This window comes from Oncorhynchus tshawytscha, unplaced genomic scaffold, assembly GCF_018296145.1.
Source record: "Oncorhynchus tshawytscha isolate Ot180627B unplaced genomic scaffold, Otsh_v2.0 Un_scaffold_1716_pilon_pilon, whole genome shotgun sequence".
Classification (NCBI taxonomy): domain Eukaryota; kingdom Metazoa; phylum Chordata; class Actinopteri; order Salmoniformes; family Salmonidae; genus Oncorhynchus; species Oncorhynchus tshawytscha.
The window spans coordinates 71691-139582 of record NW_024609320.1 but is presented as its reverse complement, the minus strand read 5'-3'; the positions used below and the strand labels follow the sequence as shown (position 1 = coordinate 139582).

General features: G+C 44.9%; 3 protein-coding genes and 1 long non-coding RNA gene across 18 annotated transcripts in view; 2 read left to right on the top strand and 2 right to left on the bottom strand.

Annotated features, from left to right (window-relative positions):
• Positions 1–19388: 19388 nt before the first annotated feature.
• LOC121844596 lies at positions 19389–19808 on the top strand. Its single transcript, XR_006082058.1, has 3 exons — positions 19389–19447; positions 19576–19686; positions 19719–19808. It is a non-coding gene; the product is annotated as an uncharacterized LOC121844596 (long non-coding RNA).
• A 5747-nt stretch (positions 19809–25555) lies between these two features.
• LOC121844595 (exportin-1-like) lies at positions 25556–39521 on the bottom strand. 10 transcript variants are annotated; one of them, XM_042314873.1, is made up of 5 exons: positions 38071–38491; positions 35919–36050; positions 28412–28513; positions 26357–26420; positions 25561–26096 (listed from the first exon to the last, which is right to left on the bottom strand). In XM_042314873.1, the coding sequence occupies exons 2-5, from the start codon at positions 36042–36044 to the stop codon at positions 26086–26088; spliced, it is 303 nt and encodes a 100-aa protein (XP_042170807.1). In that variant the 5' UTR covers positions 36045–36050; positions 38071–38491; the 3' UTR covers positions 25561–26085. The 10 variants fall into 10 exon arrangements, with proteins under 10 accessions (XP_042170809.1, XP_042170805.1, XP_042170807.1 ...); XM_042314869.1 differs by lacking the exons at positions 26357–26420; positions 38071–38491 and adding an exon at positions 39484–39521 and having other exon boundaries at positions 25563–25749; positions 26016–26055; XM_042314868.1 differs by lacking the exon at positions 26357–26420 and having other exon boundaries at positions 25563–25749; positions 26016–26055; positions 37939–38077.
• Positions 39522–52311: 12790 nt separating this feature from the next.
• Positions 52312–62330, bottom strand: LOC121844594 (pinin-like). 2 transcript variants are annotated; one of them, XM_042314864.1, is made up of 5 exons: positions 61476–62330; positions 59882–60532; positions 59733–59803; positions 56011–57046; positions 52312–54749 (listed from the first exon to the last, which is right to left on the bottom strand). In XM_042314864.1, the coding sequence occupies exons 1-5, from the start codon at positions 61654–61656 to the stop codon at positions 54541–54543; spliced, it is 2148 nt and encodes a 715-aa protein (XP_042170798.1). In that variant the 5' UTR covers positions 61657–62330; the 3' UTR covers positions 52312–54540. The 2 variants fall into 2 exon arrangements, with proteins under 2 accessions (XP_042170798.1, XP_042170797.1); XM_042314863.1 differs by having other exon boundaries at positions 59733–60532; positions 61476–61957.
• Positions 62331–63022: 692 nt separating this feature from the next.
• LOC112241159 overlaps positions 63023–67892 on the top strand; it is a 7889-nt gene continuing 3019 nt past the window's right edge. For 4 of the 5 annotated variants that reach the window (XM_042314861.1, XM_042314860.1, XM_042314859.1 and 1 more), the window contains exons 1-3: positions 63023–63290; positions 63409–65432; positions 65719–67024. In XM_042314861.1, coding sequence (XP_042170795.1) covers positions 63098–63290; positions 63409–65432; positions 65719–67024 — 3523 coding nt within the window. In that variant the 5' untranslated portion in view covers positions 63023–63097. The remainder of the gene's footprint in view (positions 63291–63408; positions 65433–65718; positions 67025–67892) is intronic. The other variant, XM_042314862.1, reaches the window with a different exon arrangement.

Here is a 67892-nt window from a genome sequence, read left to right as displayed (position 1 = left end):
GTTCAACCTCTCAGCATCGTCTGAGATCCCCAAAGATTGAAAGCTGCCGCGGTCATCCCCCCTCTTCAAAGGGGGAGACACTCTAGACCCAAACTGCTACAGACCTATATCTATTCTACCCTGCCTTCCTAAGGTCTTCGAGAGCCAAGTTAACAAACAGATCACTGACTATTTCAATCCCACTGTACCTTCTCCGCTATGCAATCTGGCTTCCGAGCTGGTCATGGGTGCACCTCAGCCACGCTCAAGGTCCTAAATAATATCATAACTGCCATCGATAAGAGACAATACTGTGCAGCCGTATTCATCGACCTGGCCAAGGCTTTCGACTCTGTCAATCACCACATTCTTATCGGCAGACTCAACAGCCTTGGTTTCTCAAATGACTTCCTCACCTGGTTCACCAACTACTTCTCGGATAGAGTTCAGTGTGTCAAATTGGAGGGCCTGTTGTCCAGACCTCTGGCAGTCTTTATGGGGGTGCCACAGGGTTCAATTCTCGGGCCGACTATCTTCTCTGTATACATCAATGATGTCGTTCTTGCTGCTAGTGATTCTCTGATCCACCTCTACGCAGGCGACACCATTCTGTATACTTCTGGCCCTTCTTTTAGACACTGTGCTAACTAACCTCCAGACGAGCTTCAATGCCATGCAACTCTCCCTCCATGGCCTCCAACTGCTCTTAACCAATGCTGCCCGGGCGGGCACCTGCCCGCCCGTCCAGCATCACTACTCTGGACGGTTCTGACCAAGAATATGTGGACAACTACAAATACCTAGGTGTCTGGTTAGACTGTAAACTCTCCTTCCAGACCCACATTAAGCATCTCCAATCCAAAATTAAATCTAGAATCGGCTTCCTATTTCGCAACAAAGCATCCTTCACTCATGCTGCCAAACATACCCTCGTAAAACTGACTATCCTACCGATCCTCGACTTCGGCGATGTCATTTACAAAATAGCCTCCAACACTCTACTCAACAAATTGGATGCAGTCTATCACAGTGCCATCCGTTTTGTCACCAAAGCCCCATATACTACCCACCACTGCGACCTGTACGCTCTCGTTGGCTGGCCCTCGCTTCATACTCGTCGCCAAACCCACTGGCTCCAGGTCATCTACAAGTCTTTGCTAGGTAAAGCCCCGCCTTATTTCAGTTCACTGGTCACCATAGCAGCACGCGCTCCAGCAGGCATATTTCGCTGGCCACCCCCAAAGCCAATTCCTCCTTTGGCCGCCTTTCCTTACAGTTCTCTGCTGCCAATGACTGGAACGAACTGCAAAAATCATTGAAGCTGGAGTCTCTTATATCCCTCACTAACTTCAAGCACCAGCTGTCAGAGCAGCTCACAGATCATTGCACCTGTACATAGGCCATCTGTAAATAGCCCATCCAACTATCTCATCCCCATACTGTATTTATTTATTTTGCTCCTTTGCACCTCAGTATCTCTACTTGCACATTCATCTTCTGCACATATTTCACTCCAGTGTTTAATTGCTATATCGTAATTACCTCGCCACCATGGCCTATTTCATTGCCTTACCTCGCCACCATGGCCTATTTCATTGCCTTACCTCGCCACCATGGCCTATTTCATTGCCTTACCTCGCCACCATGGCCTATTTCATTGCCTTACCTCACCACCATGGCCTATTTCATTGCCTTACCTCACCACCATGGCCTATTTCATTGCCTTACCTCGCCACCATGGCCTATTTCATTGCCTTACCTCGCCACCATGGCCTATTTCATTGCCTTACCTCGCCACCATGGCCTATTTCATTGCCTTACCTCGCCACCATGGCCTATTTCATTGCCTTACCTCACCACCATGGCCTATTTCATTGTCTTACCTCGCCACCATGGCCTATTTCATTGCCTTACCTCGCCACCATGGCCTATTTCATTGCCTTACCTCGCCACCATGGCCTATTTCATTGCCTTACCTCACCACCATGGCCTATTTCATTGCCTTACCTCACCACCATGGCCTATTTCATTGCCTTACCTCGCCACCATGGCCTATTTCATTGCCTTACCTCGCCACCATGGCCTATTTCAATGCCTTACCTCACCACCATGGCCTATTTCAATGCCTTACCTCACTTGCACACACTGTATATATTAGAGGTCGACCGATTAATCGGAATGGCCGATTTCAAGTTTTCATAACAATCGGAAATCTGTATTTTTGGACACTGATTTGGCCGATTTTTATTTTATTTACACCTTTATTTAACTAGGCAAGTCAGTTAAGAACACGTTCTTATTTTCAGTGATGGCCTAGGAACCTCCCTGCGCACGGAACCCGCTAGCGGGCTGAAAATCCACAACATACGGTGATCGCTACATAAATAGTCATATTAAACATTCATGAAAATACAAGTGTCTCACATGTATCGAAAGCCTAGAATCTTGCTAATCCAACTGCGTTGTCAGATTTAAAAAAGGATTTACATGCGAACCCAATGACCATTTACTGCGAAAGAATACGATGCGATTATCTGAGTATAGAGCCCATAAAGAACTATTTCAACCAGCACAGGCGTAACATAATCACAAACTGCATTCAAATAAATTGTTTACCTTTGACGATCTTCGTCTGTTCTGTTTCCAATCCCAATGCTCATTGTTACACAATGAATGATCTTTTGTTTGATCAAATCCGTTTTTATAGCCTAACACGAAACACTTTGTGAGCCGTTTGTGTCGTGAATTCCGTCTCATTACATTTTCGACGACACATTCCAGGTAAATAACCCACACAGAACTTTTACAGTCATGTTTGGTTTCACTGCAATCAACTGGTTTGTTTGTAACACAATCAAATCTGATGGGCCATTTCGCAGGACGTATTGACTGAAAGAAACCGATTTGAAGACAACAAGTCATGACATCATTGTGCACCAATGATTTGCCCGCTGTTTCGTTGATTGACTGTCTTTTAACCCAATGACCACTGATCGTCTTGAAATCTAGCTGGGTAGATAGCCAATGAGCTGAGGTAAACGGCAATAGGCCATGTTTATGTGTTGCAAGACCAACCCATGTAGTAAGCTCCAGCGTAACGAGAGTCATTCGCTATTGAAGTTTCATACCGGAAGGAGAAACACATATTACGCATTGCATTGTTTGGTAAACGCGCCGATTCAGCTGTTTATATATCAATCATTATGGCGACTAAGTCAGGGAAAGCTAAATCTAGATACAACTTTAGAATAAATTGATTGGGAAGGTGAGACAGAGATTGTTGTAGGACACTTCATTTAGCGATTGTGGAGGAATATTTTTTGAACGGGAGAGGATATCGTTTTGGACTGGTAAGTTCTTATCATGCTAATGCCCTTGTTTGAATTTTTTTATTTTTTTATTTTAACCTTTATTTTACTAGGCAAGTCAGTTAAGAACAAATTCTTATTTTCAATGACGGCCTAGGAACAATGGGTTAACTGCCTGTTCAGGGGCAGAACGACAGATTTGTACCTTGTTGCAAGTTCAAACCCCCGAGCTGACCTTCCAGTTACTAGTCCAACGCTCTAACCACTAGGCTACCCTGCCTAATATAAAATATTATTTGTGATTTTTTTGTACATTTTAGAAGCAATATATAAACATGTAATGTCATGAAATGTGAGATGCGTGTGTCTGCCGCCCCACCCCAACCCACATGAAATAGCCTATTTGAGGCTGTTGAGGGGAGGGCAGGCCCACACAACAATGGCCAAAGTGAATTGGAGACAGTAGATACAGCTGGTCTGTTGTAATATAATAAAGACAGTAGATCTAGCTGGTCTGTCATAATATAATAGAGACAGTAGATCTAGCTGGTCTTTCATAATATAATAGAGACAGTAGATCTAGCTGATCTGTCATAATATAAAAGAGACAGTAGATATAGTTGGTCTGTCATAATATCATAGAGACAGTAGATCTAGCTGGTCTGTCATAATATAATAGAGACAGTAGATCTAGCTGGTCTGTCATAATATAATAAAGACAGTAGATCCTGCTGAACTGTCATAATATAATAGAGACAGTAGATCTAGCTGGTCTGTCATAATATAATAGAGACAGTAGATCTAGCTGAAATGTCATAATATAATAGAGACAGTAGATCTAGCTGAAATGTCATAATATAATAGAGACAGTAGATCTAGCTGAAATGTCATAATATAAAAGAGACAGTAGATCTAGCTGAAATGTCATAATATAAAAGAGACAGTAGATCTAGCAGGTCATAATATAAAAGAGACAGTAGATCTAGCAGGTCATAATATAAAAGAGACAGTAGATCTAGCTGAAATGTCATAATATAATAGAGACAGTAGATCTAGCTGGTCGGTCATAATATAAAAGAGACAGTAGATCTAGCTGAAATGTCATAATATAAAAGAGACAGTAGATCTAGCTGAAATGTCATAATATAAAAGAGACAGTAGATCTAGCTGAAATGTCATAATATAAAAGAGACAGTAGATCTAGCTGAAATGTCATAATATAAAAGAGACAGTAGATCTAGCATCATAATATAAAAAAAGAGACAGAGATCTAGCAGGTCACAGTAGATCTAGCTGAAATGTCATAATATAATAGAGACAGTAGATCTCAGAGACAGTAGATCTGTCATAATATAAAAGAGACAGTAGATCTAGCAGGTCATAATATAAAGAGACAGTAGATCTAGCTGAAATGTCATAATATAATAGAGACATTAGATCTAGCTGAAATGTCATAATATAATAGAGACAGTAGATCTAGCTGAAATGTCAGCTGAAATGTCATATATAAAAGAGACAGTAGATCTAGCTGAAATGTCATAATATAAAAGAGACAGTAGATCTAGCTGAAATGTCATAATATAAAAGAGACAGTAGATCTAGCAGGTCATAATATAAAAGAGACAGTAGATCTAGCAGGTCATAAATAAAAGACAGTAGATCATAAATGTCATAATATAATAGAGACAGTAGATCTAGCTGAAATGTCAAAATATAAAAGAGACAGTAGATCTAGCAGGTCATAATATAAAAGACAGTAGATCTAGCTGAAATGTCATAATATAATAGAGACAGTAGATCTAGCTGGTCTGTCATAATATAAAAGAGACAGTAGATCTAGCAGGTCATAATAATGTATTCAACCTTATGTTCCCTGTACTCTCTCTCTATATATATATCTGTTTATTATACCTGTTGATACAGGGCTCATATGTGAAACTATTCTAACTGAACATTTTCTTTCACAGTGACACTGACTCCGAATGGGAGTCTTATCCGGTGTCCTGTGTGAATTTAAGTATGCTCTCTCTAATTCTCTCTTTCTCTCTCTCGGAGGACCTGAGCCCTAGGACCATGCGTCAGGACTACCTGACATGATGACTCCTTGCTGTCCCCAGTCCACCTGGCCGTGCTGCTGTTCCAGTTTCAACTGTTCTGCCTGCAGCTATGGAACCCTAAACTGTTCATTTTTACTCTTGAGGTGCTGTCCTGTTGCACCCTCTACAACCACTGTGATCTCCACCCGGCACAGCCAGAAGAGGACTGGCCACCCCTCATAGCATGGTTCCTCTCTAGGTTTCTTCCTAGGTTTTTGCCTTTCTAGGGAGTTTTTCCTAGCCACCAACTTCTACAGCTGCATTGCTTGCAGTTTGGGGTTTTAGGCTGGGGCTATATAAATTGATTTGATTTAATAGAGGACTGAGGGTCTTCCAAATATTGGAAGTGTGTAAATAGTTACCCATGTTATTTTCTAAATGTATATATATTTTTTCATATATTTTTTAATCAATCATTATCAATAATTATTTTTTCCCCATTTTTTTCTCAATTTTTTTTGGGGGTGTGTTAGAATACCATTTTGGTATTTTGTATATAGTTATTTGTTTCAAAATGTATAACTTCACCAATTTGGCCACTTGGGTACATTTGGGCTACTTGTGTGGGACACCTGGGTGACTTCATGATAAATGTCATGTAGCACACTCATTTTGGAAGTTATCATTCTGAAACTTTTCACAAGTACTGTTGCCCTCTTATAGTTTTCACTGAAATTGTCCCCATCATCTGAATGTTTGTTTTATCTTGTTCATTTTGAAGATGATACAAAAATAAAAAACATATGTTTTTTTTCATTGTTTTATCTAAACCAGATCTATTGTGTTATATTCTCCTACATTCAATTGGTCCTTGGTTCTGTGCCTGAGCTACAGGCTGTTAGATTTGGGTATGTCTTCAGGCAGAAATTGCACAAAGTAGGGGGAGCTCTAAGAGGTTATTAACTGCCTTGTTCAGGGGCAGAACGACAGATTTTTACCTTGTCAGCTCGGGATTCAATCTTGCAACCTTACAGTTAACTGGTCCAACGCTCTAACCACCTGCCTCTCATTGCAATCCACAAGGAGCCTGCCTGTTACGCGAATGCAGTAAGAAGCCAAGGTAAGTTGCTAGCTAGCATTAAACTTATCTTATAAAAACAATCAATCAATCATAAATCACTAGTTAACTACACATGGTTGATGATGTTACTCGTTTATCTAGCGTGTCCTGAGTTGCATATAATCGATGCGGTGCCTGTTAATGCATTCGCAGAAAAAGGACTGTCGTTGCTCCAACGTGTACCTAACCATAAACATCAATGCCTTTCCTAAAATCAATACACAGAAGTAGATATTTTTAAACCTGCATATTTAGCTAAAAGAAATCCCGATTAGCAGGCAATATTAACCAGGTGAAATTGTGTCACTTCTCTTGCGTTCATTGCAGGCAGAGTCAGGGTATATGCGATAATAATAAATGTTTTGTTTTCGAAATGATAGTTTCCGGATTTGACCATATTAATGACCTAAGGCTTGTGTGTTATTATGTTATAATTAAGTCTATTATTTGATATTTGATAGAGCAGTCATTATGGCCAAACAGTTCTATTTTTGTTTCATCAGACCAGAGGACATTTCTCCAAAAAGTACAAACTTTGTCCCCATGTGCAGTTGCAAACTGTAGTCTGGCTTTTTTATGGCGGTTGTGGATCAGTGGCTCTTTCTTTGCGGAGTGGCCTCAGGTTATGTCGAGACAGGACTCGTATTACTGTGGATATAGATACTTTTGTGCCTGTTTCCTCCAGCATCTTCACAAGGTCCTTTGCTGTTGTTCTGGGATTGATTTGCACATTCCGCACCAAAGTACGTTGATCTCTAGGAGACAGAACGCGTCTCCTTCCTGAGCGGTATGACGCCTGCGTGGTCCCATGGTGTTTATACTTGCGTACTATAGTTTGTATAGATGAACGTGGTGCCTTCAGGAGTTTGGAAATTGCTCCCAAGGAAAAACCAGACTTGTGGAGGTCTACAATTTTCTTTCTGAGGTCTTGGCTGAGTTCTTTTGATTTTCCCATGATGTCAAGCAAAGAGGCACTGAGTTTGAAGGTAGGCCTTGAAATACATCCACAGGTACACCTCCAATTGACTCAAATGATGTCAATTAGCCTATCAGAAGCTTCTAAAGCCATGACATCATTTTCTGGAATTTTCCAAGCTATTTAAAGACAGTCAACTTAGTTTACGTAAACTTCTGACCCACTGGAATTGTGATACAGTGAATTATAAGTGAAATAATCTGTCTGTAAACAATTGTTTGAAAAATGACTTGTTTTATGCGCAAAGTGGATGTCCTAATCGACTTGCCAAAACTATAGTTTGTTGACAAGAGATTTGTAGAGTGGTTGAAAAACTAGTTTTAATGACTCCAACCTAAGTGTATGTAAACTTCCGACTTTAACTGTACCAAAGTATGAGGACACCCCTTCAAATTAGTGGATTTAGCTATTTCAGCCATACCCCGCCGCTGACAGGTAATATGAAATTGAGCACACAACCATGCAATCTCCATAGACAAACATTGGCAGTAGAATGGCCTTACTGAGGAGCTCAGTGACTTTCAACAAGGCACCGTCATAGGATGCCACCTTTCCAACAAGTCAGTTGGTCAAATTTCTGCCCCGGTCAACTGTAAGTGCTGTTATTGTGAAGTGGTAACATCTAGGAGCAACAACGGCTCAGCCGCAAGGTGGTAGGCCACACAAGCTCACAGAACGGGACAGTTGAGTAGTGAAGCGTGTAAAAACCGTCTGTCCTCGGTCGCAACGCTCACTACAAACTGCCTCTGGAAGTAACGTCAGCACAAATTGTTCAACAATTGTGTGTGGCCGAGCAGCCGCACACAAGCCTAAGATCACTATGTGTAATGCCAAGCGGTAGCATTAAAGCTCACTGCTATTGGAGCAGTGGAAACACTGCTTCATCTGGCAGTCCGACGGACGAATCTGGGTTCCGCGGATGCCAGGAGAAACGCTACCTAGTGCCAACTGTAAAGTTTGGTGGAGGAGGAATAATGGTCTGAGGCTGTTTTTCATAGTTTGGGCTAGGCCCCTTAAATCCAGTGAAGGGAAATCTTAACACTACAGCCTACAATGACATTCTAGATGATAAACATTACAGGGCCACCCCAGTAGATTAGAACTGTTTCCTGATAAACATTACAGGGCCACACCAGTAGATTATAACTGTTTCCTGATAAACATTACAGGGCCACACCAGTAGATTAGAACTGTTTCCTGATAAACATTACAGGGCCACCCCAGTAGACTAGAACTGTTTCCCTGATAAACATTACAGGGCCACACCAGTAGACTAGAACTGTTTCCCTGATAAACATTACAGGGCCACACCAGTAGATTAGAACTGTTTCCCTGATAAACATTACAGGGCCACACCAGTAGATTAGAACTGTTTCCTGATAAACATTACAGGGCCACACCAGTAGATTAGAACTGTTTCCTGATAAACATTACAGGGCCACACCAGTAGATTAGAACTGTTTCCTGATAAACATTACAGGGCCACACCAGTAGACTAGAACTGTTTCCCTGATAAACATTACAGGGCCACACCAGTAGATTAGAACTGTTTCCTGATAAACATTACAGGGCCACCCCAGTAGATTAGAACTGTTTCCTGATAAACATTACAGGGCCACACCAGTAGATTAGAACTGTTTCCTGATAAACATTACAGGGCCACAAGCATTTCTTAACATCTGCTAACCATGTGTATGTGACAAATAAAATTTGATTTGATTTGATTAGAACTGTTTCCTGATAAACATTACAGGGCCACACCAGTAGATTAGAACTGTTTCCTGATAAACATTACAGGGCCACCCCAGTAGACTAGAACTGTTTCCTGATAAACATTACAGGGCCACCCCAGTAGATTAGAACTGTTTCCTGATAAACATTACAGGGCCACACCAGTAGATTAGAACTGTTTCCTGATAAACATTACAGGGCCACCCCAGTAGATTAGAACTGTTTCCCTGATAAACATTACAGGGCCACACCAGTAGATTAGAACTGTTTCCTGATAAACATTACAGGGCCACACCAGTAGATTAGAACTGTTTCCTGATAAACATTACAGGGCCACACCAGTAGACTAGAACTGTTTCCCTGATAAACATTACAGGGCCACACCAGTAGACTAGAACTGTTTCCTGATAAACATTACAGGGCCACACCAGTAGATTATAACTGTTTCCCTGATAAACATTACAGGGCCACACCAGTAGATTAGAACTGTTTCCTGATAAACATTACAGGGCCACCCCAGTAGATTAGAACTGTTTCCTGATAAACATTACAGGGCCACACCAGTAGACTAGAACTGCTTCCCTGATAAACATTACAGGGCCACACCAGTAGACTAGAACTGTTTCCTGATAAACATTACAGGGCCACCCCAGTAGAAGAACTGTTTCCTGATAAACATTACAGGGCCACCCCAGTAGACTAGAACTGTTTCCCTGATAAACATTACAGGGCCACACCAGTAGACTAGAACTGTTTCCTGATAAACATTACAGGGCCACACCAGTAGATTATAACTGTTTCCCTGATAAACATTACAGGGCCACACCAGTAGATTAGAACTGTTTCCTGATAAACATTACAGGGCCACCCCAGTAGATTATAACTGTTTCCCTGATAAACATTACAGGGCCACACCAGTAGATTATAACTGTTTCCCTGATAAACATTACAGGGCCACACCAGTAGACTAGAACTGTTTCCCTGATAAACATTACAGGGCCACACCAGTAGACTAGAACTGTTTCCCTGATAAACATTACAGGGCCACACCAGTAGACTAGAACTGTTTCCTGATAAACATTACTGGGCCACACCAGTAGACTAGAACTGTTTCCCTGATAAACATTACAGGGCCACACCAGTAGACTAGAACTGTTTCCTGATAAACATTACAGGGCCACACCAGTAGATTATAACTGTTTCCCTGATAAACATTACAGGGCCACCCCAGTAGATTATAACTGTTTCCCTGATAAACATTACAGGGCCACACCAGTAGATTAGAACTGTTTCCCTGATAAACATTACAGGGCCACACCAGTAGACTAGAACTGTTTCCTGATAAACATTACAGGGCCACACCAGTAGACTAGAACTGTTTCCTGATAAACATTACAGGGCCACACCAGTAGATTAGAACTGTTTCCTGATAAACATTACAGGGCCACACCAGTAGATTATAACTGTTTCCTGATAAACATTACAGGGCCGCCCCAGTAGATTAGAACTGTTTCCCTGATAAACATTACAGGGCCACACCAGTAGATTAGAACTGTTTCCTGATAAACATTACAGGGCCACCCCAGTAGGTGGTAGCTGAAAACACCAGTAGATTAGAACTGTTTCCTGATAAACATTACAGGGCCACACCAGTAGGTGGTAGCTGAGAACACCAGTCAGCAGGAGGAGAAAGTTGCAGAAGTTGTAGTGAAAACAAATCATTACACTTTTGTGGTGCGTCGGTTTAACAACAGGACATGAAACGAAATAAACACTGTGCCTTTAAAGGCACAAAATAGCATATGGCTGGAGCTACAGTTCAATAAACTACATTTCCCTATTTGTCAAAATGTACAGTGTACAGCCCACTATCAGTAGTAAGATGCAGGCAGTAGTATGGGCCAAGTCAGTGTCATAAATATATTCAGTCGCACAACTATAGTGAGTAGGGTAATTATAGTGAGTAGGGTAACTATAGTGAGTAGGGTAACTATAGTGAGTAGGGTAACTATAGTGAGTAGGGTAACTATAGTGAGTAGGGTAATTATAGTGAGTAGGGTAATTATAGTGAGTAGGGTAACTATAGTGAGTAGGGTAACTATAGTGAGTAGGGTAACTATAGTGAGTAGGGTAACTATAGTGAGTAGGGTAACTATAGTGAGTAGGGTAATTATAGTGAGTAGGGTAACTATAGTGAGTAGGGTAATATAGTGAGTAGGGTAACTATAGTGAGTAGGGTAATTATAGTGAGTAGGGTAATTATAGTGAGTAGGGTAACTATAGTGAGTAGGGTAACTATAGTGAATAGGGTAACTATAGTGAGTAGGGTAATTATAGTGAGTAGGGTAACTATAGTGAGTAGGGTAATTATAGTGAGTAGGGTAACTATAGTGAGTAGGGTAACTATAGTGAGTAGGGTAATTATAGTGATAGTGAGTAGGGTAATTATAGTGAGTAGGGTAATTATAGTGAGTAGGGTAACTATAGTGAGTAGGGTAATTATAGTGAGTAGGGTAATTATAGTGAGTAGGGTAACTATAGTGAGTAGGGTAACTATAGTGAGTAGGGTAACTATAGTGAGTAGGGTAACTATAGTGAGTAGGGTAATTATAGTGAGTAGGGTAACTATAGTGAGTAGGGTAACTATAGTGAGTAGGGTAATTATAGTGAGTAGGGTAACTATAGTGAGTAGGGTAACTATAGTGAGTAGGGTAACTATAGTGAGTAGGGTAACTATAGTGAGTAGGGTAATTATAGTGAGTAGGGTAACTATAGTGAGTAGGGTAACTATAGTGAGTAGGGTAACTATAGTGAGTAGGGTAACTATAGTGAGTAGGGTAACTATAGTGAGTAGGGTAACTATAGTGAGTAGGGTAATTATAGTGAGTATTGTAATTATAGTGAGTAACTATAGTGAGTAGGGTAACTATAGTAAGTATGGTAATTATAGTGAGTAGGGTAACTATAGTGAGTAGGGTAACTATAGTGAGTATTGTAATTATAGTGAGTAACTATAGTGAGTAACTATAGTGAGTAGGGTAATTATAGTGAGTAGGGTAACTATAGTGAGTAGGGTAACTATAGTGAGTAGGGTAACTATAGTGAGTAGGGTAATTATAGTGAGTAACTATAGTGAGTAGGGTAATTATAGTGAGTATGGTAATTATAGTGAGTAGGGTAACTATAGTGAGTAGGGTAACTATAGTGAGTAGGGTAACTATAGTGAGTAACTATAGTGAGTAGGGTAATTATAGTGAGTAACTATAGTGAGAAGGGTAATTATAGTGAGTAGGGTAACTATAGTGAGTAGGGTAACTATAGTGAGTATTGTAATTATAGTGAGTAACTATAGTGAGTAACTATAGTGAGTAGAGTAACTATAATGGGTAGGGTAATTATAGTGAGTAACTATAGTGAGTAATTATAGTGAGTAGGGTAATTATAGTGAGTAACTATAGTGAGTAACTATAGTGGGTAGGGTAATTATAGTAGGGTAACTATAGTGAGTAGGGTAACTATAGTGAGTAGAGTAATTATAGTGAGTAGGGTAATTATAGTGAGTAGGGTAATTATAGTGAGTAACTATAGTGAGTAGGGTAATTATAGTGAGCATGGTAACTATAGTGAGTAGGGTAACTATAGTGAGTAGGGTAATTATAGTGAGCAGGGTAATTATAGTGAGTAGGGTAATTATAGTGAGCAGGGTAACTATAGTGAGTAACTATAGTGAGTAGGGTAATTATAATGAGCAGGGTAATTATAGTGAGTAACTATAGTGAGTAGGGTAATTATAGTGAGCAGGGTAACTATAGTGAGTAGGGTAATTATAGTGAGTAGGGTAATTATAGTGAGTAGGGTAATCCCCTATAGTGAGTAGGGTAACTATAGCGAGTAGGGTAACTATAGTGAGTGAGTCCCCTCTCCTAACACACACACACACACATTCAATGTGACGGCTGTGGATGAGATCCCCCCCCCCCACACACACACATTCAATGTGACGGCTGTGGATGAGATCCCCTGACCTTCACCTGAAGTGTGCAGGATGAAAAGGAGACCTTCACCTGAAGTGTGCAGGATGAAAAGGAGACCTTCACCTGAAGTGTGCAGGATGAAAAGGAGACCTTCACCTGAAGTGTGCAGGATGAAAAGGAGACCTTCAACTGAAGTGTGCAGGATGAAAAGGAGACCTTCACCTGAAGTGTGCAGGATGAAAAGGAGACCTTCACCTGAAGTGTGCAGGATGAAAAGGAGACCTTCACCTGAAGTGTGCAGGATGAAAAGGAGACCTTCACCTGAAGTGTGCAGGATGAAAAGGAGACCTTCACCTGAAGTGTGCAGGATGAAAAGGAGACAGTCTCTTGATCTTGCTTTCAACTCGATGTCATTTTGCAATTCAATTATCTCCATGTCTGACTCCGACAGACAAAGCAAATACTATCTGGAATGTGTCAGACACCTCCTCAATCTGAACGGGGAGGAAAAGGTTTCAAATAAATATAACAACCTCCCCTGTGTCATTGAACTCCTGAAAACACCTGTTGAATTCAGATGACAGTTTCTCCAGGTGGGGAACAGAATTCTTGCAGGAGAAAAGCATCTTTGTTTTCCGATGTTTTGCAACACTTCCTCCAGGTTGGGGGAAGTGCACCGGCCTTCCATTCCTCAGCTGAAAGGCCTTGGTCTTAAAGGCAGTGACAGCGCTGATCATGTGTATCACGTCTTTGTCTTTTCCCTGAAGCTCATAGTGGGAGCTGGTTCAGATTTGCTGTTTTGTCCATCATCAGACAGTCCCTCACGCTCCTCACTTCGTGACTCTAGAAATGATTTGATCTCGGGCAGCAAGTCAACAAATCGCGGCAGTACTTTCCCGCGACTCAACCACCTTACGTAAGCGTGGAGAATCAGGTCACCGTATGCGGCATCAAACTCAACTAATAAAGATTTAAACAAGCGGTGCTGAAGTCCTTTTGCGCTAATCGAATTAACAATCATAACGGCAAGTGTCATGACATGAGACGAGTCCACAGCTTTACTAGCTAGTGCTTGCTGATGGATCACACAGTGATCGTTGAAAAACTCTGGGAAATCGGGATCACGACGGCACAGTGCAACGAAGCCCGAATGCAGCCCACGCATTTCTGGTGTCCCGTCTGTAGTGATCGCTACCAGCTTATGAATGGGAATGCTGTTATCAAGCACATAACGTTTAAACTCATTGTTTAAACGGGCTGCCCCCAGGTGGTAAGAGTAGGCAACAACACATCTGCCACGCTGATCCTCAACACTGGGGCTCCTCAGGGGTGTGTACTTAGTCCCCTCCTGTACGCCCTTGTTCACCCACAACTGCGTGGCAAAAACACGACACCAACACCATTGTTAAGTTTGCTCAATGTGAGCAACACAAAAGAGCTGATTGTGGACTACAAGAGAAGGTGGGCCGAACAGGCCCCCATTCACATCATCATGACTGTAGTGGAGCGGGTCGAGAGTTTCAAGTTCCTTGGTGTCCACATCACCAACGATCTATCATGGTCCAAACACAACAAGACAGTCATGGACAAAATCTTTTGCCCCTCAGGAGACTGAAAAGATTTGGCATGGGTCTCCAGATCCTCAAAAAGTTCTACAGCTGCACCATCGAGAGCATCCTGACTGGTTGCATCACTGCCTGGTATGGCAACTGCTCGGCCTCCGACCGCAAGGCGCTATAGAGGGTAGTGTATGGCCCAGTACATCACTGGGGCCAAGCTTCATGCCATCCAGGACCTATATAATAGGCAGTGTCAGAGGAAAGCCCATAAAATTGTCAGACACTCCAGTCACCTAAGACAGTTTTCTCTGCTACCACATGGCAAGCGGTACCGGAGCGCCAAGTCTAGGACCAAAAGTCTCCTTAACAGCTTCTACCCCCCAAGCCATAGTTGGCTACATTCTTTCTTTGATAAACATTAGAAATATGAAGGCCATGCATCGTTTTAGTAAATAATACCTTGCTTTTTCATTACAAAAGTATTTAGTGGTGTGGCTGTCAGCCAAATAAAGTTGCACTTCTGTTGTCCTCTGATGAAAAGTTATTTTCTGCCAGAATGTGTTGCACTAATGTATTTTCTGTGAAGAAAGACTATAGTTACATGTCCCTGATCACTCTATTGAAGCCCAAAAAAAACCCCAGCTGACTTTCAATATAAAACCCGACCCCTGTCAATACACAGCTTGACTCCTGCTTTCTCCCATTGTGCTATTTACAAACACATGACTGACTCAACTGTTCTGGGGAACTACGGTAAGCTTCATAATGTAAAATAATGTGACGGGTGAAATGAAGAACCCAACCTGCTTTATCTCCTAACCTATTCCACAGCAGGTATTTACTTAAAAAAGTACCTACAAATATTACAATTTTATTGAAAAAATTCAAAGAAATACAGTATAGACTGTATTGAAAAACCATTCGGTGGCTATTTCCAAATACCCCGATACACGGTATACCGCCCAAGTCTAATATACACACTACCTAGTGAAGAAAATGATTAAAATGTTGACGTGACCGGGATTGCACAATAATGTCAGAGCCGTATTGGTCCCTAAATTGATCAGATCTCCTGTGTAGCTGATGCTAGATCTTCCACCAACATATTGAGCCTTGGCCGGTCTGTCATGGCTTTCTATCTACATGTTTTAACTAAGATTAACATGCTGGGACGGATAGACTCACACCAGTGGTCGCTGGCTTCGCTAAAAAGTTCCAGCACCAAGTCCCTTTGCAATCCCTCAACTAACAGCATGTTTTATTCTTCCCTCCTAGCTTTTCCCTTGTGTTCTGCCAGAGACAGAACCCAGCCTTTCTGCAGAACAGGACTCAGCCAAGCAGAAAATGAACCGGCGTGCTTAGAGGGGAACACGGCCCAACTTGGCAACCGCACGTCGGCTGGGTTAAGGGGGAGAGAGAGAGAGAGAGGGGGTGTCGCTGCCTCCACAATTAAGACGTCTTGAGTTGTCAAGAGCAATATTCCAAAGGACAGCTGATTCTCCCCATGGGTTCTTCTCCAACTCTTAATGAGCAAGAACATGCATCTTAAGATACAGCGCAATGAAACTAAGACACAGATACAGTGTTCAAATTCACCTACGGTAGTGTCAACACGCATTCTAAAGTCTGATGTCCGGTTCCACCCTGTCCTCAGACACGAGGTGAGGGAATGGTTTGGTTGGCGGGCGAGGCTGAGAGGGGCGAAAGGTGATTGATTTACAACAATCTGGCCTTATTGCCCACCTGGTACAGCCAGGAGAGGACTGGCCACCCCTCAGAGCCTGGTTCCTCTCTACCCAGTACAGCCAGGAGAGGTCACCCTCAGAGCCTGGTTCTGTACAGCCAGGAGAGGACTGGTCACCCCTCAGAGCCTGGTTCCTCTCTACCCAGTACAGCCAGGAGAGGTCACTCAGAGCCTGGTTCCTCTCTACCCAGTACAGCCAGGAGAGAACTGGCCACCCCTCAGAGCCTGGTTCCTCTCTACCCAGTACAGCCAGAAGAGGACTGGTCACCCCTCAGAGCCTGGTTCCTCTCTACCCAGTACAGCCAGGAAGAGGACTGGTCACCCTCAGAGCCTGGTTCCTCTCTACCCAGTACAGCCAGGAGAGGACTGGTCACCCCTCAGAGCCTGGTTCCTCTCTGGCCACCCAGTACAGCCAGGAGAGGACTGGCCACCCCTCAGAGCCTGGTTCCTCTCTACCCAGTACAGCCAGGAGAGGACTGGCCTGGTTCCTCTCTACCCCAGCCAGGAGAGGACTGGTCAGAGCCTGGTTCCTCTCTACCCAGTACAGCCAGGAGAGGACTGGCCACCCAGTACAGCCAGGAGAGAACTCAGAGCCTGGTTCCTCTCTACCCAGTACAGCCAGGAGAGGACTGGTCACCCTCAGAGCCTGGTTCCTCTCTACCCAGTACAGCCAGGAGAGGACTGGCCACCCCTCAGAGCCTGGTTCCTCTCTAGGTTTTCTTCCTTCCTTCTTGGGAGTTTTTCTCTAGACACTGTGCCACTGGGCTCCAAATTAAACTGCCTGCTACTCGGGCCCATAAGCTAGGATATGCATATAATTAGTCGATTTGGATAGAAAACACTGTAAAAATAATGTTAAAATAATGTTAAAATAATGTCTGAGTATAACAGAACTGATATGGCAGGCGAAAACCAGAGGAAAATCCAACCAGGAAGTACTATTATTTTGAAAGGCTGTTTTTCCATTGAAAGCCTATCCACCATACAAAGACTTAGGACCCAGTGGAAATCTGTCTTCCTCAACATGTGACCAGTCTTTAGGCATTGTTTCAGATCTCTATGGCTTCCTCAACATGTGACCAGTCTTTAGGCATTGTTTGAGGGTTTTACTCTGAAAAATGAGGGAGATACACCGCTTTCAATGAGAGGACAGTGGAAATTTCCATCCATGAGCCAGGCACGTGATCGGGAGCGCGCATTTCTTGTTTACCTTTTTCCATTGACGAAGCTTTTGTCCGGTTGAAATATTATTGATTATTTATGACAAAAGCAACCTGAAGATTGATTTTAAACATCGTTTGACATGTTTCTACTATCTTTTATTGTACTTTTGACTTTTCGAGAGTGCGCTTATTGTGCCTTTGGATTTCTGAACTAAACGCACCAACAAAACGGAGGTATTTGGACATAAAGATGAACTTTATCGAAGAAAACAAACATTTGTTGTCTAACATGGAGACCTGGGAGTGCCACCAGATGAAGATCATCAAAGGTAAGTGATTAATTTTAATGCTATTTCTGACTTTTGTGAAGCTCTCCTTGGTTGGAAAATGGCTGTATGGGTTTCTGTGTCTAGTCGCTGAACTAACATAATCGCAGAGTGTGCTTTCGCCGTAAAGCCTTTTTGAAATCTGACACAGCGGTTGCATTAAGGAGAAGTTTATCTGTATTTGTATGTTTAACACTTGTATCTTTTATCAATGTTTATGATGAGTATTTCTGTTTTTTGATGTGGCTCTCTTTACTTTCACCGGATGTTTGTTTGAGACAATGCATTTCTGAACACAACACACCAATTTCAAATGAGGTTTTTGGACATAAAGATTAACTTTATCGAACAAAACACACATTTATTGTGTAACATGAAGTCCTGTGAGTGCCATCTGATGAAGATCATCAAAGGTTAGTGATTAATTTAATCGCTATTTCTGACTTTTATGAGACCTCTCCTTGGCTGGAAAATGACTGTATGGTTTTCTGTGACTAGGTGCTGACCTAACATAATCGTTTGGTGTGCTTTCGCCGTAAAGCCTATTTGAAATCGAACACTGTGGCTGGATTTACAAGAAGTTTATCTTTAAAATGGTGTAAACAAATCTATAGATTTTTTTCAACCTTTTCAATCGGATTGAACTACATTTCATGCAGATTTTTTAGTAAGTAAACATTTCAATAAAAGTGCTATTTTAGTTTTGGTCTCTATGAGCCACCGTAGGGCTGAAGGCATGTAGAAGTCCTGCTGTTTCTCCCAGGACCACACCAGAAGGTGAACGACCGAGGGGAAGAACACTAATACACCTCACAGCCTTTGTTTCGTTCAATACTATTGTTTATTTGGTTTTTAAAAGTGACAGATTCTGCTTGTAATAAAGAATACTATATAAAATAAAGATATTACTATTATTACCACCGCCCCCTTGTTTTTAGTTACGTCAAACCAAGTAGCCTGAGAGACATTGCAGGTTTGGTATAAAAACTTAGTCTAAGCAATTGGTTTTAAAAGGTTGTCAGCAGAACGGTGAACGTCGGCCTGTTTAGGAACCACCAGGGTAAGACTGGCGTCTTACTGCACCTAACAAACCTCTTTCCTCACAACAACCAAAATAATCAGGTTGTGTGTGCATCCCAAATGGCATCATATCCCTTATATAGTGCACTATCAGCTCTGGTTAAAAGGAGTGCACTATATAGGAATAGGGTACCATTCTAGACACGGACCAATTTTCACCTTAAACTGGTGTGTCTCAAAAGAAACAGCAAGACCAGCCACAGGTTTTCATTTGTCCTATATCTATCAAATGAATGATCTACTTTTATAAAGTCAAGTAAAAAATAAACATTTAAAAACGACCTAAATGTTACAAAATACTGTATTTTATTATTTGGTCTATTGTTATTTGGATCAACAGTATTTCAACTGCAGGGATCACTGTTTCAAAAGGTAAGGTGGAAGACAGTAGGGATCACTGTTTCAAAAGGTGAGGTGGAAGACAGCAGGGATCACTGTTTCAAAAGGTAAGGTGGAAGACAGTAGGGATCACTGTTTCAAAAGGTGGAAGACAGTAGGGATCACTGTTTCAAAAGGTGGAAGACAGTAGGGATCACTGTTTCAAAAGGTGGAAGACAGTAGGGATCACTGTTTCAAAAGGTGGAAGACAGTAGGGATCACTGTTTCAAAAGGTAAGGTGGAAGACAGTAGGGATCACTGTTTCAAAAGGTAAGGTGGAAGACAGTAGGGATCACTGTTTCAAAAGGTAAGGTGGAGGACAGTAGGGATCACTGTTTCAAAAGGTGGAAGACAGTAGGGATCACTGTTTCAAAAGGTAAGGTGGAAGACAGCAGGGATCACTGTTTCAAAAGGTAAGGTGGAGGACAGTAGGGATCACTGTTTCAAAAGGTAAGGTGGAAGACAGTAGGGATCACTGTTTCAAAAGGTAAGGTGGAAGACAGTAGGGATCACTGTTTCAAAAGGTAAGGTGGAAGACAGTAGGGATCACTGTTTCAAAAGGTAAGGTGGAAGACAGTAGGGATCACTGTTTCAAAAGGTGGAAGACAGTAGGGATCACTGTTTCAAAAGGTGGAAGACAGTAGGGATCACTGTTTCAGAAGGTGGAAGACAGTAGGGATCACTGTTTCAAAAGGTAAGGTGGAAGACAGCAGGGATCACTGTTTCAAAAGGTGGAAGACAGTAGGGATCACTGTTTCAAAAGGTCACTGTTTCAAAAGGTGAAGACAGTAGGGATCACTGTTTCAAAGGTGGAAGACAGTAGGGATCACTGTTTCAAAAGGTGGGTGGAAGACAGTAGGGATCACTGTTTCAAAAGGTGAGGTGGAAGACAGTAGGGATCACTGTTTCAAAAGGTGAGAAGACAGTAGGGATCACTGTTTCAAAAGGTGGAAGACAGTAGGGATCACTGTTTCAAAAGGTGGAAGACAGTAGGGATCACTGTTTCAAAAGGTGGAAGACAGTAGGGATCACTGTTTCAAAAGGTGGAAGACAGTAGGGATCACTGTTTCAAAAGGTGGAAGACAGTAGGGATCACTGTTTCAAAAGGTGAGGTGGAAGACAGCAGGGATCACTGTTTCAAAAGGTGGTGGAAGACAGTAGGGATCACTGTTTCAAAAGGTGAGGTGGAAGACAGTAGGGATCACTGTTTCAAAAGGTGGAAGACAGTAGGGATCACTGTTTCAAAAGGTGAGGTGGAAGACAGTAGGGATCACTGTTTCAAAAGGTAAGGTGGAAGACAGTAGGGATCACTGTTTCAAAAGGTGAGGTGGAAGACAGTAGGATCACTGTTTCAAAAGGTAAGGTGGAAGACAGTAGGGATCACTGTTTCAAAAGGTGGAAGACAGTAGGGATCACTGTTTCAAAAGGTGAGGTGGAAGACAGCAGGGATCACTGTTTCAGAAGGTGGAAGACAGTAGGGATCACTGTTTCAATAAGGTGGAAGACAGTAGGGATCACTGTTTCAAAAGGTGGAAGACAGTCAGTGATTCAACAAATAAATGAGATTGAAAGTTGTTAGTTTTAAAGCTGGGGGGTTCATTAAAGGTGCACTACACTGTTATCACTACTAACTGTTGGTCTCCACCAATAGCAGGTGTCAGCCGATGCCTATTGAACATCTGGACAACCTTTTGACTGATACACCTTTAATTATCACCAGACAGAAATAAAACAGGGCAGAATTAAAACAAGGCAGAAATTAAACAGGGCAGAAATGAAACAAGACAAAAAGAAAATGAAAGAGAGGGTGAGGTCTTGCAACACTTTTTTCCGCTGCCATCAGCACCGCATTGCAAGGTTTAGGAATGGAGAGAAGATCAGAGAGAGAGAGAGAGAGAGAGAGGATCAGAGAGAGAGAGAGAGAGGGATCACTGTTTCAGAGAGAGAGAGAGAGAGGAAGAGAGTAGGGATCACTGAGACAGAGAGAGAGAGAGACAGTGAGAGACACAGTAGAGATCAGAGAGAGAGAGACAGGGAGAAGAGAGAGACAGCGAGAGAGAGAGAGAGACAGTAGGGATCAGAGCGAGACAGAGAGAGAGACAGCGAGAGAGAGAGCAGAGAGAGAGAGAGAAGAGGAGAGAGACAGAGAGGGATCACTGTTTCAAGAGAGAGAGAGAGAGACAGAGAGAGAGAGAGAGAGACAGTAGAGACAGGGGAGAGAGAGAGACAGCGAGAGAGAGACAGAGCGAGACAGCGAGAGAGAGAGAGAGCGAGAGAGCGAGAGAGAGAGAGCGAGAGAGCGAGAGAGAGAGAGCGAGAGAGAGAGACAGAGACACAGAGAGAGAGAGAGAGACGGGCGAGAGAGAGAGAGACGTAGAAATAGAAAGAGTTGTGATCCCTTCAGGTGAAATATAACGTCGCTCACTACTAGACCTCTCATCAATATTACTGTAAGATTGACCCTCCTGACTTCAGTCTGTACCCCACTCCCTCTACCCAAATGACTGCAGTCTGTACCCCACTCCCTCTACCCTACTGACTGCAGTCTGTACCCCACTCCTGTTTCCCTAATGACTGACTGACTTCAGTCTGAGAAGACAGTACCCCACTGTCCTTCAAAAGGACTGAAGACAGTCTGTATCCCACTCCCTTCCCTAATGACTGCAGTCTGGACCCCACAGCCTACTGACTCAGTCTGTTCCCTCAAATGACTGACTGACTTCAGTCTGGATCCCCTCTGTCCTCCCAAACAACTGACTGACTTCAGTCTGTACCCCACTCCCTCTACCCTAATGACTGCAGTCTGTACCCCATCCCTCTACCCTAATGACTTCAGTCTGGAAGACTAATGACTGCAGTCTGTTTCAATGACTGTCAGTGTACCCCCCTCCCTCCTCCCTAATGACTGCAGTGGACCCCACTTCCTCTACAGTCAGTCTGTACCCCCCCTCCTCCCTAATGACTGCAGTCTGTACCCGACTCCCTCCAAAGGTAATGACTTCAGTCTGTACCCAACTGACTTCAGTCTGTTTCAAAAGGTAGGTGACTGCAAGACTGCAGTCTGTACCCCACTCCCTCCTCCCTAACCCTGAGGATGACTGAATGACTGTCTGTACCCCACTCCCTCTACCCTACTGACTGCAGTCTGTACCCCACTCCCTCCTCCCTAATGACTGACTGACTTCAGTCTGTACCCCACTCCCTCCTCCCTAACAACTGACTGACTTCAGTCTGTACCCCACTCCCTCTACCCTAATGACTGCAGTCTGTACCCCATCCTAATGACTCTCTGTACCCCCTAATGACTTCAGTCTGTACCCCACTCCCTCTACCCTAATGACTGCAGTCTGTACCCCACACCCTAAGGACTTCAGTCTGTACCCCACTTCCTCTACCCTAATGACTTCAGTCTGTACCCCACTCCCTCTACCCTAATGACTGCAGTCTGTACCCCATCCCTCTACCCTAATGACTGCAGTCTGTACCCCATCCCTCTACCCTACTGACTGCAGTCTGTATCCTCCCTCAACTGCAGTCTGTACCCCACTTCCTCTACCCTGATGACTGCAGTCTGTTACTCCCTCCTCCCTAATGACTGCAGTCTGTACCCGACTCCCTCCACCCTAATGACTGCAGTCTGTACCCCACTCCTCTACCCTCTACCCCCACTAAATGACTGCAGTCTGTACCCCACTCCCTCTACCCTACTGACTGCAGTCTGTACCCCACTCCCTCAGCTGCCTAATGACTGCAGTCTGTACCCCACTCCCTCTTTTAATGACTGCAGTCTGTACCCCACTCCCTCTACCCTAATGACTGCAGTCTGTACCCCACTCCCTCCTCCCTAATGACTGCAGTCTGTACCCCACTCCCTCCTCCCTAATGACTGCAGTCTGTACTGTAAGACTGCAGGGATCCCTCCTCCCTCTAATGACTGACTGACTTCAGTCTGTACCCCACCCCTCCTCCCTAATGACTGCAGTCTGTACCCCACTCCCTCCTCCCTAATGACTGCAGTCTGTACCCCACTCCCTCCTCCCTAATGACTGCAGTCTGTTCCCCACTCTCTCCTCCCTAATGACTGACTGACTTCAGTCTGTACCCCACTCCCTCTACCCTAATGACTTCAGTCTGTACCCCACTCCCTCTACCCTAATGACTGCAGTCTGTACCCCACTCCCTCTACCCTAATGACTGCAGTCTGTACCCCACTCCCTCTACCCTAATGACTGACTGACTTCAGTCTGTACCCCACTCCTTCCTCCCTAATGACTGCAGTCTGTACCCCACTCCCTCTACCCTAATGACTGCAGTCTGTACCCCACTCCCTCTACCCTAATGACTTCAGTCTGTACCCCACTCCCTCTACCCTAATGACTGCAGTCTGTACCCCACTCCCTCTACCCTAATGACTGCAGTCTGTACCCCACTCCCTCCTCCCTAACGACTGACTGACTTCAGTCTGTACCCCACTCCCTCCTCCCTAACGACTGACTGACTTCAGTCTGTACCCCACTCCCTCCTCCCTAATGACTGCAGTCTGTACCCCACTCCCTTTACCCTAATGACTTCAGTCTGTACCCCACTTCCTCTACCCTAATGACTTCAGTCTGTACCCCACTCCCTCATGACTTCAGTCTGTACCCCACTCCCTCCTCCCTAATGACTGCAGTCTGTACCCCACTTCCTCTACCCTAATGACTTCAGTCTGTACCCCACTCCCTCTACCCTAATGACTGCAGTCTGTACCCCACTCCCTCCTCCCTATTGACGGCAGTCTGTACCCTACTCCTTCTACCCTAATGACTGCAGTCTGTACCCCACTCCCTCTACCCTACTGACTGCAGTCTGTACCCCACTCCCTCCTCCCTAATGACTGCAGTCTGTACCCCACTTCCTCTACCCTAATGACTGCAGTCTGTACCCCACTCCCTCCTCCCTAATGACTGCAGTCTGTACCCCACTTCCTCTAGCCTACTGACTGCAGTCTGTACCCCACTCCCTCTACCCTAATGACTTCAGTCTGTACCCCACTTCCTCTACCCTACTGACTGCAGTCTGTACCCCACTCCCTCCTCCCTAATGACTTCAGTCTGTACCCCACTCCCTCTACCCTACTGACTTCAGTCTGTACCCCACTCCCTCATGACTTCAGTCTGTACCCCACTTCCTCTACCCTACTGACTGCAGTCTGTACCCCACTCCCTCCTCCCTAATGACTTGTCTGTACCCCACTCCCTCTACCCTAATGACTGACTGACTTCAGTCTGTACCCCACTCCCTCTACCCTAATGACTTGTCTGTACCCCACTCCCTCCTCCCTAATGACTTCAGTCTGTACCCCACTCCCTCTACCCTAATGACTTGTCTGTACCCCACTCCCTCCTCCCTAATGACTTCAGTCTGTACCCCACTTCCTCTACCCTACTGACTGCAGTCTGTACCCCACTCCCTCTACCCTAATGACTGACTGACTTCAGTCTGTACCCCACTCCCTCTACCCTAATGACTTGTCTGTACCCCACTCCCTCCTCCCTAATGACTTCAGTCTGTACCCCACTCCCTCCACCCTAATGACCTGTCTGTACCCCACTCCCTCCTCCCTAATGACTTGTCTGTACCCCACTCCCTCCTCCCTAATGACTTGTCTGTACCCCACTCCCTCCTCCCTACTGACTTCAGTCTGTACCCCACTCCCTCTACCCTAATGACTTCAGTCTGTACCCCACTCCCTCCTCCCTAATGACTTGTCTGTACCCCACTCCCTCCTCCCTACTGACTTCAGTCTGTACCCCACTCCCTCTACCCTAGTGACTTCAGTCTGTACCCCACTCCCTCCTCCCTAATGACTGCAGTCTGTACCCCACTCCCTCCTCCCTAATGACTTGTCTGTACCCCACTCCCTCCTCCCTAATGACTTCAGTCTGTACCCCACTCCCTCCTCCCTAATGACTTCAGTCTGTACCCCACTCCCTCCTCCCTAATGACTGCAGTCTGTACCCCACTCCCTCTACCCTAATGACTTTAGTCTGTACCCTACTCCCTCTACCCTAATGACTTTAGTCTGTACCCCACTCCCTCCTCCCTAATGACTTCAGTCTGTACCCCACTCCCTCCTCCCTAATGACTTGTCTGTACCCCACTCCCTCCTCCCTAATGACTTCAGTCTGTACCCCACTCCCTCTACCCTAATGACTTCAGTCTGTACCCCACTCCCTCCTCCCTAATGACTTGTCTGTACCCCACTGAAGCAGGTGTAATAGAAAGTGCTGAACAGAACAGAGTCAAAGGGAATGAAAAGGGTAGACCTTGTGTCGGCCTGCCGTCAAAGCCTAGCAGTTTCAAGGTGCACAGGAAGACACACCCCTTTTCCTCCTATTACAACCAATCAACATAACGGAACATTAGGATTCATATCAATAGCAAATAGCAAGTAGTAACAACTTGAATTCATTCAATTCAATTTCTTTAGGAAAACAAAGTTATTTGAAGGTAGTTATAAATTATTAAAAAACCCAAATGTTCACAACAAGTGTTTTTGTCAAAAAATGATGCACTGTTGTTGTCTGTTATTTTGTCAATAAATGGAGAGAAAAATAAAGGTGAATGCAGAATTTAGACAAATCCAAGAGGTGTTTTACCTTTTCTGATTCCTTCTTTCCTGTCTTTTCCTCTAAAGACCTCATTTTGGGACAAGTAATGAATTTGAAACTATAACAATACTGTTGGTAGATCAACTCAAGACATTAGTAATGGATGTCGGGGTTAAAGGGCAACAAGCAACAACAGAAAAGCAAAAGGCAAACAATACCATCACTTTGAGGAAAACTTCAAATGACATTTCATTTTGAACACTTATAGAAAATACAGAGATCTATACAAGAGCCTCTTTGATGGTTAAACAAATACTGGACAGGAGAAGCCTCCCTTTGTCCACCTTAGTGTGTGTGCTTGTTTTGCCAAATAAACTAGAAAGTCCTACCTATCATTGGGTTGCCATGTTGATTTGGACGTGTGCGTAGGTTTTCAGTATGTAGAGCTATGAGCTGTGTGCGAGTGCAAGGAGGGAATAGAGGTCACCGGCTTGTAGTACTAAAAAACAGAAATGAGTTAGCATTTTCTACTCTCTGCTTCATTGGCCCTTCCTATTGGGGAAATGAATGGGGTTTTTGTTCTATGAGATAATATCAGTCAGTTACCGTGACCTTTAGGGACTATGAAGTCTTCATGTGCTCAAAATAAGTCTGTTGCCAACTGTCACAGAAATGGAACAACATGAGGTCGCAAAGATGTTCACGTCACTACTTAGCTAAACAAGTTAGTGATCTTTCTGCTTACCAGGCTGGTATATTGTTTTGCTCTTCAGCGGGAAGGGGGCTTGTTTTATCGTTTCCCCCGAACAGTGTTGTCAAGAGGAGTCTTCAGGTAGCTCTTATAAAAAGGTAAGCTAAGCATGGCATCTCCCCCCTCCTGTCTGCGTACCCCTTTACAACTAACCAAACCATCTGGGTAGGCAAATATATCATAGTAACTTAGTGGTATCACAACTAAAACCTTCTCTGGCTGACAATATCCCAGAGCTGTGTTACACAGCTATTTAACAGCTATTAAGTTGTGACGCTGTGCCTGCAGCGTATTTAACATGTTAGCATTGGCAGCACAACGGCAGCTTATTTTTGATGACATAAATTCTTTAAACATTCACAAAAATGTGTTTTAACTGATGAAGATTATCTCATAGAACAAAACATAAGTTATATTTTCAGCGTTTAGACAAAAAAAAAAACATTAATCTCCCCCAATGGCTTGCCCAACGAGCCCCGGGGGACTTATCCTCCATTAGTGCCTACAAAAAGACGCCGCTACTACTGCTCACTATGATTGTATTTACGTGTAGTGAGTACCATACTAAGGTATTTCACGTGTAGTGAGTACCATACTAAGGTATTTACGTGTAGTGAGTACCATACTAAGGTATTTACGTGTAGTGAGTACCATACTAAGGTATTTCACGTATAGTGAGTACCATACTAAAGGTATTTACGTGTAGTGAGTACCATACTAAGGTATTTCACTGTGGAGATGCCTAGTTTGACTCAAGCTGATGGTGAATGGGGTGGTAGGGGGTCTCTAAGGAGAAACAGAGTAAACCTACATCAGTGTTACAACTCCCAAATCTAGCAACACCAAAGACAGACCAAAACAACCAACCATCCCTCCAGAAATATTCAATCAAAATTCTATCAAATCAGATCATTTGTGACATAAGGAGAATGACAGGGCTCGGCAGACAGAACTAGACGATAACCTACCATTGGCCTCGGCAGACAGAACTAAACGATAACCTACCATTCGGCTCGGCAGACAGAACTACACGATAACCTACCATTGGGCTCGGCAGGCAGAACTACACGATAACCTACCATTGGGCTCGGCAGGCAGAACTAAACGATAACCTACAATTGGGCTCGGCAGACAGAACTACACGATAACCTACCATTGGGCTCGGCAGACAGAACTACACGATAACCTACCATTGGGCTCGGCAGACAGAACTACACGATAACCTACCATTGGGCTCGGCAGACAGAACTAGACGATAACCTACCATTGGGCTCGGCAGACAGAACTACACGATAACCTGCCATTGGGCTCGGCAGACAAAACTAAACGATAACCTACGTTTGAGTGTGTGTGTGTTTTAGTTTGATCCATCGAACCCTGTTTAAAAGTTGTTGTTCTATGTAAGAGCGCTGCTGTTGATGCCATATGCTCCTCGAGGGGGAAAGGGCCTAAGTAATACCACTGTATCTGACATTTAGCAGACGTTTTCATCCAGATCGACTTTTAGTCATGTGTGCGTACATGTTAGCATACACGTGACGTGGGGAAATGGAACCCATTATCCTGGCGTTTGCAAGCGTAATGCTCTACCGACTGAGTGACAAGTGAGTTGTAACTACCAGCACCTAACTTCCTCACAGCTGGAGTGCTGCGACCCTCCACCAACGGGTGCTCCCTGCGGGTTTTGACTTACTTTGGTGTTCATGCTCTGGGAGAACTCCAGTATGGTGTCCACTCTGGTCCAAGCATCCGGGTGCTCTTTCAGCTGGGTCAGAACCTCCTGAGCCAGCCTTTGCTGCAATGCAGGAACAGGAAAGGATGAAATACCATTTTGAAACATAGGCACACACACACACACACGTGCCACCTGCCAAATGTGGGTAGATATTGGCATTGGCGAGTAAGATGTCCATTTCAAACCTAATCCAATTTTACTGGTCACATACACAGGGTTAGCAGATGTTATTGCGAGTGCAGCGAAATGCTTGTGCTTCTAGTTCCGACTGTGCAGTAATATCTAACAAGTAATCTAACAATTCCACAACAACTACCTAATACACACAAATCTAAAGGGATGGAACAAGAATATATACATTACCATTCAAAAGTTTGGGGTCACTTAGAAATGTCCTTGTTTTTGAAAGAAAAGCACATTTTTTGTGTCTATTAAAATAAAATAAAATTGATCAGAAATACAGTCCAGACATTGTTAATGTTGTAAATGACTATTGTAGCTGGAAATGGCTGACTTTTAATGGAATATCTACATAGGCGTACAGAAGCCCATTATCAGCAACCATCACTCCTGTGTTCCAATGGCACGTTGTGTTAGCTAATCCAAGTTTATCATTTTAAAATACTAATTGATCATTAGAAAACCCTTTTGCAATTATGTTAGCACAGCTGAAAACTGTTCTGATTAAAGAAGCAATAAAACTGGCCTTTAGACTAGTTGAGTATCTGGAGCATCAGCATTTGTGGGTTCGATTACAGGCTCAAAATGGCCAGAAACAAAGAACTTTCTTCTGAAACTCGTCAGTCTATTCTTGTTCTGATAAATGAAGGCTCTTCCACCGGAGAAATTGCCAAGAAACGGAACATCTCGTACAACGCTGTGTACTACTCCCTTCACAGAACAGAGCAAACTGGCTCTAACCAGAATAGAAAGAGGAGTGGGAGGCCCCGGTACACAACTGAGCAAGAGGACAAGTATATTAGAGTGTCTAGTTTGAGAAACAGACGCCTCACAAGTCCTCATCTGGCAGCTTCATTAAATAGTATCCGCAAAACACCAGTCTCAACGTCAACAGTGAAGAGACGACTCCGGGATGCTGGCTTCTAGGCAGAGTTGCAAAGAAAAAGACATATGTCAGACTGGCCAATAAAAAGAAAATATTAAGATGGGCAAACACAGACACTGGACAGAGCAACTCTTGCCTAGAAGGGCAGCTAGCATAATTGCAAAAGGGATTTCTAATGATCAATTAGCCTTTTAAAATGATAAACTTGGATTAGCTAACACAACGTGCCATTGGAACACAGGAGTGATGGTTGCTGATAATGGGCCTCTGTACGCCTATGTAGATATTCCATTAAAAATCTGCCGTTTCCAGCTACAATAGTCATTTAAAACATTAACAATGTCTACACTGTATTTCTGATCAATTTGATGTTATTTTAATGGACAATAAGAAATGTGCTTTTCTTTCAAAAACAAGGACATTTCTAAGTGACCCCAAACTTTTACACGGTAGTGTACATATAAACATTGGCATATTGGTTAAAAAAAATGAAATAAGAACTATACCACATTACTTCTTACTAGTAATACATTTATTGTTTTAGACACATTATAAAGCATTCTCATCCATTTCTGACATTTAAAAGAAAAATATATTTTGTCTGGTAAAAAATGTGAGTGACTGGTACACTAAAACGTGAGTGACTGGTACACTAAAACGTGAGTGACTGCTACACCAAAACGTGAGTGACTGGTACACCAAAACGTGAGTGACTGGTACACCAAAACGTGAGTGACTGGTACACTAAAACGTGAGTGACTGGTACACTAAAACGTGAGTGAATCCCGCAAAACTCCATTAACTTTGTGGTTACTTGACAACTTACAGTTACATTTTAGTCATTTAGCAAACGCTCTTATCCAGAGTGATTTACAGTTAGTGCATTCATCTGAAGATAGCTAGGTGGGACAACCACACATCTCAGTCAGAGTAAGTACACTTGTCCTCAATAAAGTAGCTATCAGGAAAGTCAGTGGTAGTAAGGGGTGGGGAAGTCAGTGGTAGTAAGGGGGAAGTCAGTGGTAGTAAGGGGGGAAGTCAGTGGTAGTAAGGGGGGAAGTCAGTGGTAGTAAGGGGGAAGTCAGTGGTAGTAAGGGGTGGAGTCAGTGGTAGTAAGGGGTGGGGGAAAACGTCAGTGGTAGTGGGGTACACCAGTGGTAGTAAGGGGGACTGCACACCAAAGGTGGGGGAGTGACTGGTAGTAAAACGTGGGGACAGTGGTAGTAAGGGGGTGGGGGAACAGTGGTAGTAAGGGGGAAGTGGGGGAAGTCAGTGGTGTAAGGGGGTTACAAGTCAGTGGTAGTAAGGGGTGGGGAAGTCAGTGGTAGTAAGGGGGAATGGGGGAAGTCAGTGGTAGTAAAAAGTGGTAGTAAGGGGAAGTCAGTGGTAGTAATGGGGGAAGTCAGTGGTAGTAAAAGTCAGTGGTAGTAAGGGGGTAAAAGTCAGTGGTAGTAAGTCAGTGGTAGTAAGGTCAGTGGTAGTAAGGGGAGTAAGACAGTGGTAGTAAGGGGGTCAGTGGTAGTAAGTCAGTGGTAGTAAGGGGAGTCAGTGGTAGTAAGGGGGGAAGTGGTAGTAAGGGGAAGTCAGTGGTAGTAAGGGGTCCCTGGTAGTCAGTGGTAGTAAGTGGTAGTAAGGGGGAGTCAGTGGTAGTAAGGGGAAGTCAGTGGTAGTAGTCAGTGGTAGTAAGGGGGGTCAGTGGTAGTAGGGGAAGTCAGTGGTAGTAAGGGGGAAGTCAGTGGTAGTAAGGGGAAGTCAGTGGTAGTAAGGGGGAAGTCAGTGGTAGTAAGGGGAAGTCAGTGGTAGTAAGGGGAAGTCAGTGGTAGTAGTCAGGGGGAAGTCAGTGGTAGTAAGGGGGTGGTAAAGTCAGTGGTAGTAAGGGGGAAGTCAGTGGTAGTAAGGGGTGGTAAGTCAGTGGTAGTAAGGGGGGAGTCAGTGGTAGTAAGGGGGAAGTCAGTGGTAGTAAGGGGGAAGTCAGTGGTAGTAAGGGGTAGTAAGGGAAGTCAGTGGTAGTAAGGGGGAAGTCAGTGGTAGTAAGGGGAAGTCAGTGGTAGTAAGGGGGAAGTCAGTGGTAGTAAGGGGAAGTCAGTGGTAGTAAGGGGGAAGTCAGTGGTAGTAAGGGGGAAGTCAGTGGTAGTAAGGGGAAGTCAGTGGTAGTAAGGGGGAAGTCAGTGGTAGTAAGGGGGAAGTCAGTGGTAGTAAGGGGGAAGTCAGTGGTAGTAAGGGGGAAGTCAGTGGTAGTAAGGGAAAGTCAGGTAAGGGAAGTCAGTGGTAGTAAGGGGGAAGTCAGTGGTAGTAAGGGGGAAGTCAGTGGTAGTAAGGGGGAAGTCAGTGGTAGTAAGGGGGAAGTCAGTGGTAGTAAGGGGGAAGTCAGTGGTAGTAAGGGAAGTCAGTGGTAGTAAGGGGGGTCAGTGGTAGTAAGGGGGAAGTCAGTGGTAGTAAGGGAAGTCAGTGGTAGTAAGGGAAGTCAGTGGTAGTAAGGTGGTAGTAAGTCAGTGGTAGTAAGGGGGAAGTCAGTGGTAGTAAGGGGGTAGTAAGTCAGTGGTAGTAAGGGGGAAGTCAGTGGTAGTAAGGGTGGAAAGTCAGTGGTAGTAAGGGGGTCAGTGGTAGTAAGGGGGAAGTCAGTGGTAGTAAGGGGGAAGTCAGTGGTAGTAAGGGGGAAGTCAGTGGTAGTAAGGGGTAGTAAGTCAGTGGTAGTAAGGGGAAGTCAGTGGTAGTAAAGTCAGTGGTAGTAAGTCAGTGGTAGTAAGGGGGAAGTCAGTGGTAGTAAGGGGGAAGTCAGTGGTAGTAAGGGGTGGAGTCAGTGGTAGTAAGGTGGTAGTAAAGTCAGTGGTAGTAAGGGGGAAGTCAGTGGTAGTAAGGGGGAGTCAGTGGTAGTAAGGGGGAAGTCAGTGGTAGTAGTGGTAGGGGGAAGTCAGTGGTAGTAAGGGAAGTCAGTGGTAGTAAGGGGGAAGTCAGTGGTAGTAAGGGGAAAGTCAGTGGTAGTAAGGGGTCAGTGGTAGTAAGTGGTAGTAAGGGGAAGTCAGTGGTAGTAAGGGGTCAGTGGGGGAAAGTCAGTGGTAGTAAGGGGGAAGTCAGTGGTAGTAAGGGGGAAAGTCAGTGGTAGTAAGGGGGGTCAGTGGTAAAGTCAGTGGTAGTAAGGGGAAGTCAGTGGTAGTAAGGGGTAGTAAGTCAGTGGTAGTAAGGGGGAAGTCAGTGGTAGTAAGGGGGAAGTCAGTGGTAGTAAGGGGAAGTCAGTGGTAGTAAGGGGGAAGTCAGTGGTAGTAAGGGGGAAGTCAGTGGTAGTAAGGGGGAAGTCAGTGGTAGTAAGGGGGTAGTATGAAGTCAGTGGTAGTAAGGGGGGAAGTCAGTGGTAGTAAGGTCAGTGGTAGTAAGGGGGAAGTCAGTGGTAGTAAGGGGGAAGTCAGTGGTAGTAAGGGGGGAAGTCAGTGGTAGTAAGGGGGAAGTCAGTGGTAGTAAGGGGAAAGTCAGTGGTAGTAAGGGGGAAGTCAGTGGTAGTAAGGGGGTGGTAAGTCAGTGGTAGTAAGGGGAAGTCAGTGGTAGTAAGTCAGTGGTAGTAAGGGAAGTCAGTGGTAGTAAGGGGGAAGTCAGTGGTAGTAAGGGGAAGTCAGTGGTAGTAAGGGGGGAAGTCAGTGGTAGTAAGGGGGAAAGTCAGTGGTAGTAAGGGGGAAAGTCAGTGGTAGTAAGGGGGAAGTCAGTGGTAGTAAGGGGGAAGTCAGTGGTAGTAAGGGGAAGTCAGTGGTAGTAAGGGGAAGTCAGTGGTAGTAAGGGGGTAGTAAGTCAGTGGTAGTAAGGGGGGGAGTCAGTGGTAGTAAGGGGGAAGTCAGTGGTAGTAAGGGGGAAAGTCAGTGGTAGTAAGGGGGAAGTCAGTGGTAGTAAGGGTGGTAAAGTCAGTGGTAGTAAGGGGAAGTCAGTGGTAGTAAGGGGAAGTCAGTGGTAGTAAGGGGGAAGTCAGTGGTAGTAAGGGGGGGTCAGTGGTAGTAAGGGGGAAGTCAAGTAAGTCAGTGGTAGTAAGGGGGAAGTCAGTGGTAGTAAGGGGAAGTCAGTGGTAGTAAGGGGAAGTCAGTGGTAGTAAGGGGGGAGTCAGTGGTAGTAAGGGGGAAGTCAGTGGTAGTAAGGGTCAGTGGTAGTAAGGGAAGTCAGTGGTAGTAAGGGGAAGTCAGTGGTAGTAAGGGAAGTCAGTGGTAGTAAGGGGAAGTCAGTGGTAGTAAGGGGGAAGTCAGTGGTAGTAAGGGGGAAGTCAGTGGTAGTAAGGGGTAGTAAGTCAGTGGTAGTAAGGGGGAAGTCAGTGGTAGTAAGGGGGAAGTCAGTGGTAGTAAGGGTGGTAAAGTCAGTGGTAGTAAGGGGGTCAGTGGTAGTGGTGGTAGTAAGGGGAAGTCAGTGGTAGTAAGGGGGAAGTCAGTGGTAGTAAGGGAAGTCAGTGGTAGTAAGGGGGTGGTAGTCAGTGGTAGTAAGGGGGGGGGAAGTCAGTGGTAGTAAGGGGGAAGTCAGTGGTAGTAAGGGGGTAAGGGGGAAGTCAGTGGTAGTAAGGGGGAAGTCAGTGGTAGTAAGGGGGAAGTCAGTGGTAGTAAGGGGGAAGTCAGTGGTAGTAAGGGGGAAGTCAGTGGTAGTAAGTCAGTGGTAGTAAGGGGGGAAGTCAGTGGTAGTAAGGGGGAAGTCAGTGGTAGTAAGGGGAAAGTCAGTGGTAGTAAGGGGGGAAGTCAGTGGTAGTAAGGGGGAAAGTCAGTGGTAGTAGGGGGAAGTCAGTGGTAGTAAGGGGTCAGTGGTAAGTCAGTGGTAGTAGGGGGAAAGTCAGTGGTAGTAAGGGGGGAAGTCAGTGGTAGTAAGGGGGAAGTCAGTGGTAGTAAGGGGGAAAGTCAGTGGTAGTAAGGGGGAAGTCAGTGGTAGTAAGGGGTAGTCAGTGGTAGTAAGGGGAAGTCAGTGGTAGTAAGGGGAAGTCAGGGTAAGTCAGTGGTAGTAAGGGGGAAGTCAGTGGTAGTAAGGGGTGGAAGTCAGTGGTAGTAAGGGGAAGTCAGTGGTAGTAAGGGGTAAGGGAAGTCAGTGGTAGTAAGGGGTAGTAAGGGGAAGTCAGTGGTAGTAAGGGGTGGTAGAAGGGGGAAGTCAGTGGTAGTAAGGGGGGAAGTCAGTGGTAGTGGTAGTAAGTAAGGGGGAAGTCAGTGGTAGTAAGGGGGGAAGTCAGTGGTAGTAAGGGGGAAGTCAGTGGTAGTAAGGGGGAAGTCAGTGGTAGTAAGGGGTGGTAAAGTCAGTGGTAGTAAGGGGGAGTCAGTGGTAGTAAGGGGGAAGTCAGTGGTAGTAAGGGGGAAGTCAGTGGTAGTAAGGGGGAAGTCAGTGGTAGTAAGGGGGAAGTCAGTGGTAGTAAGTAAGGGGGAAGTCAGTGGTAGTAAGGGGGTGGTAGTAAGGGGAGTAAGGGGGAAGTCAGTGGTAGTAAGGGGGAAGGTGGTAGTAAGTGGTAGTAAGGGAAGTCAGTGGTAGTAAGGGGTGGTAAGTCAGTGGTAGTAAGGGGGAAGTCAGTGGTAGTAAGGGGGTCAAGTCAGTGGTGGTAGTAAGGGGGAAGTCAGTGGTAGTAAGGGGGAAGTCAGTGGTAGTAAGGGGGGGAAGTCAGTGGTAGTAAGGGGAAGTCAGTGGTAGTAAGGGGGAAGTCAGTGGTAGTAAGGGGGTGGTAGTAAGGGGGAAGTCAGTGGTAGTAAGGGGGAAGTCAGTGGTAGTAAGGGGGAAGTCAGTGGTAGTAAGGGGGAAGTCAGTGGTAGTAAGGGGGAAGTCAGTGGTAGTAAGGGGGTGGTAAGTCAGTGGTAGTAAGGGGGAAGTCAGTGGTAGTAAGGGGTCAGTGGTAGTAAGGGGAAGTCAGTGGTAGTAAGGGGAAGTCAGTGGTAGTAAGGGGGAAGTCAGTGGTAGTAAGGGGGAAGTCAGTGGTAGTAAGGGGGAAAGTCAGTGGTAGTAAGGGGGAAAGTCAGTGGTAGTAAGGGGGTCAGTGGTAGTAAGGGGGGAAAGTCAGTGGTAGTAAGGGGAAAGTCAGTGGTAGTAAGGGGGAAGTCAGTGGTAGTAAGGGGGAAAGTCAGTGGTAGTAAGGGGGAAAGTCAGTGGTAGTAAGGGGGAAAGTGGTAGTCAGTGGTAGTAAGGGGGGGAAGTCAGTGGTAGTAAGGGGGGTAGTCAGTGGTAGTAAGGGGGAAGTCAGTGGTAGTAAGGGGGAAGTCAGTGGTAGTCAGTGGTAGTAAGGGGGAAAGTCAGTGGTAGTAAGGGGGAAAGTCAGTGGTAGTAAGGGGGAAAGTCAGTGGTAGTAAGGGGGGGAAAGTCAGTGGTAGTAAGGGGGAGTCAGTGGTAGTAAGGGGGAAAGTCAGTGGTAGTAAGGGGGAAAGTCAGTGGTAGTAATGGGGGGGGGGAAGGTCAAGGGTCAGTACTACTTACCTGTGTTCCGACCCCGTGGTATAGACAGTTGACCACGTTGTCCAACAGGTTGATGTCTAGTTTCTGGCTGAAGTCTAGCAGCTGCTGCGCTGCATGGTCTGCTAACACTGTCATAACTGCTGGCATGGAGCTCTGCAATGATGGACAGCAAGGAGGGGGTTAGACTGTGTGTGTGTGTGTGTGTGTGTGTGTGTGTGTGAGAGTTATGACTGACAGAGGCAGAGAAAACATTCAACAGCAACAGGCAGAGAGTCATGTGAATGAATGGAGCATTCCAACCAGCTAACCACCTCTCCCAACCCCCTTCCCCTGCTTCCCATCCCCAGTCAGTTACATACAAGCACAGGACGCAGGTGGCTCCTTAAATTGGGGAGGATGGCTCAAAGTGATGGCAGCAAAGGAATAAATGTAAAGATATCGAACTCATCAAACACGCGGTTTCCATGCGTTTGATACCATTCCATTCCAGACATTAGTTTGAGCTGTCCTCCTCACAGCAACCTCCTGTGACACACCCCTCCTCATCATCTCCACCAGTAAACAACCATGACATGAGCTGGCCCCTTGCAGAAAATACACTGAAAAACAAAACACAATGACAGCTAAGTTTAGATCAGGCATATACCCTTTCCATAAAGGAACATTCTGACAGTTGTATTTTGACAATTCATAAAAAGCTTTTTCTGATATCGTTTAATAAACAAACATGTGTGACATACTGAAAATATCACATTATCATGCCACCTCCAGAACACAATCGAACCACGTGCCACAGGACGTCACTTTGTTTACATCTACACCTGCCAGGCGTGGCTATTTTGAAGTTCAAACACACCTTAAAATGTTACAGTAAACACCGACGAATGTAGAAGAATACTGAAATAAGCTGCTTAATCGTCTTATAACCGATGCGATCCATCAGTTTTTCTCGCTTAACACAACCACCAACTTCGGTTGATTAGCTACCGTGTGACCGTGTAGTTAACGTTAGGTAGTATTGGGTGCGTTCCAGGTCTATATAATGCCGCGTTCAAAACAACTGGGTGCATGGAAAAATACAAAGTCAAATCATGACATCATTGATCTTCGGGTGGGAAAGTCGGAGCTCTAGAAAGAGGCCCGACTTCCCGAGTTTGATGACCATTCAAATCGATTTTTCTCAGTCAGAGATCGTTTTTTTCCGACAACTGAAGTCGGAGATGTACTAGTTCCCAGTAGATTTGAACGCGGCAATAAAACATGCGCTAAGCAGCCCACGTGACATTTACCCATTACCTGCAACACTTCGTAAACGATAACAAGTAAGCGAAACTGGATATACAGGTAAGGCTAGTTTACAAGTTCGTTTCAATTTGGGGAAAATTCAACGATCTCAATTCGATCAAAAAAATATATAAAATAGTAAATACACACAGCACCACCAGCGCATTGCCCTGGCTAAATTCTGATTCAATACCAAGCTATTGATAGGACTGTCGTTGATACCGAGACAAAAGGAAGTCTATGCCTCCAGAGAAAACGTGTGGTCCTCCATAGCAGGCTGTCATCACCCTGCCTCCCAGACACACGCCTCCCCTCCCACTCCACGCTTATCAAAGGGAAGGCTTTGCGTCCTTTACTACCCAGACAGTTAGCTGTACAGCAAGTAACACACGTCTAACAAAATAGCTTCTTTTTATTTATTTAAAAAAAAAAAGTAGCTATGACCTTTAATGTTTTTATGCCTTACTAAAATAACAACTAAACTTTGCCGTCCAAACACGGCGCATCACTGGTAAAGTTAGCACAATTAACGTTAGAAAAAGAGCAACAAAATGCATCCGCTCACACCACGGACGCTGTTTCCGAGGAAGGACTGAATGAATTAATTCATTATTTTGTTGTTTTGTCGTCCCCCCCCCGGTCCTCAGCATTGCTTGCTATCATCACCACACCACTCACACCCAACCCTAGCGGACTTTCTCACACACCAGCATCCCTTGTAAAGTGCATCACACAGCAACGTTACCACTTTACTTACCTAACTAGTAGTTACACTTTATTACTGGATGCTCTCAGGATTTTACATTCCAAAAGTGAAATTAAAGTCTAAAATATATATTTTTTTACCCCCCCCAAGTCAAATGCTACTTTGCACCCCTGAGTTACCTACCAAAAGTCCAAGCCTTTGACTGAAAGAAGATTGGCTTTTTTCCCCCACAGGGAAGCTTGCTACAAGGTTATATACAATATCGTTGTTTAGTCAGAAATAGACTGGATAACTGTTATCTCTGACACGTTAGCTGGCTCCAAATCCAGAAGGTGTATATTGATGGCTAGTTAATAAGGATCACAGATGTGGATTCCGCAACTATTATCACGGTACGCTCAATAATATACTCCGATTCATTTTACGAAATAAAAATAAACCTTAATTTACAATTTAATTCTTTAACTATAATGTTGGTTGTTGTTTTTTTTTTTTGTTTGTTGCAGCGGGGCGGTTTGAGAGATTGTATTCCTGCGCCTCTTCTCCTCGTTTGAAGCGACTAACTCACGTAACCGGTTGAAACCGGTTCAGACTGGGAGATTCCATCTCGGTTTAGTTTTCAGCCGATGGCGCCGCGGAAAGTTTGGACTAACGTCACGCCCATTTTACACTCCCATTGGTGGGGTTTTTTTTTTTACGGACATCGTTGCTTAAACTCTATTGGGTAACTCCGTTGTCAATCCATTTAAATTCGTCCAGGCACCCACGCGACTGCTCCGCCCGTGGTCAGAAAAAAAGAGGGCGGACTCCGATCAAGCAGAATGGACTTTTCAATGCCTTCAACGTGAATGGCAAATAGTGCTTTCAATATTGTTTTGCCATTGTGTGCGCGTTTGTTAACAATCACTTTGCAACTTAAGAAGTATCGCTAGTATTGTTCAATAGCCTTGACTTGATTGACGTTTAGAGAAATGTATTTTTCCAACACTGTATCCATTACCAAAGGATGTGTGACTTATCAACAGCATTTCATTTCGTTATCGACCCAGCTCACCATCACGCTGTTTTGTTGTGATCATGACATTGCAATTCACTAGTCTGTGCTGTGCAACCTACACGAGATACAAAGAGGAAACGTGTTTACATTAGGTAAAGGAGATACAGTCCACAATACAATCGCCTGACTCGTGAGCCTGTTGCTGGTAATTTTCCACCAGCCACGAGTGGGAGTGGTTACAATGAATCCGCGCACTGCACAAGTTTACAAAAATTGACATGGAAGGGAAATGTCCACGCTATGTGGTGTCCCTCTTCAGTTCAGAACATGACGTTAGCATCAAATACCATGTAACATTAGTCCCGATTGCAATTTAGGAGAGTTAAACAAATATGTCGTATCATTGCTGCTCTCTGTAAAGGATGCAAACATGACAGCGTTTTTTTAAAACCCTAACTGTCACGTGACCCAGCGTGCCACTTGATGGAAAAATACTGGATTTAGTGTCGGCAAGCCGTACTAGTAAAGTCATCCGCTAACATAATTGAGAGCGAGGTTTCAGAAGGACGTACGTTCCATTATTCTATAGGCTACCTTACCCAGCAACACAACGCTGTTACCCTCACATTCAATGTGCTCAGTGTGATTTGAGCTATCATAGAGAGAGACATTAATAGCAGATGTTCAATCATTACATGGCTATTACACACGTGCAATAATCAGTGTGTGGTTTTAATTTTCTATACTTTTGCACACAAACAAACTTGGTCATCGATTAAGCAGACCATGCACACTGTCATTGCATGCTATTCTGCACAAGTTTGATTGCCATTTTACAATGCACACTACATGACCAAAAGTATGTGGACAGCCCTTCAAATTAGTGGATTCGGCTATTTCAGCCACACCTGTTGCTGACAGGTGTATAAAGTCAAGCACACCGCCATGCAATCTCCATAGACAGACATTGGCAGTAGAATGGCCTGTACTGAAGAGCTCAGTGATATTCAACATGGCACTGTCATAGGATGCAACCTTGACAACAAGTCCGTTTGTCAAATTTCTGCCCTGCTAGAGCTGCCCATGTCAAGTAAGTGCTGTTATTGTGAAGTGGAAACGTCTAGGAGCAACAACGGCTCAGCCCTAAGTGGTAGGCCACACACGTTCTATGGGACCACCGAGTGCTGAAGGGCATAGCGCACAAATATTGCCTGTCCTCAGTTGCAACACTCACAGCTTGTGGAAAGCCTTTCCATAAGAGTGGAGGATGTTATAGCAGCAAAGGAGGGACCAACTCCATAGTAATGTACATGATTTTGGAATGAGATGTTCGACGAGCAGGTGTCCAGTGGAAGTTCGCATTTTTCTTTTTTTTTGTCAAATGTTAATTGACCTGTATTCTACAAAGCTCTTTGGGTTTAAGAATATTAGTTAATTCACCCGTATTCCACAAAGCTTTTTGGGTTTAAGCCTATTTTAACAATATGTGCTGGATACACACAGAAGAAAATGGGTTATCTTCCTGTCTATGTGTGAACGTGATGCCTTCACTAGCCTACTACAGCCACGCCTGAAAGATAACAGCAATGAAGAGTCATTTAGGTAAACCATATATAGAAATATACACACAAAGCCAAGATAAGTCCTCAGCCATGCAGGTCATTCAGTAAATGTTTGAAAGAGTGTGTCTAGTCCCCTCTGGCTTAGATTTTCTCTCATCTTCTTCCCCTTCTCTTGAAGTCAATGTGAAATTACAAGAAATTCCACCTTGAAAGAAAAACAAACGGGGCTGTCGACTTTCCACAAACTTGAGAGAAAAAGCAGCGTTTGAGTAACCTCCCTCAGTGATCTCAGCAGCGTTTGAGGAACCTCCCTCAGTGATCTCAGCAGCGTTTGAGGAACCTCTCTCAGTGATCTCAGCAGCGTTTGAGGAACCTCCCTCAGTGATCTCAGCAGCGTTTGAGGAACCTCTCTCAGTGATCTCAGCAGCGTTTGAGTAACCTCCCTCAGTGATCTCAGCAGCGTTTGAGCGTTTGAGTAACCTCCCTCAGTGATCTCAGCAGCGTTTGAGGAACCTCTCTCAGTGATCTCAGCAGCGTTTGAGTAACCTCCCTCAGTGATCTCAGCAGCGTTTGAGTAACCTCTCTCAGTGATCTCAGCAGCATTTGAGTAACCTCCCTCAGTGATCTCAGCAGCGTTTGAGTAACCTCCCTCAGTGATCTCAGCAGCGTTTGAGTAACCTCTCTCAGTGATCTCAGCAGCGTTTGAGTAACCTCCCTGAGTGATCTCAGCAGCGTTTGAGGAACCTCCCTCAGTGATCTCAGCAGCGTTTGAGTAACCTCCCTCAGTGATCTCAGCAGCGTTTGAGGAACCTCCCTCAGTGATCTCAGCAGCGTTTGAGGAACCTCCCTCAGTGATCTCAGCAGCGTTTGAGTAACCTCCCTCAGTGATCTCAGCAGCGTTTGAGTAACCTCCCTCAGTGATCTCAGCAGCGTTTGAGGAACCTCCTCAGTGATCTCAGCAGCGTTTGAGTAACCTCCCTCAGTGATCTCAGCAGCGTTTGAGGAACCTCCCTCAGTGATCTCAGCAGTTTGTTCCCTCAGTGATCTCAGAGGAAACCTCCCTCAGTGATCTCAGCAGCGTTTGAGGAACCTCCTCAGTGATCTCAGCAGCGTTTGAGGAACCTCCCTCAGTGATCTCAGCAGCGTTTGAGGAACCTCCCTCAGTGATCTCAGCAGCGTTTGAGGAACCTCCCTCCCTCAGTGATCTCAGCAGCGTTTGAGGAACCTCCCTCAGTGATCTCAGCAGCGTTTGAGGAACCTCCCTCAGTGATCTCAGCAGCGTTTGAGTAACCTCCTCAGTGATCTCAGCAGCGTTTGAGTAACCTCCCTCAGTGATCTCAGCAGCGTTTGAGGAACCTCCTCAGTGATCTCAGCAGCGTTTGAGGAACCTCCTCAGTGATCTCAGCAGCGTTTGAGGAACCTCCCTCAGTGATCTCAGCAGCGTTTGAGGAACCTCCCTCAGTGATCTCAGCAGCGTTTGAGGAACTTCTCTCAGTGATCTCAGCAGCATTTGAGGAACCTCGCTCAGTGATCTCAGCAGCGTTTGAGGAACCTCTCTGATCAGTGATCTCAGCTCAGCGTTTGAGTAACCTCTCTCAGTGATCTCAGCAGCGTTTGAGGAACCTCTCTCAGTGATCTCAGCAGCGTTTGAGAACCTCCCTCAGTGATCTCAGCAGCGTTTGAGTAACCTCCCTCAGTGATCTCAGCAGCGTTTGAGGAACCTCTCTCAGTGATCTCAGCAGCGTTTGAGGAACCTCTCTCAGTGATCTCAGCAGCGTTTGAGGAACCTCTCTCAGTGATCTCAGCAGCGTTTGAGTAACCTCCCTCAGTGATCTCAGCAGCGTTTGAGGAACCTCTCTCAGTGATCTCAGCAGCGTTTGAGTAACCTCCCTCAGTGATCTCAGCAGCGTTTGAGTAACCTCTCTCAGTGATCTCAGCAGCGTTTGAGTAACCTCTCTCAGTGATCTCAGCAGCGTTTGAGTAACCTCCCTCAGTGATCTCAGCTCCGTCAGGTTTAAATTTAACAGGTAGACAAACGGACGGCTCAAATGGCACCCTAGTCCCATATGGCTCTGGTCAAAAGTAGTGCATTATATAGGGCCCTGGTTGACAGTAGTGCATTATATTGGGCCCTGGTTGACAGTAGTGCATTATATAGAGCCCTGGTCAAAGGTAGTGCACTATAAAGGGAATAGGATGCCATTTGGGATGCACTGTGTGTGTGCACGGACTGTTGAAATAAGATTCTGAGATTTAGGTCTGCCTCAAGAGAAAATAGGTTTCTATTCTCAAAGGGATTCTAACCTGGTTAAATAAAAGCTATATAAGTTCAGTTTCTGTTGTTTACATTGCAATGGGTTCAGTGAATAGATATGAGGAACAGATATGTCAGGTATTATTCCGTCACAACTTATAAGGCAATTGAAATTGCTGGAAACATTCTTCTTTATTGATACAAAACCAAGACGTTTATCATTAGCTAGCCTTCATCAGGCCGCCTACAGAGAGAAGAAGACTGTTGTGTACATGAACAACTTGTCATGGGTTATCTTCATTAATCAATAAGGTGAACTACAGATCCTACTAACGTGACAAGCTGCAGGCACAGTAACAAGCCTGTGCTTGTAACGACAGCTTGTCTGATTTGAATATAATATATTAACAGATTGGCAGACAAATCAGGCAGCATATGATTTACACACCCGTGTGTAATATCTGGACTTCTCTATTACTCTCATGGTTTTGTTTGAGGGTTGTTTTACACCTGGACTTCTCTCGTACTCTCATGGTTTTGTTTGAGGGTTGTTTTACACCCGTGTGTAATATCTGGACTTCTCTATTACTCTCATGGTTTTGTTTGAGGGTTATTTCGTGTACATAGAGGGATATACTTCTATTCTTCTTTTGAAAAGGGACATAGCCACCTGTAAACGTATTATAAGTGCACTATTTTGACTGAGTAATGTTTGCAAATATTGACTGACCAATGTGCAGCTGTCACTGGACTTTTAAAAGTCCCTCCATACAGTCAGCTTTCACTCCATATCATATTATAGAGATATATTCTACCTATTCTATGTTTCTATAGCATGCATAATTTAACTATCCTGTCATGACTTGTCCCAATAAAACTATTCAAATCAACCTGTCAGAGAGAAAAAGTCACTTTTTGACTTCAGAGAGAGAGAGCGGTATTATTTGAAAATGAAAAATGGTTAGTCTGCCTGTGATTTGTGCCCCTCCCTTCCTCCTTTCCCTGTCAACAGCTCTCACTCTCTCTCTCGCACAGGAATTCATTGTTACACATGTGCGAGAATTGGAAGTGAGCAACCAAACCCGCTCACTCAGGATTAGACTGGTCAAATCTTGTTCTGTCTGGTTGTGATTGGGGACAGCTCATTTACATACATTATTCATTACATCATAATAGGGTTCTGACCCTGGTGTTCTAGGAGTTCCACCACAACAAACCTATATTGACTTCTGTTGTTGTTGCACAGCCAGTGCAGTGTGTTATGAGAAATAATACAGACTAGTGGAGATATTGGAACTCTGGCACGGTTTGGGAGAGCATGTAGATTGATACTAGCCTGCACAGTAGAGGGGCGATAATGTCTGTGTCAGGTTGTTATTGTGGTGTTGTTTTCAAACCATTGTATATGGAAGCTGTTTGTGATAAATGACATGGTAGTAGATGCGTTAGGGATCCTCAATTGTTGAAAATCATAGAAAATCATTTGAGTTATTTAATAGTCGTATGGTATTAGTACACACTGTTTCCATATTGTAATGTTTTGAGGAAAATACTATCATAGTGTGTAGTAGTGGTGTGTGTATATACACACCTCTCACTCAGTAAACTATAAACAGTGTGTAGTAGTGGTGTGTATTTACACCTCTCACTCAGTAAACTATAAACAGTGTGTAGTAGTGGTGTGGGTATTTACACCTCTCACTCAGTAAACTATAAAGAGCGCCACCTTGTGTCTTCAGAAGTGAACTGGTTAGATTGCTGTGCAAATTAAGGCCTACAGCGCCTACTAGTGGTTGAAACAAAAACCTTACGTGCAAGAGCTACTTTGAAGGATCGGAAATTAGGACTGTTTGACTTCATTAGATCATTCCATTGTGGTGGAAAACAGGCTATTCGTTTTGCACTATTGACAGACGGACCACAGCCCTTTCTTCCTTTCCTATTTATACTTTTTGTTTTCCATTTACAAAGACAACAACAACACAGTGACAAACATCCAAACAGGACAATAAACAATAGAAGGAGGAAGGGATGTGTTATTTATTTATTTAACCTGTATTTAACTAGGCAAGTCAGTTAAGAACAAATTCTTATTTTACAATGACGGCCTACCCCGGGCCAAACCCGGACGACGTTGGGCCAATTGTGTGCCGCCCTATGGGACTCGCAATCACGGCCGGTTGTGATACAGCCTGGATTCTAACCAGGGTGTCTGTAGTGACGTCTCAAGCGCTGAGGCGGGGTGATGGTTTGGGTGAGGGTACAGTTGATGAACAAGTACAGACAGTTCATATACTGTCTGGTTGTGCTTTATGGGTTACACATGTCCCTCAAGGCGGCAGGGTAGCCTAGTGGTTAGAGCGTAGGGACGGCAGGGTAGCCTAGTGTTTAGAGCGTAGGGACGGCAGGGTAGCCTAGTGGTTAGAGCGTAGGGACGGCAGGGTAGCCTAGTGGTTAGAGCGTAGGGACGGCAGGGTAGCCTAGTGGTTAGAGCGTAGGGACGGCAGGGTAGCCTAGTGTTTAGAGTGTAGGGACGGCAGGGTAGCCTAGTGTTTAGAGTGTAGGGACGGCAGGGTGGCCTAGTGGTTAGAGTGTAGGGACGGCAGGGTAGCCTAGTGTTTAGAGTGTAGGGACGGCAGGGTAGCCTAGTGTTTAGAGTGTAGGGACGGCAGGGTGGCCTAGTGGTTAGAGCGTAGGGACGGCAGGGTGGCCTAGTGGTTAGAGTGTAGGGACGGCAGGGTAGCCTAGTGGTTAGAGTGTAGGGACGGCAGGGTAGCCTAGTGTTTAGAGTGTAGGGACGGCAGGGTAGCCTAGTGTTTAGAGTGTAGGGACGGCAGGGTGGCCTAGTGGTTAGAGTGTAGGGACGGCAGGGTGGCCTAGTGGTTAGAGTGTAGGGACGGCAGGGTGGCCTAGTGGTTAGAGTGTAGGGACGGCAGGGTAGCCTAGTGTTTAGAGTGTAGGGACGGCAGGGTAGCCTAGTGTTTAGAGTGTAGGGACGGCAGGGTGGCCTAGTGGTTAGAGCGTAGGGACGGCAGGGTAGCCTAGTGGTTAGAGTGTAGGGACGGCAGGGTGGCCTAGTGGTTAGAGTGTAGGGACGGCAGGGTGGCCTAGTGGTTAGAGTGTAGGGACGGCAGGGTAGCCTAGTGGTTAGAGCGTAGGGACGGCAGGGTAGCCTAGTGGTTAGAGTGTTTGACTAGTAGCCGGAAGGTTACAAGTTCAAACCCCCGAGCTGACAAGGTACAAATCTGTCGTTCTGCCCCTGAACAGGCAGTTAACCCACTGTTCCTAGGCCGTCATTGAAAATAAGAATTTGTTCTTAACTGACTTGCCTAGTTAAATAATGGTAAAAAAATGAAAATTACAGGCCTCTCATCTTTTTAAGTGGGAGACCTTGCACAATTGGTGGCTGACTAAATACTTTGTTGCCCCACTGTATGCATAATATGTTCTAAATCGCATTACATATGCATAATGTGTTCTAAATCGCATTACGTATGCATAATGTGTTCTAAATCACATTACGTATGCATAATGTGTTCTAAATCGCATTACGTATGCATAATGTGTTCTAAATCGCATTACGTATGCATAATGTGTTCTAAATCACATTACGTATGCATAATATGTTCTAAATCACATTACATATGCATAATGTGTTCTAAATCGCATTACATATGCATAATGTGTTCTAAATCGCATTACGTATGCATAATGTGTTCTAAATCACATTACGTATGCATAATGTGTTCTAAATCACATTACATATGCATAATGTGTTCTAAATCACATTACATATGCATAATGTGTTCTAAATCACATTACATATGCATAATGTGTTCTAAATCGCATTACATATGCATAATGTGTTCTAAATCGCATTACGTATGCATAATGTGTTCTAAATCGCATTACGTATGCATAATGTGTTCTAAATCACATTACATATGCATTCTAAATGAATTGCACTGCATGTGTGCAGACAGCCTCAGGATGGTGATGATACTGTATAGTGTATTACAATTCAATGGAAACATTGAATATATGATGAATAAACGTTGCGTTTGTGTCTCTGATTGTGCCCACTTGTGGTCCAAGTGCTCGTTAAGTTAGTGTGAGAGAGTTGTGGCAACACTGTATAAAATGGCTTTTTTATGCCAATAGTTTCAGCTCTGATCACCATATCCCAAAGTTAGACTTTTCCTTCTTTATTTGACTAAGTACCACATTCCTAGACAGTGGGGTACTTGGACAGGAGAACAGAGGTGGTTTTGTGTCACAATTCACACATTCTACGATCGACACTCTCCTCACCCACCTCTGATGTTTTGAGGATTCACCCTCAGGCTACTCTCACCAGAACCCATGTTCATTAGGTCACACCGTAGCAAAACGTTTCACGGAAAACCGTTTCCTATTGGACAAGTTCAGATAGTACCGCCCCTCTACTGTTTCGTGCCGAACACCAGCCAGCAACACAAGTCCAGTATTTATCAACACCTTCTGTTGTGACTGTTGTTCACCCAGCTCCAGAACCAGACTTGTTTGCCCCCCATCCTTTCCCGTCTGGATCCCCTGAAGGACAGCCCGAGGCGGGCAGGGAATGGTGGAGGGGAGCACCGGGCCTTCCTAACCCACCTGGAGAAACCCTGGCTGGGGAACCCGGGCCCCCGCACCCCTGAAGGAACCAAGCCTTCCATGGAGGACCAGAGGAGCTCTGGACAGGAGGCTGATCTCGATTCACTCCACGTTCCCAGCAGCTTGGTGGGAATTCTGTTCAGGGAGAATGGAGGGATCCCAAGGGAGAGGAGCGCGGTGAGGGACAAGGAGAATGAGGAGCAGGAGGAGGGGAGACTGAGGAGGATGAGGGAGAAGAAGAACGAGCAGGAGAAGGTGGCTTTGGGAGCAGTCCCAATTAGACAGACTGGAGCTGGAGGCATCACGGAGATGGCTGTGGGCCAGGGAGAGGACCCTGAGGCAGCGGCTGGAGACAGAGAGGGTCCCGGCGGCCCGGGGGAACCAGGAACTTAGGGCCCCTCTGGAGCAGACCAGAGACATCCAACACATCCACGGCCTGAAAGAGCAAAGGGTGAAGCAAAAGGGTGGAGGAATGAAGAAACCTAACCATTGTTCCGCTCTCTCTCCTGTGTAAAACCTAACCAACGTTCCTCTCTCTCCCTTTCCTGTGTAAAACCTAACCAACGTTCCTCTCTCTCTATTTCCTGTGTAAAACCTAACCAACGTTCCTCTCTCTCCTGTGTAAAACCTAACCAACGTTCCTCTCTCTCCTGTGTAAAACCTAACCAACGTTCCTCTCTCTCCTCCTAACCAACGTTCCTCTCTCTCCTGTGTAAAACCTAACCAACGTTCCTCTTCCTCTCCCTCCTGTGTAAAACCTAACCAACGTTCCTCTTCCTCTCCCTCCTGTGTAAAACCTAACCAACGTTCCTCTCCTCTCCTGTGTAAAACCTAACCAACGTTCCTCTCCCTCCTGTGTAAAACCTAACCAACGTTCCTCTTCCTCTCCCTCCTGTGTAAAACCTAACCAACGTTCCTCTCTCTCCTGTGTAAAACCTAACCAACGTTCCTTTCTCTCCTTTGTAAAACCTAACCAACGTTCCTCTTCCTCTCCCTCCTGTGTAAAACCTAACCAACGTTCCTCTTCCTCTCCTGTGTAAAACCTAACCAACGTTCCTCTCCCTCCTGTGTAAAACCTAACCAACGTTCCTCTCCCTCCTCCTCCAACGTTCCTCTCCTGTGTAAAACCTAACCAACGTTCCTCTTCCTCTCCTCCTGTGTAAAACCTAACCAACGTTCCTCTCCTCTCCTGTGTAAAACCTAACCAACGTTCCTCTCCCTCCTCGTAAAACCTAACCAACGTTCCTCCCTTGTAAAACCTAACCAACGTTCCTCTTCCTCTCTCTCCTGTGTAAAACCTAACCAACGTTCCTCTTCCTCTTTCCTGTGTAAAACCTAACCAACGTTCCTCTCCTCTCCTGTGTAAAACCTAACCAACGTTCCTCTCTCCCTGTGTAAAACTAACCAACGTTCCTCTCCCTCCTGTGTAAAACCTAACCAACGTTCCTCTCCCTTTCCTGTGTAAAACCTAACCAACGTTCCTCTCTCTCTCTTTCCTGTGTAAAACCTAACCAACGTTCCTCTCTCTCTTTCCTGTGTAAAACCTAACCAACGTTCCTCTTCCTCCTGTGTAAAACCTAACCAACGTTCCTCTCCCTCCTGTGTAAAACCTAACCAACGTTCCTCTTCCTCTCTCTCCTGTGTAAAACCTAACCAACGTTCCTCTTCCTCTCTCCTGTGTAAAACCTAACCAACGTTCCTCTCCCTCCTGTGTAAAACCTAACCAACGTTCCTCTTCCTCTCCTCCTAACCAACGTTCCTCTCCCTCCTGTGTAAAACCTAACCAACGTTCCTCTTCCTCTCCTCCTGTGTAAAACCTAACCAACGTTCCTCTTCTCTCCTCCTGTAAAAACCTAACCAACGTTCCTCTTCCTCTCTCTCCTGTGTAAAACCTAACCAACGTTCCTCTCCCTCCTGTGTAAAACCTCCAACCAACGTTCCTCTCTCTCCTGTGTAAAACCTAACCAACGTTCCTCTCTCTCCTGTGTAAAACCTAACCAACGTTCCTCTTCCTCTCTCTCCTGTGTAAAACCTAACCAACGTTCCTCTCTCTCTCCTGTGTAAAACCTAACCAACGTTCCTCTCTCTCCTGTGTAAAACCTAACCAACGTTCCTCTCTCTCCTGTGTAAAACCTAACCAACGTTCCTCTCTCTCCTGTGTAAAACCTAACCAACGTTCCTCTCTCTCCTGTGTAAAACCTAACCCACGTTCCTCTCCCTCCTGTGTAAAACCTAACCAACGTTCCTCTCTCCTCCCTGTGTAAAACCTAACCAACGTTCCTCTCTCTCCTGTGTAAAACCTAACCAACGTTCCTCTCTCTCTGTGTAAAACCTAACCAACGTTCCTCTCTTCCTGTGTAAAACCTAACCAACGTCTCCTGTGTAAAACCTAACCAACGTTCCTCTCTCCTGTGTAAAACCTAACCAACGTTCCTCTCCAACCTGTGTAAAACCAACTCCTCTCTCCCTCCTGTGTAAAAAAACCTAACCAACGTTCCTCTTCTCCTCCTGTGTAAAACCTAACCAACGTTCCTCTCTCTCCTGTGTAAAACCTAACCAACGTTCCTCTCTCTATCCTGTGTAAAACCTAACCAACGTTCCTCTCTTTCCTGTGTAAAACCTAACCAACGTTCCTCTCCCTCCTGTGTAAAACCTAACCAACGTTCCTCTCCCTCCTGTGTAAAACCTAACCAACGTTCCTCTCCCTCCTGTGTAAAACCTAACCAACGTTCCTCTCCCTCCTCCTGTAAAACCTAACCAACGTTCCTCTCTCTCTCTGTGTAAAACCTAACCAACGTTCCTCTCTCTCCTCCTGTGTAAAACCTAACCAACGTTCCTCTTCTCTCCCTGTGTAAAACCTAACCAACGTTCCTCTTCCTCTCCTCCTGTGTAAAACCTAACCAACGTTCCTCTCCCTCCTGTGTAAAACCTAACCAACGTTCCTCTCCCTCCTGTGTAAAACCTAACCAACGTTCCTCTTCTCTCCTGTGTAAAACCTAACCAACGTTCCTCTCCCTCCTGTGTAAAACCTAACCAACGTCTCCTGTGTAAAACCTAACCAACGTTCCTCTCCCTCTCTCCTGTGTAAAACCTAACCAACGTTCCTCTCCCTCCTGTGTAAAACCTAACCAACGTTCCTCTTCCTCTCTCCTGTGTAAAACCTAACCAACGTTCCTCTCCCTCCTGTGTAAAACCTAACCAACGTTCCTCTCCCTCTCCCTGTGTAAAACCTAACCAACGTTCCTCTCCCTCCTGTGTAAAACCTAACCAACGTTCCTCTCTCTCCTTGTAAAACCTAACCAACGTTCCTCTTCCTCTCCTCCTGTGTAAAACCTAACCAACGTTCCTCTTCCTCTCCCTCCTGTGTAAAACCTAACCAACGTTCCTCTTCCTCTCTCTCCTGTGTAAAACCTAACCAACGTTCCTCTTCTCTCCTGTGTAAAACCTAACCAACGTTCCTCTCCTCTCCTGTGTAAAACCTAACCAACGTTCCTCTCTCTCCTGTGTAAAACCTAACCAACGTTCCTCTCTCTCCTGTGTAAAACCTAACCAACGTTCCTCTCTCCTGTGTAAAACCTAACCAACGTTCCTCTTCCTCTCTCCTGTGTAAAACCTAACCAACGTTCCTCTCTCTCCTGTGTAAAACCTAACCAACGTTCCTCTTCCTCTCTCTCCTGTGTAAAACCTAACCAACGTTCCTCTTCCTCCTGTGTAAAACCTAACCAACGTTCCTCTCTCTCCTGTGTAAAACCTAACCAACGTTCCTCTCCCTCCTGTGTAAAACCTAACCAACGTTCCTCTCCCTCCTGTGTAAAACCTAACCAACGTTCCTCTCCCTCCTGTGTAAAACCTAACCAACGTTCCTCTCTCTCCTGTGTAAAACCTAACCAACGTTCCTGTCTCTCGCTCTCCAAACCTATCCATCGTTCCTCCCTCCCCCCTGTATAGGAGCCTGCTGAAGGTGAGATTGGAACACCAGTGTTTCAGAGAGTGTAGCTCTCAGAGGGCCCCTGCTACTGCAGGACATGGTACAGTTCTCCACACAGAGGGGCCCTGCTACAGTCCTCCACACAGAGGGGCCCTGCTACAGTCCTCCACACAGAGGGGCCCTGCTACAGTCCTCCACACAGAGGGGCCCTGCTACAGTCCTCCACACAGAGGGGCCCTGCTACAGTCCTCCACACAGAGGGGCCCTGCTACAGTCCTCCACACAGAGGGGCCCTGCTACAGTCCTCCACACAGAGGGGCCCTGCTACAGTCCTCCACAGAGGGGACCTGCTACGGCAGGACATGGTACAGCCATGGTATATCAGACCGTATACCACGGGTATGACAAAACAAATATTTAACCAGTTTATAATAGCATTAAGGCACCTCAGGGGTTTGTGGTATATGGCCAATACCACAGCTATGGGCTGTATCCAGGCCTTATTGGTTAAATAACCCACAGCGTTAGATATATGCTCAGATGATTTTCACAGGCTACCTTTCTGATTACCAGTTTAGTTTGCTAAAAGTTAGCTCGCTAGCTGTAACTACCTCCATTCATAGACACAGTGTCTATTGCTGAAGGCATCTTCTTCCTGGGGACCTTCGTTAAGAACCCTGACTCTTGCTCTAAAAATGAACACGCACCGCTTGCGGTATGATTTTGGAAAACATAGGGAACGTAACTTTAATATCTGCGAGAAATAATACCTTTTTTTATTTTTTAAAGGTTAAATTCCTACATACCTTCATAGAGTTAATGTTCCCACGGCCAGATCTCCATGTTACGACGCTCGTTTGCAGAAGTCAGACATGACCACTTGTGCTAATTAGCTAACGTGATTTTCCAGTTTTTTTTTTTAATGATATTTTTACAACAAAGAGGTAGAAATAACTAATGATGATAATGCCCTTTGTGTAAGAGCTGTTTGAAAAGAAATCCTGGAATTTCAGCCTGTTCTGGTCCATATCATGACATCACAATCTGATCGTATTGATTCTGACCAATGACCAATCATCCTTTATTTGCAGATGTATCCTCCTAATGATAACGTGTTGTTAGGTGTCAAGTTACGGCCACTAATTCTATGATTGCTTAAAAAAAAAGATATTGCTTCAAGACCATAAAAAGTTATTGTTTACATATTATATTTCTAAATAGATCATATCTATTTACTCCGCCCATGGCCCACCACTCAGATAATATTTCACCAACCCCAAAGGTTTGAGCACCCCGGCTCTAGTCTAGACGAGCCTGTCCGCCAATCAGGGCTGTGTATGTAAATATATTTACATTTGTATCACCACAACCAGACTGAGCATTTCAATGGCAAAAGGAGGCTCAGGGAAATAAATGATTTTTAAAAAATATGGTGTTATTTTACTGAAATAAACACAGTGATTTAGTAATCATACAATGATGATTTAAATATAAAATAAAAAAATACTGCATGGGGCTTTAAGTAGCAATGTGACATGATCTCTGGCATTAAATCTGATATTGGTATCTCTATAACATATTAGAGAAAGGAATGCATCCTGCCCAATTCAATCCATGAAAGTGGAAATGATTTCACAATGATAATCATTCAATAGTAACATTAATACAGGAAAATACAGTAGTTTGATCTGAAAATAGATTTAGTCATGAAACATGTCCTTAGGGGTATCAGGTAGCCTCGCGTTAGAGAAACAGGCCTGTAACCAACATGTCGCTGGTCTCAATTAGGTCCACTATTGCTCTAAATGATTAACACAGCTGTTCACACAAAGGTTCATTTTGGAGAAATGTAAATACAGCACTAATTTCACCTATACAAAAATAAAGGATGTCACCCAGTGTACTCTCTATCGCCCCCTATCTTCGATAAACACAGATATTAAAACTGCCTACTAAAATTGTCATCCCGTCTCAAGACTTACGTATCCAAATTGGTCCACAAGGACCGAAGCGGGTTTGTAAAAATATATATATATACATACACATTCATACATATATATACACACATACATATATATTTATCCTCGGATTAAATCCGTCAACTATTCCATATCGTCGATGCTTCATCAGAATCAACAGGTTCTTGGGCTGTTTCATCTCTCCATGCAGAAAAAGCTTTTACTAAACTAGAATGGTTAGATCTCTGGTCGGTCTTGAAAAATGGCTCTAATTTCATTAATATGCCAATCCCTCAGCCATAGTTATAATAGGCAATATCTGCTCTGTTCAGAATCACTGGAAGCAGCAGACAAGGCGATCAATTTCTCCTTTGTTATTTTAGTATCCATGGGAACCCCTGGTCCAGGCCATTCATCAATCAAAGAAAATAACACCAATACGCAGACAATATTGTACTACATCTAGACAATGTATCTCTATTGCTCCCAAATGCATTGAAGATCATAGATAAAATTCAGTTTAATCTCAAATTACAAAAATTAATCAAAACCAAATAAGCCCTACTGCCTCTCAAGATCCCGATGGAGGACTCCATCTCTACTCACAGTTATAGATCTGTCACTCTCACTGAAAGCAAGTCTAGGAAGCTGGTAGATCTGTTCTATGTGCCCTATTTCTATGCTTCCCATTCTTAAGATTTGTTTTTGCGTCTTTTACTTTCAAGTTTTGTCCAGCAGCTTCAAAACAGACGAAAAAATACAGTCTTTTTGTTTATGGAAAATATATTTCACAGCGGGGTTTAGATGGTACAATGATCCTGTAGTCTACACTAGACTTGCTTGTTTTGTCACAAACAGAAATTAGGTTTACCATTAGAATTTTACCAACCAGGAAATGGCAAAGTTCATTTCTTCATCAATGTTTTTAGTGGCAACCCACAGGTACAATGTGTGAACTAATGAATATAAAATATATGAACAGAATATGAATTTAAATATTGGTACCTGTAACCCCCCACCACACACACAAAGTTGCTGGTTCAAATCCCTGGCTGGTTCGAAGTCTGACTGGGAAACGCAATGGCTAAGGTGTTGCGTTGACAGTCTCTGGACCTGATTTGAAGACCCCGCGGTCTCCCAAGTTTGCTGCAGTACTCTGTCTCTGTTTGACTCTATTTACATAGAACTTAATGCCCGACCAGTTTCTGCTTTTGAGCGCCACAGGTTCTGACTGGAGGCATTTGAGGCAGTCCCTCTTTCCAGGAACTTGGCCACTCTTTATGAACGGCATTATGTGTTTCTCTACTGCTGCTCCCTCATCAACGATCCTCTTTAATCTCACAGTGTTTCTTTGGCTTGGCTCGGTGCCTGTGCGACGGGTCGGCTGGGCGCCTGTGCGCCGGGTTTGCTGGGCGCCGGCTCAGCTGGGAGGCAGGCCGGCTGGGCGGCTGTGTGACGGGTTTGCTGGGCGCCGGCTCCGCTGGGAGACGGGCCGGCTGGGCGCCTGTGCGACGGGCCGGCTGGGCGCCTGTTGAGAAAAGGTTGCTTAAAAGATTGCAAAAATGGCAGCAAAGAATGGAAAATAATATCACGATTTTCATATTTCACTTTTTGGCTCAACAGGAGTTGACAATGTTGCAGCTGAAACAACCAGAGAAAGACAGAAAAAAATGAATATAAAATATATGAACAGAATATGAATAAACATGACCATTTCCATGCAAATTTCCTGTCTAAAAAAAAATATAATATTATTAGGGATGGCTGGCAAACCATCCACTTGGAGAGCTAGCCTGACCTACAAGGTGTATAAACCATCCACTTGGAGAGCTAGCCTGACCTACAAGGTATATAAACCATCCACTTGGAGAGCTAGCCTGACCTACAAGGTATATAAACCATCCACTTGGAGAGCTAGCCTGACCTACAAGGTGTATAAACCATCCACTTGGAGAGCTAGCCTGACCTACAAGGTGTATAAACCATCCACTTGGAGAGCTAGCCTGACCTACAAGGTGTATAAACCATCCTCATGGAGAGCTAGCCTGACCTACAAGGTGTATAAACCATCCACTTGGAGAGCTAGCCTGACCTACAAGGTATATAAACCATCCACTTGGAGAGCTAGCCTGACCTACAAGGTGTATAAACCATCCACTTGGAGAGCTAGCCTGACCTACAAGGTGTATAAACCATCCACTTGGAGAGCTAGCCTGACCTACAAGGTGTATAAACCATCCACTTGGAGAGCTAGCCTGACCTACAAGGTGTATAAACCATCCACTTGGAGAGCTAGCCTGACCTACAAGGTGTATAAACCATCCTCATGGAGAGCTAGCCTGACCTACAAGGTGTATAAACCATCCACTTGGAGAGCTAGCCTGACCTACAAGGTGTATAAACCATCCACTTGGAGAGCTAGCCTGACCTACAAGGTGTATAAACCATCCACTTGGAGAGCTAGCCTGACCTACAAGGTGTATAAACCATCCACTTGGAGAGCTAGCCTGACCTACAAGGTGTATAAACCATCCTCATGGAGAGCTAGCCTGACCTACAAGGTGTATAAACCATCCACTTGGAGAGCTAGCCTGACCTACAAGGTATATAAACCATCCACTTGGAGAGCTAGCCTGACCTACAAGGTGTATAAACCATCCACTTGGAGAGCTAGCCTGACCTACAAGGTATATAAACCATCCACTTGGAGAGCTAGCCTGACCTACAAGGTGTATAAACCATCCTCATGGAGAGCTAGCCTGACCTACAAGGTGTGACATTTGACTTACATTTATTTTGGGGTTCACTGAGAGTGGACAGTGCTCCAGCCAAAACAACCTCATTCCACTTGAAACCTTTGAATTTGCCAGCAGACTCCGCGACTTTGTGTCGTCCTGACGTCAACGCACAGGATTCCACAGCGTTGCCAATGTTCATTAAGTTGTATCCCATTTGAACAGCCAGCGTCGGACGGTCGTACGTTTTGTTCTCCTCGTTGTAGCCAGCAACAGCTCTCACTGCCGTGATGACGTGAGGTAAATTACTAGGTATGACCAAGTCCTCAAAGCACATCAGAGGTGTACACGTCCTGGCCGTGATGAGGAGTCTTGCCACCTCTCTCATTCTTTGTTGAATGTATTTGTTTCTTCTGTCATCTGGCTGTAGTTTGTTGTACAGCTCCTCTCCCATGAGGAGGATACATTTGTCATTTCTAACCACAAATGAAACTTGGCCGGAGTTCATACCACAAACTATCTTCCAAAGACCTGTGCTGACGTAGTCGGGTTGAGGACGCATCTTAAACGCCATTGCTGACTGAATCCTCATCTTTGGTCCAGGTTTTGGTTTTTCAGCTTTGGGGTTCAGAGGGCAGTATCTGACATGCTTCCGTAGTGACTTTTGAATGTACAGACCTTGACAGTGCAAGCAGTGGGTGTAACATCGAGTGGATCCTGGCACTTTGGGACGGGAACAGGAGGCCATCTCTCCACTGCCACGTCTTGCTACGGCAACATCATGCACCCTCTGACATATCCTCTTAGCTGGATAATGAGCCCCAGAGTCTGTTTGGATGTTCATGTCTTTGTTTCTGTCTGAAGGGCTGATCTCAGTCCCCGGGGTGTTTTCATCACATAAGTTGGACAAATCAGATGGTTCGTTCACCACACCTCTAGAATGGCATGTTCTCTTCGCTGGTTTACGTGCCTCAGAGTCTTCTTTAGTGCAGGAGCTACTGTCTGAAGAGTTGCTGTCTGTTACGGAGATGTTTTCCTCACTCCAGGTAGAGAAACTAGATGCTTCATTTGATTCCACGTTCCTAGAATCCTAAGGGGGGAAACAAAAAGGAGAGATGAAATGTAATATGAAAACTCTCGGACAGCAGAGATCCCGTTTTGGAACGTAGATATGTTCGTAGAGTTATCATATTATACCTTGTACAGTGCATTCGGAAAGTATTCAGACACCTTGACTTCCCCCCCCTTTTCTTTCTACGTTACAGCCTTATTTTAAAACAGGTTTAGTAATGTTTGCAAATATTTTTTATACTAACATACCTTATTTACATAAGTATTCAGACCCTTTGCTATGAGACTCGAAATTGTCAGAGCAAAAACCAAGCCATGAGGTGGAAGGAATTGTCCGTAGAGCTCAGAGACATGGATTGTGTCGAGGCAGAGACCTGGGTACGGGTACCAAAACCTTTCTGCAGTATTGAAGGTCCCCAAAAACACAGTGGCCTCCATCATCCTTAAATGGAAGAAGTTTGGAACCACCAAGACTCTTCCTAGAGCTGGCCGCCCGACTGAGCAATCAGGGGACAAAGGCCTTGGTCAGGGAGGTGACCAAGAACCCGATGGTCACTCTGACAGAGCTCTAGAGGTCCTCTGTGGAGATGGGAGAACCTTCCAGAAAGACAATCATCTCTGCAGCACTACACCAATCAGGCCTTTATGGTCGAGTGGCCAGACGGATGCCACTCCTCAGTAAAAAGGCACATGACAGCCTGCTTGGAGTTTGCCAAAAGGCACCTAGACTCTCAGACCATGAGAAACAAGATTTTCTGGTCTGATGAAACCAAGATTGAACTCCTTGGCCTGAATGCCAAGTGTCACATCTGGAGGAAACCTGGCACCATCCCTACAGTGAAGCAAGGTGGTGGCAGGGACTGGAAGACTAGTCAAGATTGAAGGAAACATTAACGGAGCAAAGTTCAGAGAGATCCTTGATGAAAACTTGGTTCAGATCACTCAGGACCTCAGACTGGGACGAAGGTTCACCTTCCAACAGGACAACAGCGCAGGAGTGGCTTTGGGACAAGTCTCTGAATGTCCTTAAGTGACCCAGCCAGAGCCCGGACTTGAACATCTCGGGAGAGACCTGAAAATAGCTGTACAGCGACGCTCCCCATCCAACCTGACAGAGCTTGAGAAGAATGGGAGAAACTCCCCAAATACAGGTGTGCCAAGCTTGAAGCGTCATACCCAAGAAGACTTGAGGTTGTAAACGCTGCCAAAGGTGCTTCAACAAAGTACTGCGTAAAAGGTCTGAATACTTGTGTATATGTGATAGGTTTTTATAAATTTGTGCAAATTTATAAAAACTGTTTTTGCTTTGTCATTATGGGGTATTCTGTGTAGATTGATGAGGGGGGGAAAAACTATTTAATCCATTTTAGAATAAGGCTGTAACTTAACAAAATGTGGAAAAGGGGTCTGAATACTTTACCAATGCACTGTATGTGGACAATTCTGTGGGAATGAGACTCAGATTTTTCACATTAAAATGTACACTACATGACTAGAAGTATGTGGACACCTGCTCGTCAAACATCTCATTCCAAAATCATGGGCATTTATATGGAGTTGGTCCCCCCTTTTCTGCTATAACAGCCTCTACTCTTCTGGGAAGGCTTTCCACTAGATGTTGGAACATTGCTGCAGGGACTTGTTTCCATTCAGCCACAAGAGCATTAGTGAGATTAGGCCTTGCTCGCATTCGGCGTTCCATTTCATCCAAAAGGTGTTCAATGGGGTTGAGGTCAGGGCTCTGTGCAGGCCAGTCAAGTTCTTCCACACCAATCTCAACAAACCATTTCTGTATGGACTTCGCGTCATGTTGAAACAGGAAAGGGCCTTTCCCAAACTGTTTCCACAAAGTTGGAAGCACAGAATGGTCTCGAATGTCATTGTATGCTGTGGGGTTAAGATTTCCCTTCTCTGGAACTAAGGGGTCCGGACCATGAAAAACAGCCCCAGATCATTATACCTTCTCCACCAAAATTTACAGTTACATTATGCACTCTGACAGGTAGCGTTATCCAGTCATCCGTCAAACCCAGATGGTGAAGTGTGATTCATCACTCCAGAGAACATGTTTCCACTGCTCCAGAGTCCAGTGGTGGCGAGCTTTACACCAGATGGTGATGTTAGGCTTGTGTGCAGCTGCTCGGCCGTAGAGACTAATTTAAATGAAGCTCAGACGAACAGTTAATTGTGCTGACGTTGCTGCCAGAGGCAGTTTGGAACTCTGTAGTGAGTGTTGCAACCGAGGACAGACAATTCTTAAGCTCTACGTGCTTCAGCACTTGGCGGTCCTGCTCTGTGAGTTTGTGTGGCCTACCACTTTGTGGCTGAGCCGTTGTTACTCCTTGACGTTTCCACTTCACAATAACCACACCTGCAGTTAACCGGGCAGATCTAGCAGGGCAGAAATTTGACAAACCGACTTGTTGGAAATGTGGCATCCTATGACGGTGCCACGTTGAAAGTCACTAAGCTCTTCAGTAAGGCCATTCCACTGCCAATGTTTGTCTATGGAGATTGCATGGCGGTGTGCTCAATTTGACAAAATGTATATATTCATGTTCATATTTTTTTTTGTATTCATTTTCTGTAAAGAAATTGCTTTCAGAATCTCATGTAATCATTTGGCTGTTTTCGCTACAATTAAATGCTGCCTTTTTGTGCTGTTCTACGTGTATACTAACACATTAAATTAAATATAATCTTACTTGTTCTGAAGAAGTGCTGGTACTCTGATGAACTTTAACATTTTCACTCTGAGCTGCAGAACAGTCTGGATTTACTGCAGAGAGGAGCTGAGAGTCACTGGTTGGTTCTGATACTCTGTTTTCACTCTGAGCTGCAGAACAGTCTGGATTTACTGCAGAGAGGAGCTGAGAGTCACTGGTTGGTTCTGATACTCTGCTGTCAGATTCCAGCTGCTGTTCCTCCTGATTCGTCCAGAGTTCCTCTTGTTTTGTGGGCTCTGGTTCCTCCAGACCCAGCCTGGGGCTTCTCTCCTGCTGCTCTGGGGGAACCTCCTCTTTAGAGACAGGGAGAGAGGGCTGCTGGGAGTCTGGAGGGAAGGGAGGGGGAATGGGTCTCTCCATCCCATCAACACGTTCTTCTCTGTTTCCTACCTGGGGAAGGAGCTGGAGCTGAGAGTCCCTGGTTGGTTCTGATATGCTGTAATCCTCTCCATCAGGTTCTGTTTTGATCTGTTCAGTTGTGTTGGTGGGTAGAGAGTCCCTCTCTCTGTTCTCCAAGGTTTGGTCAAGATGTGAGGGCAGAGGTGGGTCCTGTTCATAGTGACTTTTCACACAGGCAGGGATTAAGATGTCTTTGGTATCAGGTTCCAGCCCTTGAGGGTGGTCTTCCTTCTGACTGGTCCTGAGTTCCTCCTGTTCCTCTTTAACCTGTGTGTGCTCTGGGTCCTCCTGCCCCTGACTGGGGCTCCTCTCCTGATCACAGTGCTGCTGCTCATGGGGAACCTCCTCTTCAGAGACAGATAGAGAGAGCTGCTGGGAGTCTGGAGGGAAGAAAAGGAAAACAAATCAAATCAGAGTTTATTCCCGTACTGCAGGATGCAGCAGGTGTAAACAGTGATTGCAAGCTCTTCCTGAACAACGCAGTTCAGAGGAGGCTGGTGGGAGGTGCTATAGGAGGAATCAATAGAACTGAGTCCAACATGTGGTTTCCATATGATTAATACTGTTCCATGTATTCCATTCCAGCCATTACAATAAGCCCATCCTCCTAAAACTCCTCCCACCAGCCTCCTCTGATGCAGTTATACTGGTCATATAAAGTAATACACGAGATTATTTATTTTTTTTAAATGGGAGTGATAGGTGTAAGATACTGTATCCCTGGAAAAAGGATGTTCAAGGTTTCTATCACCCCGCTGAGGCTGGTGCACACACACACACACACACACACACACACACACACACACACACACACACACACACACACACACACACACACACACACACACACACACGATGCTTCTTGTTCCCCCTGGCTAGTGATCTGTGTGATCTTCAGACCTGGGTTCAAATACTATTTGAAATAATTTCATACAGAGTTAAACAGATAAGACTGAGTGGACCATTAGTACATATCCCAAACTCACTGTGTCGGCTAGAGTAGAGCTACTGTCATGTCAATAAAAGGTTTTTAGATTAAAGATGTATACAGTCCTATATAACCCTCAAAGCAGGGTTGACTCACATTTAACCCTAACCATTCCAATGTATTTAATAGAATAAAAAAAACACCAAAATGAAAAAACAATATTTCTGGAAGTGGTGATTTTGCTAGGTTACTACTGGAAACATGCTTGTTTGGGTCCCCCGGGTGTGGAGACAGACGGGTTAATATACTGCAGTCTAACTGTGTGTGTGAATGACTAAATGAGTATAATTATTTGATCAATCATTTTGTTTCTCACAGTAGTTATTATTACAAACCTGCTCGACGTAACTTGATTTCCGGGTGGAAAACCAAATCCAACAGCCGCTGTAGACGTTTGTTCTCCTCCTTTGAACGGGAGATTTCTACCCGGTACTCGACAATCTTTTTTTCAAAGACAGCGGATATCTCCACAGCGGCCGCTGTTAACCGCTGAGTAAGAAACGTGTTCAACTCCATCTGTAATTTGGGAATTTTACGGTCTATAAAGCCACATGTGAAGGAGGAAAATAAACCAACTCTCTAGTTATTCACTTCCTGCTTTAATTCTTCTTCTTTCGGATTTGGTTGTCGGATTGCATCCAACTTTAAGGTGCATACACCGCCACCTACTGTAGGGAAGAGAGGGGTGTGAGGCCATTCACGGTCCACCTACATTATATTCTTTGATGCAATAATACAATATTGGGGACAAGGGAAATTGCCACCCATTCCACTATTGAACCCTTTCTAGTCCAACTCTAGACCAGTGGGTTGAGAAGACAAAACCCTACCACTCCCCCTGCAGCTGTTCTGCAGTAAATCCTCGCAATCCCAAGTACTTCTCTACCACTGCCACCACAACCTCTATTTTCTGTGACTTTCAATTCATTTCTGCAGTACAATTGACGACCACGACTATAAATGATAAAAAGCCCACCTTGCTGAAGCAAATATTCTTCCCGTCACAGTCTCTTGATCTCTCACAGGAATCCTCTCAGGATCCCTCACCCTGTACCCATGTTCCTCAACCACTGTCTTCCCTGCTTCAGCATACCACACTTCCTGTACTACTGTAACCCTGGCAACCTCAATCTGCCTTTCTCTCACCTGACACCCTCCCATCTCCAGCCCCATGATCACCCCCACAACTTTTCACATCATACAGGTTTCTCCGATCAAATAGCCTAATCTAAATAGAGCTCAATCAAATACAAAATGCACTGTCATGATAAGAAACAACATATTCCATCCTTTCAACAGCGCCATGCTCCAGAGAGAAAAACCCATCACAATCCTTATCCCTTATCTCGTAATCCGGAGCGCCCTCTCCCTCTGGGTGGAGGAAACACAATAAATCATCACGAGTCCACTCCAAGTTACTATCACCAATTCAACAGTCCCCAACCTCTCATCCACCCAATCTGACACCACTTATGGATCAACCAAAAAGCAAGGATCCATTCTCTTCACAAATGTCACTCCCACTGGGCCAAAATCATCCTTGGGACGCGGGACGAACTCGGCGATCCTCACCGCAGCTCCTTCACCCGGACACCCTCACTCTAAACTAATTCTGGAGCTCTTATCCCCGTTCTTGTGCTTCTTCTTTTTATTCTTCTATGGTGTTTTGGAACCGAACTTCAATGTTGCATGTTGTAGAACGCTACCTACCTGCAGTAACCCATCAACCTCTTATGGACGATCCACTGAGTTTAACAAATATTCTGGGAATGAAATTTGAACCAATTGGTCACGTCGTGTGAAAGAAAGGTTTTGAAGTTGGAGGCATATTTACTTCCAGTAGGTGGTGGTAGTGCATCCTTTAAATTGTGTAACAAATGCCTTAAAACAAAATAGAAGAAGAAGAAGCAAAACGTGAACGGCTAGTGCTTTGGTTTGTTTACGTCGTGAATGTAAAATGTCACAATTACAGTTCCTGAATGTGTTTATTACCGAACGATTAACAGCGGTAGCTATGCAGATATCCGTTGTACTTGAACAAAATATAGGCGAGTACCTGGAAGAAATCTCCCGTTCAAACGAGGAGAACAAACGTCTACAGAGCCTGTTGGATTTGGTTTTCAACTCCGAAATCAAGTTACACCGCGAAGGTTTGCAATTAAATAATGACAACTCAAAATGCACGAATCATATAGTTACTGTGAGCAACACTTATTGAACAAATAATTATACAAATGTAATCATTGGTTTTCTTTTCCCTCCCTCCAGACTCCCAGCAGCTCTCTCTTCCTGTCTCTGAAGAGGAGGTTCCACATGAGCAGGAGAGGAGCCCCAGTCAGGGGCAGGAGGACACAGAGCACACACAGATTAAAGAGGGACAGGAGGAAGTCAGGACCAGTCAAGAGGAGGACCACCCTCAAGGGCTGGAATCTGATACCAAAGACATCTTAATCCCTGCCTGTGTGAAAAGTGACTATAAACAGGACCCACCTCTGCCCTCACATCTTGACCAAACCTTGGAGAACAGAGAGAGGGACTCTCTACCCACCAACACAACTGAACAGATCAAAACAGAACCTGATGGAGAGGATTACAGCATATCAGAACCAACCAGGGACTCTCAGCTCCTCTCTGAAGCCCAGGTAGGAAACAGAGAAGAACGTGTTGATGGGATGGAGAGACTCATTCCCCCTCCCTTCTCTCCAGACTCCCAGCAGCCCTCTCTCCCTGTCTCTAAAGAGGAGGTTCCCCCAGAGCAGCAGGAGAGAAGTCCCAGGCTGGGTCTGGAGGAACCAGAGCCCACAAAACAAGAGGAACTCTGGACGAATCAGGAGGAACAGCAGCTGGAATCTGACAGCAGCGTATCAGAACCAACCAGTGACTCTCAGCTCCTCTCTGCAGTAAATCCAGACTGTTCTGCAGCTCAGAGTGAAAACAGAGTATCAGAACCAACCAGTGACTCTCAGCTCCTCTTTGCAGTAAATCCAGACTGTTCTGCAGCTCTGGGTGAAAACAGAGTATGTGTGGATGGGGCAGTGGAGATGCTTATCCTTATTCTCCTCCCTCCAGACTCCCAGCAGCTCTCTCTATCTGTCTCTGAAGAGGAGGTTCCCCCTGAACAGCAGCACTGTGATCAGGAGAGGAGCCCCAGTCAGGGGCAGGAGGACCCAGAGCACACACAGATTAAAGAGGAACAGGAGGAACTCAGGACCAGTCAAGAGGAAGACCAGCCTCAAGGTCTGGAGTCTGAAATCAGAGTATTAGAACCAACCAGCCTCTGCAGAGTTTTAGAACCAACTAGTCTTTGCAAAGAATTAGAATCAACATCTGTAGCAAATCCAGACTGTTCTGCAGCTAAGAGTGAAAAGATAGAAGAATATGTTGATGGGTTGGAGAGACCCATTCTACCTTCCAACCCTCCAGAACTCCCTGTCTTTGAAGAGGAGGTTCCCCCTGAGCAGCAAGAGAGGAGCCCCAGTCTGCAGCAGGAGGACCCAGAGCCCACAAAGGTTAAAGACAAACGGGAGGAATTCGGGACCAGGCAGGAGGAAGAACAGCTTTACATTGGGCTATCAGAACCAACAAGCCTTTGTAGAGTATCAGAACCAACCCTCTCTGCAGCAAATCCAGACTGTTCTGAAGCCCAGGTAGGAAACATAGAAGAATGTGTTGATGGGGTGGAGAGACCCATTCCCCCTCCCTTCTCTCCAGACTCCCAGCAGCCCTCTCTCCCTGTCTCTAAAGAGGAGGTTCCCCCAGAGCAGCAGGAGAGAAGCCCCAGGCTGGGTCTGGAGGAACCAGAGCCCACAAAACAAGAGGAACTCTGGACGAATCAGGAGGAACAGCAGCTGGAATCTGACAGCAGCGTATCAGAACCAACCAGTGACTCTCAGCTCCTCTCTGCAGTAAATCCAGACTGTTCTGCAGCTCAGAGTGAAAACAGAGTATCAGAACCAACCAGTGACTCTCAGCTCCTCTCTGCAGTAAATCCAGACTGTTCTGCAGCTCAGAGTGAAAACAGAGTATCAGAACCAACCAGTGACTCTCAGCTCCTCTCTGCAGTAAATCCAGACTGTTTTGCAGCTCAGAGTGAAAACAGAGTATCAGAACCAACCAGTGACTCTCAGCTCCTCTCTGCAGTAAATCCAGACTGTTCTGCAGCTCAGAGTGAAAACAGAGTATCAGAACCAACCAGTGACTCTCAGCTCCTCTCTGCAGTAAATCCAGACTGTTCTGCAGCTCAGAGTGAAAACGGTAAAGTTGATCAGAGTCCCAGCACTTCTTCAGAACAAGTAAGATTATATTTAATGTATTATTTAACATGTTCAATGGCACTCAGCACACACAACAAAGCAGCATTTCATTCCAGAGACGACATGAGATTTTGATAGCAATTTCCTTACAGAAAATGAACACTGAAAAATATAAACATGAATAAATGTAAAGTAATTTAAATATGAAGAATATACATTGTTTAAAATGCTAAACTCTATGACCATATCTACGTTCCAAAACGGGATCTCTGCTGTCCGAGAGTTTTCATATTACATTAATCTCTCCTTTTTGTTTCTCCCTTAGGATTCTAGTAACGTGGAATCAAATGAAGCATCTAGTTTCTCTACCTGGAGTGAGGAAAACATCTCAGTGACAGACAGCAACTCTTCAGACAGTAGCTCCTGCACTAAAGAAGACTCTGAGACACGTAAACCAGCGAAGAGAACATGCCATTCTAGAGGTGTGGTGAACGAACCATCTGATTTGTCCAACTTATGTGATGAAAACACCCCGGGGACTGAGATCAGCCCTTCAGACGGAAACAAAGACATGAACATCCAAACAGACTCTGGGGCTCATAATCCAGCTAAGAGGATCTGTCGGAGGGTGCTGAGTGCTTCACCAGAGGTTGTGTGCAGTAGGGTGACTACCCCATCAGCAGCTCCAAGCTCCACACACGTCATACCAATGTCTGTAACCGACAGTAGAAGATCTAAGAAACAGTGTTGTCGGTACTGTGGAAAGGCTTATGTTGAAATCGCGAGACACCTGCGGATTGTGCATCGGGATGAAGTGGATGTAACCAAGGCCTTCAGCTTCAGCAAGAAGTCCAGAGAGAGACAAGTCTTACGTCTTCTGAATAAAAAGGGAGGCTTTTTGCGTAATGTTGCCGTAGCAAGACGTGGCAGTGGAGAGATGGCCTCCTGTTCCCGTCCCAAAGTGCCAGGATCCACTCGATGTTACACCCACTGCTTGCACTGTCAAGGTCTGTACATTCAAAAGTCACTACGGAAGCATGTCAGATACTGCCCTCTGAACCCCAAAGCTGAAAAACCAAAACCTGGACCAAAGATGAGGATTCAGTCAGCAATGGCGTTTAAGATGCGTCCTCAACCCGACTACGTCAGCACAGGTCTTTGGAAGATAGTTTGTGGTATGAACTCCGGCCAAGTTTCATTTGTGGTTAGAAATGACAAATGTATCCTCCTCATGGGAGAGGAGCTGTACAACAAACTACAGCCAGATGGCAGAAGAAACAAATACATTCAACAAAGAATGAGAGAGGTGGCAAGACTCCTCATCACGGCCAGGACGTGTACACCTCTGATGTGCTTTGAGGACTTGGTCATACCTAGTAATTTACCTCACGTCATCACGGCAGTGAGAGCTGTTGCTGGCTACAACGAGGAGAACAAAACGTACGACAGTCCGACGCTGGCTGTTCAAATGGGATACAACTTAATGAACATTGGCAACGCTGTGGAATCCTGTGCGTTGACGTCAGGACAACACAAAGTCGCGGAGTCTGCTGGCAAATTCAAAGGTTTCAAGTGGAATGAGGTTGTTTTGGCTGGAGCACTGTCCACTCTCAGTGAACCCCAAAATAAATGTAAGTCAAATGTCACACCTTGTAGGTCAGGCTAGCTCTCCAAGTGGATGGTTTATATACCTTGTAGGTCAGGCTAGCTCTCCATGTGGATGGTTTATATACCTTGTAGGTCAGGCTAGCTCTCCAAGTGGATGGTTTATATACCTTGTAGGTCAGGCTAGCTCTCCAAGTGGATGGTTTATACACCTTGTAGGTCAGGCTAGCTCTCCATGAGGATGGTTTATATACCTTGTAGGTCAGGCTAGCTCTCCAAGTGGATGGTTTATATACCTTGTAGGTCAGGCTAGCTCTCCAAGTGGATGGTTTATATACCTTGTAGGTCAGGCTAGCTCTCCAAGTGGATGGTTTATATACCTTGTAGGTCAGGCTAGCTCTCCATGAGGATGGTTTATACACCTTGTAGGTCAGGCTAGCTCTCCATGAGGATGGTTTATACACCTTGTAGGTCAGGCTAGCTCTCCATGAGGATGGTTTATACACCTTGTAGGTCAGGCTAGCTCTCCATGAGGATGGTTTATACACCTTGTAGGTCAGGCTAGCTCTCCATGAGGATGGTTTATACACCTTGTAGGTCAGGCTAGCTCTCCATGAGGATGGTTTATACACCTTGTAGGTCAGGCTAGCTCTCCATGAGGATGGTTTATACACCTTGTAGGTCAGGCTAGCTCTCCAAGTGGATGGTTTATACACCTTGTAGGTCAGGCTAGCTCTCCATGAGGATGGTTTATACACCTTGTAGGTCAGGCTAGCTCTCCATGAGGATGGTTTATATACCTTGTAGGTCAGGCTAGCTCTCCAAGTGGATGGTTTATATACCTTGTAGGTCAGGCTAGCTCTCCAAGTGGATGGTTTATATACCTTGTAGGTC

Bases quoted from the DNA above. Each gene is read 5' to 3' on its own strand.
- LOC121844595 (XM_042314869.1), bottom strand. From the start codon at position 36,044: ATGCCAGCAGTTATGACAGTGTTAGCAGACCATGCAGCGCAGCAGCTG. The intron at 28,514-35,918 runs GTAAGTAGTACT...CCTGCATTGCAG, and splicing joins ACCACGGGGTCGGAACACAG to CAAAGGCTGGCTCAGGAGGT. The intron at 26,056-28,411 runs GTAAGTCAAAAC...TCCCAAAATGAG, and splicing joins CCCAGAGCATGAACACCAAA to GTCTTTAGAGGAAAAGACAG.
- LOC121844594 (XM_042314863.1), bottom strand. From the start codon at position 61,656: ATGGAGTTGAACACGTTTCTTACTCAGCGGTTAACAGCGGCCGCTGTG. The intron at 57,047-59,732 runs GTAAGATTATAT...TTCCCCCCTTAG, and splicing joins CCAGCACTTCTTCAGAACAA to GATTCTAGGAACGTGGAATC. The intron at 54,750-56,010 runs GTAAGTCAAATG...TTTTCTCAACAG, and splicing joins CAGTGAACCCCAAAATAAAT to GCGCCCAGCCGGCCCGTCGC.